The sequence below is a fragment of the Pongo pygmaeus genome, chromosome 2 (genome assembly GCF_028885625.2).
Source record: "Pongo pygmaeus isolate AG05252 chromosome 2, NHGRI_mPonPyg2-v2.0_pri, whole genome shotgun sequence".
Lineage (NCBI taxonomy): Eukaryota > Metazoa > Chordata > Mammalia > Primates > Hominidae > Pongo > Pongo pygmaeus.
The window spans coordinates 115378191-115436109 of NC_085930.1; the positions used below are offsets into that span (position 1 = coordinate 115378191).

General features: G+C 47.5%; 2 protein-coding genes, 1 non-coding gene and 1 pseudogene across 30 annotated transcripts; 2 read left to right on the plus strand and 2 right to left on the minus strand.

The window, feature by feature from the left end:
* Positions 1 to 770: 770 nt before the first annotated feature.
* On the minus strand, positions 771 to 38556 carry SLC22A14 (solute carrier family 22 member 14). 28 transcript variants are annotated; one of them, XM_063662023.1, is made up of 11 exons: positions 38480 to 38556; positions 13566 to 14081; positions 12752 to 12855; positions 12389 to 12543; positions 10958 to 11261; positions 6978 to 7098; positions 6612 to 6709; positions 6107 to 6321; positions 4333 to 4441; positions 3519 to 3719; positions 771 to 1856 (listed from the first exon to the last, which is right to left on the minus strand). In XM_063662023.1, exons 2-11 carry the CDS (start codon positions 14079 to 14081, stop codon positions 1685 to 1687), a joined length of 1995 nt encoding a protein of 664 aa, XP_063518093.1. In that variant the 5' UTR covers positions 38480 to 38556; the 3' UTR covers positions 771 to 1684. The 28 variants fall into 28 exon arrangements, with proteins under 28 accessions (XP_063518093.1, XP_054336367.1, XP_054336381.1 ...); XM_054480392.2 differs by lacking the exon at positions 38480 to 38556 and adding an exon at positions 37645 to 37714 and having other exon boundaries at positions 10958 to 11126; XM_054480406.2 differs by lacking the exon at positions 38480 to 38556 and adding an exon at positions 37645 to 37711 and having other exon boundaries at positions 3519 to 3606; positions 6107 to 6288; positions 10958 to 11126.
* On the plus strand, positions 16241 to 16345 carry LOC129034305 (U6 spliceosomal RNA). Its single transcript, XR_008501810.1, has one exon. It is a non-coding gene; the product is annotated as a U6 spliceosomal RNA (small nuclear RNA).
* An 892-nt stretch (positions 38557 to 39448) lies between the features above and the next one.
* On the minus strand, positions 39449 to 53537 carry SLC22A13 (solute carrier family 22 member 13). The gene is given in 11 exon segments (XM_054481587.2): positions 39449 to 42604; positions 42850 to 43065; positions 43582 to 43690; positions 43881 to 44095; positions 44305 to 44399; positions 44487 to 44607; positions 44820 to 44877; positions 44880 to 44987; positions 45218 to 45372; positions 45626 to 45729; positions 53157 to 53537. Coding segments are annotated over 11 exon segments (1653 nt in total). The 5' UTR covers positions 53535 to 53537; the 3' UTR covers positions 39449 to 42510.
* LOC134739214 (cell division control protein 42 homolog) lies at positions 49216 to 49819 on the plus strand (annotated as a pseudogene).
* Positions 53538 to 57919: the final 4382 nt, after the last annotated feature.

Here is a 57919-nt window from a genome sequence, read left to right on the forward strand (position 1 = left end):
CTCCCAGACTAGGCACATTTTAAGCCCTCGATACCCACATCTGGTTAGTGGCTGCTGTATGGGACAGCATGGGTCTAGTCTAGTAAAATACATAATGTCAAACTCTAAATATTATTAGCCATTGATTCAGTAAACAACTAGGTAGGTCCTATCTGGAACTGACTGACAAGCCTTGGCCACCTAAGAAAAATTGAAAGCGTGTAGGAGTGCAGTTGGTCTTGCTGACAGCCACAGCCTGTACAACCAGCTCCTTCACACCCACACGGCCCCGTCAGTTTTCTGTCCTGACCCCTCTCTTCCTCCTGTTCCCTATGGCACTAGGTGATTCCTGGCAAAGTAACTTGAGGAGAGGCATTTAAATAAGGCCAATATGTTGGCATCACAGCTCACATGGGCCTCTGCCAGAAAGAGCGACAGAGACTTTTCGAGCATCCTGTGGTCCTATGAACAGATACTTTGTGAGATCACTTTCTGGGACCTTCAAACCCCACTTTGGAGACCCTCCTAGGAAACTCAGTTAAGAACAGTAGGCACAGAAAATGACACTGAAAGGGAAAGGCATGGACACCAGCTTCTTGGTGTCCCAAAGCTTGGGAGCACATGTGCAAAGCAGTGTGCTGGGCCAGAGTGCTGGGAATGCTGGAGGCCACTCCCTGCTTCACTGGACTCCAACCTGCCTGGGAGATCCATGGCCTTGCTGCCCTGTCTCCATGAGAACTGACTTGCTTACCTGTCTTCCTCCCTCAGAGGCTATGAGGAGTCAAACCAGAGCTATTCTCGGCAAGCCCATGATCTTCCAATAAACTAGGCAAGCGTGGAGGAGGTAAGACAGAGAGAGAGGAGGTAGTGCTGAAGGCCTGACCCAAGGACTTCACAGTCTGGTTGAGGAGTCCTGGGCCCTGCCTGGCAGAACCCCCATGCCAGCTGAGAAGGGCAGAATTACCTGCAGGGCAGTTAGGGTGTGAGCTGGGGTATGGGGGCTTATCCTCAGAGTGGTGGAGGCCAGAGGTCAGCTAGGGTGGAGCCATCAGGAAAGCATCCCCAGGGATGTGGACCGATTTGGGTAATTCCCAAGGCCATGTTTATTTGCAGCATCAGCAGAAAGATGGTGAGAAAGCCCTATGCAATGGGACAAATGAGAGAAGTTCTCAATGTTCCTTTACATTCCATCCCTGCCCTGACTAGTGCATAAAATGGAGCTTTGAAATCTGTCCTCAGCCTGTGCTTCAGGTGGAAACTCGCCGTGCTAGTGGATGCGTGGGCTAGCGGGTATGGTTGGTGTGCAGGCACAGTCTCGCCCTCACTTCACTTCTGGCCCTCATAGACATTGTCCTGCCCACTCCCCTGCCCCCATCCAGAGAGCTCCTCACTGTCCCTGAACGATTAGACAAAGACACTAAGGAGTCTGTCTAACCCATCTTCCTCCAGGCCAGGGCCTCTGCATTCTCCACACATGGGCAACTTTGCCCAGCCATCTCAAGAGCAACATTGTACCTTGATTGGAATGAATCACAGCAGACCTCCTGCAGAAGGCGGGCCATTTTTTTTAATGTCAAGGGCTGGCCCAGGAGCAGGACTGACCCTGCCCCCCAGACTGAACTAGGCCTGGAATTTGTGGCCTGGAATCCATGACCCCACACTTGGCCACTCAATTCCAACCCAAGATGGTCTGGGGGTCTGGCCCTCAGGGAGCCTGGCTGTTTGCTTCCTCTTTATTGAATTGCTTCAAGGCAGGGTTGGAGACAGGGTATGGGTCCAATCTCAGGATCTGGGCATTGAGAATGACATTCTTGGCCGCTTCCTCGGACATATCATCAGATGATGTTTCCTCAGTCTTCATGTCCTTGACCTTATTCCTGAAAGAGCCATCAGAGGATAAGTCCAGGGCCACATCTTTCTGGAAGCTGAGAAAAGCAGCGGCTTGTGCCTTCAGCAGCGCCCAACCCCGCGTTCCCAAGAGGTGAGGCTTTTTCACTCCAGCAGGTCCCCAGCTGAGCTTTGCCAGGAGCCTCCAGAATCAGGCCTGCTCCATCTCCCAACCCTTGCGAGACCCTTCTCTTTTCTGTCTTTGAAGTTGGTCCACCATCTTCACTGCTAGCATTTACTGAGCACTTGCCACATGCCAGACCCTGTGCCAGCTGCTTTATGTAGGTTTAATCCTCTCAAAAAAACCCATGGGAGAGGATGGCTGGGCTACATGGCCTTACCTCTCTGTGCACCAATGTTCTCATCTGTAAAGTGGGGATAGTGACAGGATCTACATTGCATTTGATTGTTTTGAGGATAGAGCGAGATAAGGCATGTATAGAACAGGGTCTAACACATAACAAATGCTCAATTCATCTTAGCTATTGTTATTACTCTGTTCTCATTCCACTTTGCAAACGAAGAGACTGAGTCTCAGAGGTATGAGGTAACTTCTCCGTGCACACACTAGGAGGTTGCAGCACATGGGCCTGTGCCCATAACCATTATCCTCTCTCCCTGTGCAGCGCTGAACTTCCTCTCTCTACAGTGGGGCAAGTTTCTATCCATCCTTCAAAGCCCTACTCAGATGTCACTATGACATTTTCTCTGACTCCCCAGATTAACTTTCTTCCCTTGTTAGGTTCCTACAGATCCTGTATATCCCACTGTCAGAGTCCTCTAGCAGTAACTGTTTGCATTACCTGTCTCCCCAAAAGCTATGGTTTTCTCAAGGATGGGGAGTGCTGACCTCGGACCTTTGACAGTCAAGCCCTGGCACAGTGCCTAGCATGTGTGGTTCCAGTGACAGCAGGGAGGGAGGGCAGGAGGAAGATGCTAGGGAGGAGGGCAGAGAAAGGCCAGAGGCAGTGACTCCTGTGGCACAGAGCAGAGGACACTCTAGGGCCTTGGGCAACCTCTGCTCCTCACTGGTGCTTGGGTCCCCTCAGGTCCAGGGAGAGCATGTTCATTGGCCCAAATCCCATAAGTAATGGTTCTGCCAATCATGACAAGTCTTCTCCAGGGGACACTTGGGAGATCAGAGGCCAGAAGTGCTCACGGAGGTGTTGGGTGGAGCCCAGTTCCCAAATGGGGTCCTGGGCTGCTGGGGCCAAGAGGCCAGAGTCCTTCATCAAGACTGGGTTTTTTATGAGGAACTAAGAGTTCAGACAGGAAAAGAGATGTACTCAGAGTCGGTTTCAAGCCAGTCACCTGTCCCTGGGAGGAGAGGGAGCCTCTGGGAGGAGTGCCCCTGGAGGGTATGCCCAAAGGCAATGTGCCCATCCAGACAGGCAGGCAGGGGCAAGGAAAGGAGATGACATGGCCCAGGCAGGGTCAGGAGGGGCAGCAGGATGGGAACTGGCAGAGGCTGGGTGGGAGCAGGTAGACAGCAGCAGCCAGAGGAGCGGGGAGACTGCTGCGGACATGGCAGCCTTCGGGTCACAGGCTCTCCGGCAGAGGGGCGGGGATGGACAATGCCCCGCATGCTCTCTGTGCCAAGGCTTCAGAGCCAGGCCCCGTGCTGGCACAGCCCAGGAGGCTCCCACACCTACCTCATCTGTGAGGAGTGGCCCAGGCTCTCGGAGAGGGGCTGATCTCGCGTTTCCGGCAGCAGGAGGGAGAGGGAAAAGGCCACGATGGCTAAGACGCAGCAGAGAAAGATGGGCAGGAGGGAAGGGGTCTGGCTGATGATTGTCAGGGACAAGATGGCTCCAGCCGCCGAGGCCAGAGACACCAGCCCCACACCTGTCGCCCTGAAAGCGGAGGTGAGAGCTCCTCTGAGGGGTCTGCCAGGTTCAGAGGCTGGGCAGGGCCAGCAGCTACATGAAAACCCACACCCTCCAGTCTCCACCCTGTCCCGTCTTCATTGTGTGATTCCAAGTAGGCAATAATTTCTTCTGGGCCTCCTTCAAGGGGGATGAGGAGGGGGAGAGGCAGAAACCATGCAGCATTATGTGGATGTGCGGGCAGAGGACACAGGCAGTGATGCCAGCCAGGCAGGAAGATAGTGCTCCCATCGCCAACCTCAGGGAAGGATCTGAGCCTCCAAGTGGCCCAAACACTTTCCAGGCAGTGAGTGCAAGGCAGGGGCTGGAGTCAGGCTGCCTGGGGGCCAAATCCCAGTTCTGCTGCTTGCTCTGTCTGCCCTTAATCGAGTGCCTTTATCTGTCTGGTCTTGCATCTGAAATAGGGTTAGCGATGGAATTGGGGGGATTTTCTGGTGGTATTTAAACGAGATCACTTATGTAAACTGTTTAGCACAGTGCTTGTCACCAGGTGAATGCTTGTCTTACTTGCTGCATTAATCTTGTCATTGTCAGTCCCTGTGCATGTCCCCATGGCCCCCTTGCCCACCAGACCCCATACCTGAGCACGGTGGGGAGGAGCTCAGCGGTGTAGAGGAAGAACACAGTGACAGTGGCGGCCAGGCTGAACTTTCCGAGTGTGAGCACCAAGATCGTCATGGATTTCAGCTCTGTGGCCAGACAACGTGGCCACTTGAGTCTGAGGCCATCCTCCCCTCGGGCGGGTGAAGGAGGCCCGCCCATCAGCCCTCCCTTGACCCCTCCCAGAAGGCATCTGAACAGCCTTTGCCACCACCTGCCCAGCTGGCCAGCAGGCTCAGGCATTCCATCAGAGGAGGGGCAGGCTGTCAGAGGTCCAGCCAGGCTGGAAGGCATGACATTTGCAGTGCAGATTTGGTCAGCAGGGGTGGGGAGGTCCCCTGGGACCCCCATGGCCTCTCAGGCCACTGTCTCCCATGCTACGCCCAACACCCCCATCTCTGCCTCCAAGGCTGTGTCATCGTTCCACCTCCTCACCCAACTGCAGCTTCCTCACCCCACTGGGGATCCACTCAGGGCCAGGCCTGTGTCCTGTGGGTTGGGACCCCTGCTCAGGGCTGTACCACCGGGGCTCTGCAAGGTGGTCAGAGCAAGGGGCTGTTTGGTTCCTGGGGCCTTAATGGCTGGGATGGGTCCCAAACATTCCAGGATGTTCTCTGGCCAACTAGACAGGCACAATGAAGGGGAAACTGGGGAAAGCCCATTCCTCAGACCTGGTGAAGCTGGGGGCTTCAGCCCCTGCCTGCCTGCCTGCCTGTCAGCCTCTGCAGGACCCTGCCCCAGCCTTACTCCCATTCCAGTCCTGGCTTTTCTTGTCTCTGGGATGAAATCAGAGATCCAGTTTTATTTACTGGGGAGTCCATTCCTAGTTTCTCTCACACTTCGGAGTTTACATATTTCTGCTTGACTCAGTGTAGACCTGCTTTTTTAAAAACCACCAGGCAATTAACATTCAATAATGAATTTGTTTCCACATTTTGTGTTAGCCAATCTACACTGCCAGCATCTGGGAGTGGAAGGGTCCTAATCCAGACACGCACAATTCCAGCCCTGGAGAAAGGGAGGGAGCCCCTCCAGGCAGGCCCGGATCTAGCCTCCCCTGCCCTTGCTGCGACTGTGAAAGGGCTCTGCAGGCAGTCATTCTAAGTCCATGTGCTGCACAGATCGCTCCAGCTCTAGGACCTGTGGCATATCCATTGTTTAGGGCTCTTTGAGATTCTGAAGATAACACCAGCCCTTCCTGTTTCCTTTTCTAGTGCTAAGCCAGCAGGAATGGGGCACTGAGCCCCTCTGGAAGGGAGGGGCCTCCATACAAGAGCTGTTCCTGAGTGCTGAGCCCCACATTACACTCAATTTTTCAGTGGTCAGGTTATTCCTGGTGAAGCTACAGAGAACAACAGGCATTTCCAAGTCAAAGGGGCTACAGATGACAGGTGGGCCTGGGCAGCAGTTGAAGGAATATTTTTGCCATCATTTATTCACATGTAACCATTAGACCTACTTCTAAGGTGGATTGGAATCTGGTGGAAGAAGGCTGCCTGCTATCCTCTGGAAAGTACACCCTCCTTTTTCAGGCCTCTGAGAGAGTGTGGGTGCCCTGTCTGGGGGATCCCACCCAGGAAGGGCAGTGCTCCAGGGATTGGAGGTGCTGGGGCCTCTGTGGGGTGGGTGGGCTATAGGTGTAGGAGGTTGATTCCCAGGGTGTCTAGGTGGCCGGCCACGGCAGGCGGCACTGGGGAGAGGTTTTGGGAAGCAGGAAGGCTGTGGGCAGCCCACAGAGGAAGGATGAGCTGTACCTTCAGGGAGGAAAAGGAGAAGCAAGCACCAGATGATGGCTTGGAGGAGAGTCACAGCCAGGCTCCACTTCCTCCCAATCTGCTGGAGGAGAAAGATGCAGCACAGCCGGGCAGGCACCTCCATGATGCTGGGGACCACGTGTCTGAAGTGGACGCTCACGCCCAGCTCTCTCATTCTCAGGCTCAACGTAAAATAGGTGTAACTGACGGTAAACCTGGTTGAAGCCAGGAGGCAAGTGCGCGTGCGTGCGTGCATGCGCGCGCACACACACACACACACACACACACAGACACACACACACACACACACACACACACGGAGCCAGGAATAAAGACAGAGGCAGAGCATCAAGGGTCAGGGTAGGAGGAGAGAAATAAGCACAGAGACCTGTGATCTGTGTCCTTGGGCTGCGTCCCCTGCAGCCTGAACATTCCCATCCTCTCCCTAGAGTTTCCAGCCTGCGCACCTGTTCGCGGTCCCTGCCAGTGAGCCCTGGATACTCACCACACACAGCTCATCACCAAGGTCACCTTGCAGAGCTGCCTATTCTTACAGAAGTCCAGGACAGAGGCCCGAGTCACCTTCTTTCTGGGCAGCTGCAGCTACAGAACAAGCAGGACCAGTCAGAGGCAGGGCCAAGACCCCAGCTTGCTCCCCAGCCCCACGGCACCCACAAGGCCTGCCTGTCCCTGAAAGTGCCAGCTGGCTTCTGGCCTTCCCTGGCAGGGTTCAATTTTGCTGTCACCATTGTCCTTAAGCAGTGGACTGGGGGCACCCTCTGGACCAATGTCCCACCTGAAAGGATGAGGAGGGAAGAGACCCTTCCATAGCCCACTGCTCCGGCTCCACTCCTGGCCGGAAGCCCTTTACCTCGTCCAGCAGATTTGAAGGAATGGTCTTCTTGTTCACACTTGCGGCATAGCACAGCACCTGCTTGGCCTCCTTCACCTTCCCTTTCATCATCAGCCACCGCGGGGACTCCGGGAGAATCCTGCGTGGCCAGCCCCTCTCTTATCTCATTGTTCTATGATGCCCAGAGACCCCCTGCTGGCTCTCTTGTGGCCTCAGCTGCGGCCATCCTGTGCCAGCATGAGGTGATTCAGATGTCAGGGCCTTGAAGGCCACCACTGACCTCGAGCTGCCCTCTGCTCCTCCCTGGCGGTCAGCCTTTCCCCTGTCTAAGCCTCACATGGCCTCCGCTGCTGCTAGGTGACACCCTTACCACCGGCTGCCTCTCTCTCCAGCCTTCTTGATTTGCCCTCAGTAATCACTGAGAGCTCTCTCCTTTTCTACCTAGGGGGCCACCCCTATCTGCTCAGGCATGCTGAGGGCTCCAACCTCCATGCCCACAGCCTCCTGTAGAGCCCCCATGCCCTTAGTTGGGATTTCTCCTGTTCCCTGTCTGTCTCCCCAACAACCTGAGGAGTGTGAGGGGGCAGGACCCTGGGTCTGACCCCAGTGCCCAGCACTCTGCCTGGGTGAATGGAGGGGTGAGTAAAGGTCTCTACTCTGTCCTATCTCTCCCCCGCAACATCTCTATTGCCTTTGACTTCAGAATAACTCCTCTCTGTTTTTTCTCATCCTCTCAGGCTGTCAGAATCCACACAGATTGGCATAAAAAGCACTTATGTGTGAAAAATGATGCTGGGTGCCTTTGTGCATATAGTCTTGTTTAATCCTCACCCAAACCTGGACCTAATATGATTATCCCCATTTTACTCCCAGGCTCAAGGAATAAAGGCTTGCCCAAGGACACAGAGGCAGAGCTATGTACTTGGGGACTGGTACAGCCTCAGTCCCCTAAGGTGGTATAACTTTTTAATAAAACTATGCCTGCTGATTTCTTACACCACCACTCCCTCCCTGACCAGGACTCTGGCTGGTTGCCATAAACATACACTCAAGACACTAGAGACAACTTCATTCCTTATACTTGCCCTGCTCCTCCTCTCTCCCACCAGGGTTCAGCAATCAGTCATCATTTTCCACTCTAAGGCTGTGGAACTCTCCTAAAGAAAGCCATTAAACTGAGACTTCTTCAAAAAGATGGGGGATTGGCCTCATGTCCACTGAAAAAAACAGGAATAAAAAAGGATACCAACTCTCAAGGACAAAGAGAATGGGAGGGAGGACACAATGGGAGAAATGTAACAAATGCACTGAAGAGGTCATGAACAGAATGTTGATATAAATATGGACAATAAAGACATTCTGATGAGGTCTCAGATGCAAATGAGGAACTATTAAAAACTGGAGAAATGGCAATCCTTGCTACAAAATGGCAAAGAGCTTGGCTGAACTGTATTCATGCCCTAGTGTTTGTGAAAGAAGGAACTTGTAAGTGATGAAATAGGACATTTAGTGGAAGAAGTCCCTAAGCAAAGTGTTGAGGGTGTGGTATGGCTTCTCTTGACTACCTATAGTAAAATGTGAGAAGAGACAAACAAATTAGAATTTATAATTAAAAGGGAAGCAGAACTTAAAGATTTGTCAAATGCTCATGTTGGCCATGTTGTTTATTCATTTTCCATGAATAACACAGTGTTTGGGAGAGAACACCAAGGATGTGGCCAAGCTACTGTTTGATAAGGAGGCTAGTACAAATCAGCAGAAGCCAGGCACTATCCATGAAGACACTGAAAGAATAACCCCAAAGATACATTAGAGATCATTGGTACTGCCCCTCCCATCACAGGCCCAGAGTGCCAAAGCCTAGGGGACACAACTATGACAAAAGAGGGACCTTGAGCAACCATAGTACATTGGTGCTCACTGCTAACAGCCTACCAATAGAGGCTGGGAATCCAGTTCATGGAAGTGACAGGGTCTTGAATCTCTCCTCCTCACTCCCCATACAACTCTCATCTACTCGAGCTAGGCAAAGGGGAGTTCAAGAGAACTCCTTAGATAGACGAGGGGACTGCCTTTGAAAAAGGACATCTGCCATCCCACTCTGGCTGGAACTTGCTAATTCAGAAACATGGGGGCTTTTCCTGGTATTCTAGACAGTAAGAGAGGTTATAGGAGAGTTAATATGTGCCACCTGGAGTTTGAGGGCCTACATAAACCCAGAGAATGATGCCCATCTCTCATCTGGGTATAATGAAGGCAGGAGGTTGATTGGAGCAGCCCACCACAACAGGGTGGAGGCTGGGGAACAGTGGGGTTTTTTGGCCAAGTGGACCCTGCTGTCTTAAAGGCACCCCATCTGCTAGGATGAGGAGACCCCTACAGAAAGAGGCTATGGGGTGAACTGCCAGGGACAGAAGCTGAGGGAGGTCACAAACAGAGCACTGGGAGCATTAGGAAATTCCAATGCTCAGAAGACCCACGAATGGACCCGAGAGTGATGGCATTTGAATATCTACCCTACAGAGGACTCTGAGAGACTATAATAGCCCCTTCCATGTCAGTCTTTGGTCTATTTTATCTGATGTCCCTATTCCATGCCTAGAACCTGGAAAATCAGAACAAGGAGACAGGAGGAAGAACAATAGGTCAGAACAGACCTCATCCCCCTTGGCCACTATCCTGAGCAAGGGGCCAGGAAAAAGCTGTGGATCTGATGTAAGATTAAAATTTTTAATTGAACTGGACTGAATTTTTTTTTAAACAGGATCTCACTCTTTTGCCCAGGCTGGAGTGCAGTAATACAATCATAACTCACTGCAGCCATGATCTCCTGGGCTCAAGTGATCCTCCCACCTCAGCCTCCCAAGTAGCTGGGACTACAAGTGTGTGCCACCATGCCTGGCTAACTTTAAAATTTTGTGTAGAGGCAGGTTCTTGCTATGTTGCCCAGGCTGGTCCCAAACTCCTAGCCTTAAGCGCTCCTCCCACCTCAGCCTCCCAAAGTGTTGGGATTATAGGCATGAGCCACTGCGCCCAGCCCCCGTGCTGTTAACCCCATCTCTTATCATTCTTACTACATATGATACAGTTAAAATGCAGGGGCTTTGGAGACAGCCCCTGAGTTCAAATCCCAGGTGCCCCACTTTCTAGCTGTGTGATGTTGGACAAGTTATTTCCACCCTCTGAAGCCTCAGTTCTCCCTCCTCCCCACCTCCCATGACATGGGAGTAGCATACTTCTTCTAGAGGGGTCAAGAATAAATGTAATAATGTCAAGATTTAATATGATCATTGCTTCATGCAGAACTGCCTAACCCTTCACACGTGACTTCTTTCAGCTTCTTCTCACCTCCCTCTCTGCCTTCTCTTTTGTCCCTCTCTTTTCCCACCTGCCCAAGGTTAACCTTCTTTCTTTTGGCATCTCACTTTTGTTCTCAACCCTTATTCCTCCAAGTTTTGCCCCATCAGTTGTCCTCTCCCAGCTTTAATCTCTTAGGTTCCTGTCTGCGACTCCCCTACACTCAAAACATCTGATACTCTTCCCTGACTCTGTCTTAGTTGCCCATATAAATCATCCCTTTCTCCCTCTTTCTATGAAAGTCATCTCCTGGCTGAATTTCTTCTGCTCCTAGTCACTCCTCAACCCTCTGCCACTGCAGTGAAGCCACCTCAAGGTCACCAAGGCTGGCAGACCCTTTCCCAGCATCACCCCTTTTGCCTTCAACACTGACCCTTCCCTTGTCCTTAAACCCTTGGCCTTCAACACTCTTCCTCCTGGTTTTCTGACCACCTCTCTGACATCTCTTTGAGGGTCTTCTCTGGGTCGGGGAGGAGGTTAATGCTGAGGTTCAGAGGCTCTGCCCTTGGCACCTTCCTATCTCATCCCATCCACATGCACTTTCTCCCAGGGGAAATCCCACCCATTCCCAAAGCTCCATACTCGTCGACATCCAGCCCATCAGACCCAGCCCTGTACATGCCCTGTACTCGCTTGCTCACCAGATATAGGAGATGAGGGGGATCGCAAGTATCCCACCCACCAGAAACAGCAGCCGCCAGTGCGGAAGACTGTAGGCGATCCCCGTCAGCAACATGGCCCCAACAGCGAAAAAGCAGTGTTCCAGGATAATGGCGTGGGCCCGGTGCTCGCCCACTAACCACTCAGTGGCTGTGCAGAGGCCAAGAGGACAAACCATGGTCACATCAGGGTCCCCAGAGCTGCCGTTGCATCCAGCCTTGCTGGGTATCCCCACCTGCTCTGGACAGTTGAGATCAGGCCAAGCTTCTTCTGCTTGTCTCTGCACTGGGTCCAGAGACAACCCCTCAGAGCCCGGTAGAGTGCCTCTGTTCCCGCCAGGGCACACCCTTATCTTCTAATCATATACACAGCTTCCATCCTGCTCCACCTGGCTGCTCCCTCTGCACATCCCCTGTCTGATCATGTGCCTCTCATAGAAAAGACACAATACCAGATACGTGGCCTGACACATGGTCAGGCAAGGAATCATTGTCCTTGTCTTTGCTCTGAGTGTATTCATGCTTTGGCCACCTAGGCCTAAGGCTCCCAATGAGAAGAGGTTCTCCTGCCAGGAAACCCCGAGCAACTAGACAGCTGCAGATATAAGGCTGCACTGGGTGCTTCAGTGTCTCATAGGCCTGGGTTGAAGTCCCAGCTTCTTCACTTAGTTGCTGTGTGACCCTGTGCAAGTTGGTTAACTTCTCTAAGGCTAAAGAGTCCTCCTCAGCTGAAGGACTAATAGAATAGTGCCTGCTGAAGAGAGCCGAATCAGGAGGAAACAAGACAATGCATATAAAGGGCTTAGCAGCTGCCTGGCTTTTTCTTCTCCTTCTCCTTCTTCTCCTTCTCCTCCTCCTCCTCCTCCTCCTCCACCACCACCTCCTCCTCTTCCTCCTTCTTTCTTCTTCTTTCCTCCTCCTCCTCCTCCTCTACCATCTCCTCCTCCTCCTTCTTTCTTCTTCTTTCCTCCTCCTCCTCCTCCTTCTTCTTCTTCTTTTTTTTTTTTTTTTTTTTTTTGCCTGGCCTTTCTTAAGGGCTCAATCAATGTAACCCATGGGGCTTGGGGGTATGCAAAGAGTATGTGGTGGAAGGTGTGGGGTATGAGGGAGTTAGGAAGGAGGATGAAGGTGGAAGGGCAGTCAGGGCACTGATTCTCTGGCATCTCTAGGCAGCCAGGAACGGAGATCCCTTCCACTTCTGCCTGTCCAATTAGGCCCCTGACTCTGTGTCCTGTGGGCTCCCAGCAGGTGCCCACGACGCCACACCCCCGCCACGCCCTCTTGCAGCCACACCACGCCCCCTTGCCATCCGCCTATGCCACCACGCCCCCTGCCACTACGTCCCCTTGTCACCCGCCTATGCCGCCATGCCCCTGTGCCACCCTGCCCTGCCCCATTGAGGCCCAGTCTCACCCAAAGAAATGCTGCTGATGGCGTAGCCCACCACTGACTGCGAGATGCCAAAGCGAAAGAACAAATACAGGTGAAAGCTGTTCACGAAGGCTGTCCCAAAGCCGAAGATGATCAGCCCCAGCAGTGACAGCAGGATGGCAGGGTAGCGGCCCATCCTACATGTGTCAAAGGGAGGCTGCACCAAGCGCCGGGATCTCCCTGGCTGGCCCCAGCCAGATACACCTGGGCCAGGCCCTGAGCCCTCCATGGGTCCCTGGAGAACCCCTACCCTCACCTCCCTCAGCCCGACACACTCCAACCCTGAATGCCCATGAGGAGGAGTTGGGATGGCTTGGGGACCAGCAGAAACTCCTGGGGACTCACTTGTCAGTTATGAGCCCGAAGATGAGAGAGCCTATCAGGAGCCCTGCCATGAACATGATCTGTGCAGTGTCCTTCTTCGTCTCCATGCCACATACCAAGTCAAACTGTGGGTCAGACACAGAGATTGGCCACAGGTGCCCACCTTTGGGTCCAGAGACTGAGCCTCATCCCAGCGTGGGACCTATAGGCCAAGGGAACCTGGGGTAGGGGCAGGTAACAGTGTGCAGCGTGCCTCAGCTGTTGCCTCTGCTCTGTTACCTCTGCAACCCCTCTGGCACCTGCTCCACCCTGAGAGCTGGGCCTGGAGAGTGACCAGAGGCATAGGCCAAGATGTGTGTGTGGTGTAGGGGGTAACAGACCAAAGGCAGGAATCAGTGCAGACTCTTTCCCAAAGGCAGGTGCTAGGCCCAACCTGCAGATTCATGCTAGGGTGGTCTGTGTTGTAAAGGGCCTAGATTGCAGCTCGGGTTGGGAAGCCCTGTAAGAGATGCCTGATCAAAGCTGCTTCTTTCCCCGAGCCCTATTTCTTGTGAGTTCTGAGGTCAGAACCACAACTACAGGAGCGATTTCTTGGACAGATGGAAAACCCTGCCATGCAGCACCCATCTCTACCCCAAATGTACTCTATAGATAGGCAGGGCCAGGGCTGGGCAACAGGAATCCTAATTTCCTGCCCAGACCCTGCCTCTGCAGGTTGACCTCAGGCCAATGGCTTCCCATCTCTGAGCTTCGGTTTCCCCACCCGTTCAGTGAGGGTGGGAGGCACAACTCTGAGCCTGTAGGGTAGTTACAGACAACCCATGACAAGACATACCTCATTGGTCAGTGATCGCTTCTTAGCATCAGGATAGATCCACCCATCTTGGCATGTGTCTGTGTCATTGAGGCCAAACTGGATGATAGAATCCAGATTCCAAGGCACAGGAAGGTACATGAGGCATGTCAGGAAACTGCCATTGGGTGCTTGGGGTATGGTCAGATTCAGCTGCTCAGCTTCGGACAGGTGGGGGCCCACTGCCAGGATCCAGCTGGTATTGCAATAGGGCTTCTGGGCTGTGAACACGAAGTGGTCAGCAAACATGAAGAAGGCCGACATGATGCTGGGGATAAAGGTGAGGGCTACTAGCCTCTGCTGGAATGTGCCAAACTCCCCCACCGCATCCAGGAGGTTGGCAAACTTGTCATTCTGTTTGGTGTGGACAGCCCTCAATCTGCGTAACAGCATCTCCAGAGACCAGGAATGTGGATGTCCTGCTGCCTCATGCTGGTTCAAGTTCCTGGAAGCATCCTGGGATCTGAGCTCTTCCTTGAAGTTCTCCTCTCCTGCCATCTGTCCAAAGAAAGGGTGCAGCTCAGTCTCTGCTGACACCACTTCCTAAACATCAGAGACCACCATGGGAGCCACCGACCAGGAACTGGCCTCCGGCTTGAAGCAATATGGATTCCAACCTTGATGTTCTCAGTAGTTCCCTCCCTTGCTTTCTTAGTTAACATGATTTATTCCCCCCTGGCCCAACCATCCTGGAGTTTTAGTGTAATTAAGATTTTTAATGTTTAGAAAACGCTGTGCTTCTGTTGTCATGAAGGACTAAGTTCTGAGGAACTCTCCTACAACTTCCCCACAACTCAAACTTTTTGTTTACACACACACTGAGACACCAATGGTCTTGCAAAAGGTAGGAGAGGTCTCTAGGGACCTTTTCTTCAAAAACAAACAAAGATCTGCATCGGCAGTAGCCAGGAGGTGGGCCCAAGGTGGAAGGCTGGAAGCCTGGGCCACAGAGATGGGGCACCAAGGCTGGTGCAGTGGTGAGGCAGTGCAGCATGGAGCCAAACTGGAAAGGCAGGACAGGGGGAAGGAGGAAGGTGAGCAGTACTGACTGTCAGCATATTACCTTGCAACAGCAGCGAGGAGGGGAAACTAAGCTTAAAACTCTGTTTTGAACCAAAACTCTCAGAAGGGGTAACAGTTCCTGGTGCGGGGCACCCCTTGGCTCAGAGCAGAGGCAGAAGCGAGCCTTCTCTAAAAGAAAATTTCTTCAAGTTGATTCTGCAAGACTGTCACGGAGGTACATCAAGCAAAGAGATTATAGCTTGAGAAGGCAAGCCACTCTACAAGTCAACAGAACCCAGAAACCACAGACTTTCAGACTGCAGATGTTGAAACTGTCAGATACAAAATTTAGAACAGCTATTGTATGAATTTTTTAAGGATTTAAAGGTTGTAATTATGAAAATGAGCTTACAACAACAATCAGGAAAAAGCAGACACTTTTGGAAGGAAGATTAGGAACTTTTAAAAATGAAAGCTTGTTGAATGGCAAGTTGTTGTTGTTGAGATAAAAACACTAAGAGGAAAGTTAAACAAATTTGACACAAAGAATCAGTGAACTGGAATAAACTGCTGAAATGTGAGAGAGAGGTAAAGAGACTTGGTAGATAGAAGATTTAACATGTATCAAATTGGAAGCCCACAAGGAGAAATGGAGACGAAATAAAAACAATACGTTTTCTAAAACTTTTAAAACAAATTCTTAGATCCAGGAAATGTAACTTAGGCAGGATAAATAAAAAAGAAAACCACAGCTAGACACACTGCAATGAAGCTGCAGGACACCAATGACAAAGAAAAGATCTTGAAAATCAGCGGGAGAGAAGACAGGCCAGTGACTAATGAAGAGCCTCAGCAGTCTCCTGTTAGAAGCAGGCGCAGGCAGGTAGATCGCTTGAGCCCAGGGGTTCAAGACCAGCCTAGGCAACATAGTGAAACCCTGTATTTACATGAAAATTCAAAAAAATTTAGCCAGGCTTGGTGGCATGTGCCTGTAGTCTCAGCTACTCGGGAGGCTGAGGTGGGAGGATCACCTGAGCCCAGGGAGGTCGAGGCTGCAGTGAGCCATGATCACGCCACTGCACTCCAGCCTGGGTAACAGAGCGAGACACTGCCTCAAAAAAAGAAAAAAAGAAGATGAAAGTTAAGCAACAAGGAAACCAGGAGAGCAAAGAATGTTTTCAAAATGTGGATGGAAACTTATAGACCACATAGAATTGTATACCCAGCAAAATTGTCTGTCAAGAACTAGGGTAAAATAAAGGTAATTATAAAGATAACAAGAAATTGAGAGAACACACAGTAAGAGACCTGATTTGACTGAACTTTTTTTTTTTTTTTGAGACAGAGTCTCACTCTGTCATCCAGGCTGGAGTGCAGTAGTGTGATCTCGGCTCACTGCAAGCTCTGCCTCCCGGGTTCACGCCATTCTCCTGCCTCAGCCTCCCGAGTAGCTGGGACTACAGGCACCCGCCACCACACCCAGCTAATTTTTTTGTTTTTTTTTTTTTTTAGTAGAGATGGGGTTTCACCGTGTTGGCCAAGATGGTCTTGATTTCCTAACCTCGTGATCCGCCCGCCTCGGCCTCCCAAAGTGCTGGGATTACAGGCATGAGCCACCACGCCTGGCCTGATTGAACTTTTAAAAGATAAGAAGGGTGCTGGCTTCGGTAGCACATATACTAAAATTGGAACGATATAGAGAAGATTAGCATGACCTCTGCACAAGGATGACACACATTTGTAAAGTGTTCCATATTTAAATAAATAAATAAAAGATAAGAAGGAAAATGATCTTTGGAGGACAGCCGGAGATGCAATAATGAGTGGTAAAAATGGGAAAAATGTAAGCAAATTCAAATATTGATTGTATTAAATAAATACAATCATTGAGATTGTATTGAATCTATAGTGGAGAAGAATTTATATCTTAACAACAATATTGAGTCTTCTAACCCACGAGGATAGAATGAAGATAGAGATAGAGATGATAGAGACAGAGATAGTTCCATATGTTTTTAAGTTAAAAAAAAAAACTTGTGAATACATCACAAGTTAAAGAAGAAATCATGGTGGGCATTTAAAAATATTTATAAATGAGTGATGGTAGGAACCATAACATATCAAAACGTATGGGTGGTATAAAAAGTGGTACTTGTGGTAAGTTTATAGCTTTAAGTGCTTTATAACAGAAAATCAGAAAGACTGAAAATTAATCAACTAAACAACCATCATAAGAAGTGGGAAAAAACACAAAAGAATAAATCTAAAGAAAGTAAAGGAAGAAGGTAGTAAAGTTAAGACAAAAATAAAGGAACTAGAAACAAAAGTATAAGAAAGGGAATCAACAAAGTTCAAAATTAGTTCCTTGAATAGATTAATAAGATAGACAAAACTTTAGTGAAATTATGTAAAAAATAAAATAAAAAAGAAGATACAAAGAAGTCTTTTATATATGCAAAAAGGAATATACAGATATAGCAAGACTGAAAATATTAACTGGATACTAACATCAACTTTATGCCAATGAATTTAAAAACTTAGGTGAATTAAATTTCTAAAACAAAATTACTCAAAACAGATTTAAGAATAAATAGAAAGTCTTAAAAGTTCTATAATGACTGAATTAAAGTAGAAGTAAAAAAATCTTCCCACAAAGGAAGTCCAATTTATATAATTTTTTTTCAGGGAATAGACAACGATATATACTCCCAAAGAATTTTAACTTTGATAGCACAACTAGAAAATAACAGTACAAAAAGGAAATCACAGATACATTTCATTCATAAAAATGGATGCAAAAAACTCTAAATACAATATTAGTAAATCAAATTTAATAGTACATTAAGAGAAAAATATATCACAGTAAAGACAGTTTTATTTTATCTTTGAGACAGTGTCTCACTTGGTCACCTAGGCTAGGGTGCAGTGGCACAGTCTCGGCTCACAGCAGCCTTGACCTCCCAGGCTCAAGCAATCTTCCCACCTCAGCCTCCTTGAGTAGCTGAGACTACAGGTGCACCCACCACACCCGGCTAATTTTTATATTTTTTATAGAGATGAGGTCTTGTTATGTTGCCCAGGTTGGTCTGAAACTCCTGAACTCAAGCAATCTGCTTGCCTTGGCAATCTGCCACCATGCACGGCCAGTTAAAAACAGTTTTAACCAGAAATGCAAAGATGGTTTTACTATTAGAAAATATAAATATATATACATATATATACATATATATATGTATATATATATACACTTTTTTTTGTTTGAGACAGAGTCTCACTCTTGTCACCCAGGCTGGAGTGCAATGATGCCATCTCAGCTCACTGCAACCTCCACCTCCTGGGTTTAAGCAATTCTCCTGCCTCAGCCTCCTGAGTAGCTGGGATTACAGGCATGCATCACCACGCCTGGCTAATTTTTGTATTTTTTAGTAGAGATGGGGTTTCACCGTGTTGGCCAGGCTGGTCTTGAACTCCTGACCTTGGGTGATCTGCCCACCCTGGCCTCCCAAAGTGCTGGGATTACAGGCACCTGAGCCACTGTGCCTGGCCTAGATAATATATAAATACTTATATTTATATAAGTAATAGATCAATACTTAATAGATCAATGGAGAAAACCATATGATCATGTTTATAGATGCAGAAAACGCATTTGATAAAATTCAACAATTTGTGGTTTTTAAAGAAAAATCCTAAGAAAAATAAGAAATTTAATAACAAAAAAACTATCCCCTCCACACAAAAAAAAATCCTAAAAAGGAAACATTAAAAGCATCCCTTTTAAAATCAGAGAGAAGACAAAGATGCCCACAATTACTTATTTGACATTATACTGGTGGCCCTAGCCAGTGCAATGAGATAAGAAAGAGAAACTAAAGACGTAAAGATTGAAAAGAAAATAAAACCCCAAAGAATCTACAGAGAATTAGAAACAATAGGAGAGCTTAGCAAGGTAACTGCGTATAATGTGAATATATAAAAGTCAACTGCATTTCTGTAAACCCAAAACAATTAGAAAATATAATTTGTAAAAGTATGCCATTCAATGAAAAAAATCTTCAAACTCACTCAAAATTTGCTGAAATGCTAATTACAGCATTACTGTGACAACATTTCTCACCTATCACATTGGCACATTTTGTTGATGAGGCTGTGGGGAAACAAGCTCTTTCATACATTGCTGATGGGAATGCAAACTGGCACAACCTTTCTGAAGGACAATTTGGCAATACCTGATATGAAAGAACGAGTTAACCCAGACACCCTGATTTGTTTACGTCTTGCACATGTTCAGAAAGGACTGCTTGAGTGATTAGTCTTTGGCTGGCTTCTGGAATTGAACTTTTGGAGTGTTCCCTGTGCTACCATTAAGAGTGTTTGGGGCCAGGTGCAGTGGCTCATGCCTGTAATCCCAGCATTTGGGGAGGCTGAGGTGGGGGAAATGCCTGAGGCCAGGAGTTCAAGACCAGCCTAGGCAGTATAGCAAGACCCACTCCCCATCTCTAAAAAAACAAACAAAAAAATTAGCCAGGCATGGTGGAATATACTTGTAGTCCTAGCCCCCTGGGTGGTTGAGCCACTCCTGATAGCTTGAGCCCAGGAGTTTAAGGCTGCAGGGTGCAGACCTTATCTCTAAAAAAATGTTTAAAAAGAGTGTTTGGCATGCTTGGAACCTTGAACCACATTGTACCAGCTTGTCTAGATAGCTTATGCCTTATGCTGAACATCTTTCCTTCTTGGGGCTGACATTGGGCAATGCAGTTTCAGTAATTACAGTTAAATCATGAAGGCACTGTGTGGCTTCATGTTCAACCCCCAATAACAATGCTGGGCTCTTAGGCTCAGGGAGATTCCCTGGCAGAAAGACTTCACACATGTTGCTGCAGTTCATTGTTGGGGCAGTAAGGGCTTCCCATGTACTTTCATTGGGAGAAGATGGGAAGATAGTACCCAGTATCATCTAGACTCCACCCAATGTGCCTTTTCCCTTTATTGACCTTGCATTGTACCCTTTTGTTGCAATAAATTGTAGCAGTGTGTATAATAACATTTTTTTTTGAGATGAAGTCTTACTATGTCCCCCAGACTGGAGTGCAGTGGTGTGATCTTGGCTCACTTCAACTTCCGCCTCCCAGGTTCAAGTGATGCTCCTGCCTCAGGCTCCCGAGTAGCTGGGACAACAGGCACACACCACCACACCCAGCTAATTTTTGTATTTTTGGTAGATATAGAGTTTTATCATATTGGCCAGGGTGGTCTTGAACTCCTGATCTTAGGTGATCCGCCCACCTTGGCCTCCCTAAATGCTGTGATTACAGGCGTGAGCCACTGCACCCAGCCCTAGAATAACTTTTGAGGCCCATGAATGCTTCTGGTGAATTGCAGAGCCTGGGAGCAGTCTTACAGACCACTGATACACTTAAAAAACTATGTATACACTTATTTTTTGATTTAGCAATCCCACTTTGGGAATTTACACACTTCCAACAGTAAGAAAATACATGTGTACAAGGTTATTCACACTGCATCATTGATTGTATCACAAAATATTGGGAAAAAACCTAAATATCCATATACATAGGAGACTGGTTGAATAAACAGTGGTATAGCCACTCAGTGCAATACTAGAACTGGCGCAGTGCCTCACACCTGTAATCCCAGCACTTTGGGAGGCTGAGGCAGGAGGATTGCTTGAGCCCAGGAGTTCAACACCAGCCTAGCCAACAAAATAAGACCCATCTCTACAAAATATAAAATAATTAACCAGGTGTAGTGATGCATGCTGTTAGTTCCAGCTACTTGGGAGGCTAAAGCAGGAGGGTCACTTGAGCCCAGGAGATTGAAGCTGCCATGAGCTATGAATGCTCCACTGCCCTCCAGCCTGGGCGATAGGGTGAGACCATCTCAAAAATAAAAAAGTGACATTATGCAGCTGTAAAAAAGAATGAGGAAAATGTCTATTCATTGATATGGAATGATTTCCAGACCATATTGGTAAGTGAAGAAAGCAAAATGCTCGAGTATCTCTAGTAAGCTGCTCTTCATGTAATAAAAGGGGATATAAGAATATACATGTATCTGCTCATTTGTGAAAAAAATACAGGAGGATAAGTCACAAACTAATGAGACTAATTATCTCTGAGGGTGAGTGGGTGGGAATGGGTGAAAATAATGAGGGAATGGAATGGGGTAGACGGGATGGGAGGGGAGGGACTGTTCTCTGAGTATAGCTTTTTGTGTAATTCTGATTTTAGAATCTTAGTAAGGTTTCACATACACCCCATCCCCAAATAAGTAATTAACTAAAACCAACCAGTACAAAGAAGTAATCCAAACAGCAGCAAATAAACCTAATGTGATACAAATAAACATCATAACTGCATTGAAGAGGATGGGGAAGGAAAGGACTAATCTAAGTAACTGAAAAATAGCATATCGACTACATATTGTAAACCTAAAGATGAAAAGAACTGTACACAAGTATTGTTACCCTAGTTAGTGAATTTGTTTCTCACAGAGATGGATTTGCAGTTCTGAAACTATGTGTATACTATATTTAAGCAAATAAGTAACTATATTGTAGATAATAAGAGCTAGGTTTTTGTCAGAGAAAGGAGTTACAATAAAGGACAGGGGAAGCTGGGCACAGTGGCTCACACCTGTAATCCCAGCACTTTGGAGGCCAAGGCAGGTGGATCACCTGAGGTCAGGAGTTCAAGACCAGCCTGGCCAACATGTTGAAACCCTGTCTCTACTAAAAAATACAAAAACTAGCTGGATATGGCGGCACCTGCCGGTAATCCCAGCTACTCCAGAAGCTGAGGCAGAGAATTGCTTGAACCCAGGAGGCAGAGGTTGCAGTGAGCTGAGATGGCGCCACTGCCTGGGTGACAGAGCAAGACTCCATCTAAAACACACACACACACACACACACACACACACAAGACGGGGAAGACTAGAATGAAGACAGTGGTGTTGGATTGGAACCAAAGGTACCAGAATGAACTCATGATAGATAGATAGATAGATAGATGTGTGTGCAAGTCTATTTTCTAGCTCTGTCCACTAGATGGCCTAGAAAAAATAACAGCTTAGTAGCAATGAGCACACCTAGTACTCAGATCTTGGTTCCTAAATAAAAGAACCAGGGTTTGTTGGAGAAATGGTTGATTCCAGGGTTGGAGCAGGGACAGTACAAGATGATTATAAAATATCTTGTGGTGCCAGAAAGCAAGAAAGCACCCTAAAATGATGGGAGCACATCAAAAGAACACAGGAGCCAAACTGAAGTTGTCCCCAGTGGACAAATCTGGGACAATTTTAGCAACAAAATAAATAATGATAGTAATATGTTATAACCCATAGAATAAATATGAGTCCATAATGATATAAATAAATAACTGAATAAATAAGTAGTATCAAAGGGACAGCTCTTCTTTACTGTAGAATCCCACAGTAATAAGTGTAGAAAAAATGATGAAAATTCAAAAATCAACATTTGGCAAGCACCAGTTATAATTGTTACAGGCAAGAATCATTGATGAATATTAAAATTAGAGGATGAAAATATGAGAAACAGATAATTACATAATATCAGAGTGTGTCTCACTATAAGGTACTTATCATTTACAAAGGGGAAAATAATAACTTCATAGTGAAGAAATTTGGCAGATACCATTTTAACCAAGTAATCAAAATTAAAATCACCAGTAATGGGACATGATGACATCATACACCCCTGCATATGATGTACTAAGGGAACAACAGCACTTCTGAGGTATTCTTGCCAGAAATACATGCCTTAATATAATCATAAGAAAACACCAAACAAGGCTGGGTGGGGAAGGGAGAGCATCAGGAAGAATAGCTAATGGATGCTGGGCTTAATACTTAGGTGATGGGTTGATCCATGCAGCAAACCACCATGGGACACATTTACCTGTGTAACAAATCTGCACATCCTGCACGTGTACCCCTGAACTTAAAATAAAAGTGGAAGAAAATTTAAAAAAAAAAATCCCACCACCAAACAGATTTAGGGGCATTCTACAAAATAACTGCCTAGTACTTTTCAAGTATTAAAGCATGAAAAAGGCTGACGAACTTTCCCAGACTGTAGGAGACTAAGAAGACATTGAGAGACAGGACTAGCTGGATTTTCTAGGCTGACTGAGAATCCCTAAGCCTAGCTGGGAAGGTGACCACATCCACCTTTAAACACAGGGCTTGCAACTTAGCTCACACCCAACCAAACAGGTAGTAAAGAGAGCTCACTAAAATGCTAATTAGGCAAAACCAGGAGGTAAAGAAATAGCCAATCATCTATTTCCTGAGAGCACAGAGGGAGGGAAAATCATCAGGATATAAACCCAGGCATTCGAGCTGGCAATGGCTACCCACTTCGGGTCCCCTCCCATTTTATGGGAGCTCTGTTTTCACTCTATTAAATCTTGCAACTGCACACTCTTCTGGTCCGTGTTTGTTACAGCTCGAGCTGAGCTTTTGCTCGCTGTCCACCACTGCTGTTTGTCGCCATCACAGACCCACCACTGATTTCCACCCCTCCGGATCTGGCAGGGTGTCTGCTGTGCTCCTGATCCAGCAAGGTGCCCATTGCCATTCCGGATTAGGCTAAAGGCTTGCCATTGTTCCTGCACGGCTAAGTGCCCGGGTTCATCCTAATCAAGCTGAACACTAGTCGCTGAGTTCCACGGCTCTCTTCCATGACTCATAGCTTCTAATAGAGCTGTGACACTCACCGCATGGCCCAAGATTCCATTCCTTGGAATCTGTGAGGCCAAGAACCCCAAGTCAGAGAACAAGAGGCTTGCTACCATATTGGAAGCAGCCTGCCACCATCTTGGAAGTGGCCTGCAACCATCTTGGGAGCTCTGGAAGCAATGACCCCCTGGTAACATTTTGGCAACCACAAAGGGATCTCCAAAGCGGTGAGTAATATTGGACTACTTTTGCTTGCTATTCTGTCCTATCATTCCTTAGAATTGGAGGAAAATACCAGGCACCTGTCAGCCGGTTAAAAATGATTAGCATGCCCGCTGGACTTAAGACTCAGGTGTGAGACTGTCTGGGGAAGCGCTTTCTAACAACCCCCAATCCTTCTGGCTTGGGAACGTTGGTCTGCCTGGAACCAGCTTCCACTTTCAATTTTCCTGGGGAAGCCGAGGGCTGACTAGAGGCAGAAAGCTGTCATCCCAAACTCCAAGCGTTAGCCAGTTGATATCATGGTACAGCCAGAAGTTTCTATTCAACAGTTGCCCATGCGTGTGCCCCTACCTTTCCTTCTGACTCATACCTCCTGGGTCCCGACCACGACTTTCTTGAAAGTGTAGCCCCAAAATTCTCCTTACCTCTGAATTTACTTCCTCTGATCCCTGCCTCCTAGGTACTAATGGTTCAGACTTTCATTTCCTCTAGCAAGTTGTATCTTCAAAGGGATCTAAGGAAGCTCTAGGCTGCATCCTTAGGCATCTAGGCTATAAACTCAGGGAGTCTTGTCCCTGGTGTCCCTCCTGATTTAGGTATATAGCTCTCGACATGGGCAGTTATGTGAGACCCATTCCCCACCATCCTTGCCAGGGCCCCAAGTTTGTAAATGGCTAAGAGAAGAGAGAGAGGAGACAGAGAGAGAGACAGACAGAGACAGAGAGCAGAGAGACAGAGAGGAGAGAGAGAGACAGGAGAAAGAGGCAGAGAGACAAAGAGGGAGTCAAAGAGAGAAAGAAAGAGAAAGATAGAAATAGTAAAACAAACAAACAAAAAAACCCAGTGTGCCCTACACCTTTAAAAGACAGGGTAAATTTAAAACCTATAATTGATAATTGAAGGTCTTCTCCATGACCCTATAACACTCCAATACTACCTTGTTGTCAGTGTAAACAAGGACGTAGCCTGAAAACACTGAGACCACTGACAACCCATAGCCTTCCTATCAAAAATCCTTAATCCAGTAACCCACGGATGGCCCAAATGCATTCAATCTGTAGCAGTAACTGCTTTGCTAACAGAAGAAAGTAGAAAAGTAACTTTTAGAGGAAACCTCATTGTGAGCACACAATTATTCTAAGTCAAAAAAGCAAAAAGGTAGCTTACTAACTCAAAAATCTTAAAGTATGGGGCTATTCTGTTAGAAAAAGGTAATTTAACACCAACCACTGATAATTCCCTTAACCCAGCAGATTTCCTAACAGGGGATTTAAATCTTAATTACCGCACAAAGATCTGACCAGACCTAGGAGGAACTCCCTTCAGGACAGGACAATAGATGGTTTCTCCCAGGTGATTGAGAAAAAAACCACAATGGGTATTCAGTAATTGATAAGGAGACTCTTGTGGAAGCAGAGTCAGGAGAATTGCCTAATAATTGGTCTGCTCAAACGTTGGATCTGTTTGCACTCAGCCAAGCCTTGAAGTACTTACAGAATCAAAAAACTTTATCTCAATCCTGACTCAAAAGGTTACCTACACCCTCTCTGAAATGAATTTGCATAAGAACTGTTTATGAGAATGCATCTCGATGGGGCAAACTGGGTTGTTATGAAATACTCAGGAGCCCAGCCCAGCTCTAGGACTCACCCCTGAGCACAAAGGCAATGTTGGGCATGCTGGTAAAGTACCACTAGAATCCAGCAGCCTGGACCCCTTTCTTTGTGGTCAAGAAAGGCAGGAAAACAGGTGCAGGACTGCTACATTGGTGAGCATAACTAATCCGATAAGCAGAGGTCCATGGGTGGTTACGCACCCTGGAAAGGAATAAGCATTAGGACCATAGAGGATGCTCTAGGACTAATGCTCATCAGAAAATGACTAGGGGTGCTGGCATCCCTATGTTCTTTTTTCAGATGGGAAACATTCCCCCCAAGGCAAAAACACCCCTAAGATGTATTCTGGAGAATTGGGACCAATTTGACCCTCAGATGCTAAGAAAGAAACGACTTATTTTCTTCTGCAGTACCGCCTGGCCACGATATCCTCTTCAAGAGAAACCTGCCTTCCTGAGGGAAGTATAAATTATAACACCATCTTACAGCTAGACCCCTTTTGTAGAAAAGAAGGCAAATGGAGTGAAGTGCCATATGTACAAACTTTCTTTTCATTAACAGACAACTCACAATTATGTAAAAAGTGTGATTTATGCCCTACAGGAAGCCCTCGGAGTCTACTTCCCTACCCTGGCGTCCCCCTGACTCCTTCCCCAACTAATAAGAACCCCCCTTCAACCCAAATGGTCCAAAAGGAGATAAACAAAGGGGTAAACAATGAACCAAAGAGTGCCAATATTCCCCTATTATGCCCCCTCCAAGCAGTAGGAGGAGGAGAATTCAGCCCAGCCAGAGTGCCTGTACCTTTTTCTCTCTCATACTTATAGCAAATTAAAATAGACCTACGTAAATTCTCAGATAACCCTGATGGCTATATTGATGTTTTACAAGGGTCAGGACAATCCTTTGATCTGACATGGAGAGATATAATGTTACTGCTAAATCTGACATTAACCCCAAATGAGAGAAGTGCCGCCATAACTGCAGCCCGTGAGTTTGGCGATCTCTGGTATCTCAGTCAGGTCAATGATAGGATGACAACAGAGGAAAGAACAATTCCCCACAGACCAGCAGGCAGTTCCCAGTGTAGACCCTCACTGGGACACAGAATCAGAACATGGAAATTGGTGCCGCAGACATTTGCTAACTTGCGTGCTAGAAGGACTAAGGAAAACTAGGAAGGAGCCTATGAATTACTCAATGATGTCCACTATAACACAGGGAAAGGAAGAAAATCCTACTGCCTTTCTGGAGAGACTAAGGGAGGCATTGAGGAAGTATACCTCCCTGTCACCTGGCTCTATTGAAGGCCAACTAATCTTAAAGGATAAGTTTATCACTCAGTCAGCTGCAGACATTAGAAAAAAACTTCAAAAGCCTGCCTTAGGCCCGGAGCAAAACTTAAAAACCCTATTGAACTTGGCAACCTCAGTTTTTTATAATAGAGATCAGGAGGAGCAGGTGGAATGGGACAAATGGGATTTAAAAAAAGGCCGCCGCTTTAGTCACGGCCCTCAGGCAAGTGAACTTTGGAGGCTCTGGAAAAGGGAAAGCCTGGGCAAATCGAATGCCTAATAAGGCTTGCTTCCCATGTGGTTTACAAGGACACTTTAAGAAAGATTGTCCGAATAGAAATAAGCCGCCCCCTTGTCCATGCCCCTTATGTCAAGGGAATCACTGGAAGGCCCACTGCCCCAGGGGACAAAGGTCCTCTGAGTCAGAAGCCATTAACCAGATGATCCAGCAGCAGGACTGAGGGTTCCCGGGGCAAACGCCAGCCCATGCCATCACCCTCACAGAGCCCTGGATATGCTTGACCATTGAGGGCTAGGAGGTTAACTGTCTCCTGGACACTGGCACAGCCTTCTCAGTCTTACTCTCCTGTCCTGGACAACTGTCCTCTAGATCTGTCACTATCCGAGGGGTCCTAGGACAGCCAGTCACTAGATACTTCTCCCAGCCACTAAGTTGTGACTGGGGAACTTTACTCTTTTCACATGCTTGTCTAATTATGCCTGCAAGCCCCATTTCCTTGTTAGGGGGAGACATTCTAGCAAAAGCAGGAGCCATTATACACCTGAACATAGGAGAAGGAGCACTCATTTGTTGTCCCCTGCTTGAGGAAGGAATTAATCCTCAAGTCTGGGCAACAGAAGGACAATATGGACAAGCAAAGAATTCCTGTCCTGTTCAAATTAAAGAATTCTGCCTCCTTTCCCTACCAAAGGCAGTAACCCCTTAGACATGAGACCCAACAAGGACTCCAAAAAATTGTTAAGGACCTAAAAGCCCAAGGCCTAGTAAAACCATGCAATAGCCCCTGCAATACTCCAATTTTAGGAGTACAGAAACCCAACAGACAGTGGAGGTTAGTGCAGGATCTCAGGATTATCAATGAGGCTGTTGTCCCTCTATACCCAGCTATACCTAACCTTTATACTCTGCTTTCCCAAATACCAGAGGAAGCAGAATGGTTTACAGTCCTGGACCTTAAGGATGCCTTTTTCTGCATCCCTGTACATCCTGAATCTCAATTCTTGTTTGCCTTTGAAGATCCTTCAAACCCAACATCTCAACTCACCTGGACTGTTTTACCCCAAGAGTTCAGGGATAGCCCCCATCTATTTGGCCAGGCATTAGCCCAAGACTTGAGCCAGTTCTCATACCTGGACACTCTTGTCCTTTGGTACGTGGATGATTTACTTTTAGCCACCCGTTCAGAAACCTTGTGCCATCAAGCCACCCAAGTGCTCTTCAATTTCCTTGCCACCTGTGGCTACAAGTTTTCCAAACCAAAGGCTAGCTCTGCTCACAGCAGGTTAAATACTTAAGGCTAAAATTATCCAAAGGCACCAGGACCCTCAGTGAAAAATGTATCCAGCCTATACTGGCTTTTCCTCATCCCAAAACCCTAAAGCAACTAAGAGAGTTCCTTGGCATAACAGGCTTCTGCCGAATATGGATTCCCAGGTACGGCAAAATAGCCAAGCCATTATATACACTAATTAAGGAAACTCAAAAAGCCAATACCCATTTAGTAAGATGGACACCTGAAGCAGAAGCATCTTTCCAAGCCCTAAAGAAGGCCCTAACCCAAGCCCCAGTGTTAAGCTTGCCAACGGGGCAAGACTTTTCTTTATATGTCACAGAAAAAAAACAGGAATAGCTCTAGGAGTCCTTACACAGGTCCAAGGGATCAGCTTGCATCCCGTGGCACACCTCAGTAAGGAAATTGATGTAGTGGCAAAAGGTTGGCCTCATTGTTTATGGGTAGTGGCAGCAGTAGCAGTCCTAGTATCTGAAGCAGTTAAAATAATACAGGGAAGAGATATTACTGTGTGGACATCTCATGATATAAATGGCATACTCACTGCTAAAGGAGACTTGTGGCTGTCAGACAACCTTTTGCTTAAATATCAGGCTCTATTACTTGAAGGGCCAGTGCTGCGACTGCGCACTTGTGGAACTCTTAACCCAGCCACAGTTCTTCCAGACAATGAAGATAGAACATAACTGCCAACAGGTGATTGCTCAAACCTACGCTGCTCAAGGGGACCTTCTAGAGGTTCCCTTGGCTGATCCTGACCTCAATTTGTATACTGATGGAAGTTCCTTTGTAGAAAAAGGACTTCGAAAAGTGGGGTATGCAGTGATCAGTAATAATGAAATACTTGAAAGTAATCCCCTCACTCCAGGAACTAGCGCTCAGCTGGCAAAACTAATAGCCCTCACTTTGGCACTAAAATGAGGAGAAGGAAAAAGGGTAAATATATATACACACTCTAAGTATGCTTGCCTAGTCCTCTATGCCCATGCAGCAATATGGAGAGAGAGGAAATTCCGAACTTCTGAGGGAACACCTATCAAACATCAGGAAGCCACTAGGGGATTATTATTGGCTGTACAGAAACCTAAAGAGGTGGCAGTCTTACACTGCCAGGTTCATCAGAAAGGAAAGGAAAAGGAAATAGAAGGGAACCGCCAAGCAGATATTGAAGCCAAAAGAGCCACAAAGCAGGACCCTTCATTAAAAATGCTTATAGAAGGACCCCTAGTATGGGGTAATCCCCTCTGGGAAACCAAGCCCCAGTACTCAACAGGAGAAATAGAATAGGGAACCTCATGAGGACGTAGTTTCCTCCCCTCAGGATGGCTAGCCAACGAAGAAGGAAAAATACTTTTGCCTGCAGCTAACCAAAGAAAATTACTTAAAATCCTTCACCAAACCTTTCACTTAGGCATTGATAGCACCCATCAGATGGCCAAATTATTGTTTACTGGACCAGGCCTTTTTAAAACTGTCAAGCAGATAGTCAGGGCCTGTAAAGTGTGCCAAAGAAATAATCCCCTACACTGCAGGCCATACATTTCAATCCCTGTCTTTTTAACCTCCTTGTTAAGTTTGTCTCTTCCAGAATCAAAGCTGTAAAACTATAAATCGATCTTCAAATGGAGCTCCAGATGCAGTCCATGACTAAGATCTACCATGGACCCCTGGACTGGCCTGCTAGCCCACGCTCCAATGTTGATGACATTGAAGGCACCCCTCCCAAGGAAATCTCAACTGCATGACCCCTACTACGCCCCAATTCAGCAGCAAGCAGTTAGAGCGGTCATCGGCCAACCTCCCCAACAGCACTTGAGTTTTCCTGTTGAGAGGGGGAACTGAGAGACAGGACTAGCTGGATTTCCCAGGCCAACTAAGAATCCCTAAGCCTATCTGGGAAGGTGACCACATTCACCTTTAAACATGGGGCTTGCAACTTAGCTCACACCCAACTAATCAGGTAGTAAGGAGAGTTCACTAAAATGCTAATTAGGCAAAAACAGGAGGTAAAGAAATAGCCAATCATCTATTGCCTGAGAGCACAGCAGGAGGGACAATGATCAGGATATAAACTCAGGCATTCAAGCCAGCAACAGCTACCCCCTTCGGGTCCCCTCCCTTTGTATGGGAGCTCTGTTTTCACTGTATAAAATCTTGCAATTGCACACTCTTCTGGTCCGTGTTTGTTACAGCTCAAGCTAAGCTTTCGCTCGCCATCCACCACTGCTGTTTGTCGCTGTTGCAGACCCACCGCTGACTTCCACCCCTCCGGATCTGGCAGGGTGTCTGCTGTGCTCCTGATCCAGCGAGGCACCCATTGCCGCTCCGGATCAGGCTAAAGGCTTGCCATTGTTCCTGCATGGCTAAGTGCCTGGGTTCATTCTGATTGAGCTGAACACTAGTAGCTGGGTTTCATGGTTCTCTTCTGTGACCCACGGCTTCTAATAGAGCTATAACACTCACCGCATGGCCCAAGATTCCATTCCTTAGAATCCTTGAGGCCAAGAGCCCCAGGTCAGAGAACAAGAGGCTTGCTGCCATCTTGGAAGCGGCCCGCCACCATCTTGGGAGCTCTGGAAGCAAGGACCCCATGGGTAACAACATGACAACGAATCACAGTGTGGGATCCTGGATTGGATCTCAGACTGGGAAAAGAACGTTAGTGGGAGAACTGGCCAAGTTCAAGGTTCAAGTTAGGTCTATAGATTAGTTAATAGTATCGTGTCAGTGTTAATTTTCTGGGTTAGATAAGTAAGATGCCAACATTAGGGGAATCTGGGTGTAGAAGGAATGGGAAGTCTGTGTTCATTTTTTTGCAATTTTTTTTTTTTTTTTTGTAGAGATAGAGTCACACTCTGTCACCCAGGTTGGATTGCAGTGACACAATCATAGCTCACTGCAGCTGAACTCCTGGGCTTAGGTGCCTTTCTGTCTCAGCCTTCAGAGAAGCTATGTCTATAGGTGTGTGCCACCATGCAGGGCTAATTTTTTTATTTTTTGTAGAGATCAGGTCTCACTTTGTTGCCCAGGATGGTCTTGAACTTCTGGCCTCAAGTGATCCTCCCATCTTGGTCTCCCAAAGTTCTGGGATTACTGGCATGAGCCACTGTGCCCAGCCTTACAACTTTTGTTAAAACCCTAAAATCATTTCAAACTAAGATGATTTTTAAAAACGGGAAACTTTAAAAGATACCATTTATAATATTGAAATATAGATTAGGAATAATCTAACAAACTACATACAAGACACCCACTAGGATGACTATTATTAATTTTTTTAATCATTTCAAACTAACATGATTTTTAAAAATGGGAAACTTTAAAAGATGCCATTTATAATATTGAAATATAGATTAGAAACAATCTAACAAAATATGTACAAGACACCCATTACGATGACTGTTATTAATTTTTTAAAAGAAAAGGAAACAAATGGTGAAGATGTGGAGAAATTCGAACCCTTTTGTATTGGAATGTAAAATGGTGTAGCCACTATGGAAAACAGTATGATGGTCCCAAAAAAATTAAAAATAGGAGTACCATTTGATCCAACAATCTAATTCTGGGTACATACACAAAAGAATTGAAAGCAGGAGCTCGAACAGATTTGTACACCCATGTTCACAGCAGCATTGTTCACAATAGACAAAAGGTGGGAACAACACAAATGTCCATGGATGGATGAATGGATAAAGAAAGTGTGGTATATACATACAATGGAATATGGATCAGCCTTAAAAATGAATAAAATTATAATACATGTTACAGTATGAACGAACCTTGAAAACATTCTGCTAAGTGAAATACCAAATCACAAAAGGACATATATGATTACACTTATATGAGGTACCTAGTCAAATTCATAGACACAGAAAATAGAATGGTGGTTACCAGGGACTGAAGGAGGAGGAAAAGGGGAGTTATTATGTAGTAGGTACAGAATTTCAGTTTGGGAAAATGAAATAGTTCCGGAGATGAATGGTAGTGAAGGTTGCACAATGATGTGAATTACTTAATGCCACTGAACTGTACACTTAACAATGGTTAAGATGTTAAATTTTGTGTTGTGTATATATTACCACATTTTAAAAAATCGTTTAAAAATATGTGCAAGACCTATGTGTAAAATAATGATAAAACGTACAGAAATATATGAAGAAAGAAAAGTAAATGTAGAGCTATCTCATGGTCATGAATAAAAGTTGTCAATTCTCCATATTGATCTGTAGATTCAATACAACTCTAGTCAAAATCCAAAAGGTATTTTTTATAAAATTATTTTTGGCAAGAAGATTCTAAAATGTATATTGAAGGACAAAGTGTATAAATACCTAAGAAAATTCTGAAGAATAATAAGAATGATGTGCCCTGCAAATTATCAAAATTTATTATAAAGTTATATGAATTAATGAGAATATGCCAACATAGAAATAGCTAATAGAAAGCCCAGAAATATATCCATGCAAACATAAAGTTTTGATATCTGAGAGGGGAGTGGCATGATAGGTCAGTAAATAGAAAAATAAATTAAAATTAGATTCTTCACATCATAAACAAAAATTCCAGCCCTATTAAGGCCTTAAATTTCAAGAACAACACTTTTAATAGAAAATATAAGGGAATCTACTTCTGACTTTCAGGTGAGGAAGGATTTCCTAATCAAGACACAAAAACTATGCTGTTTTGTGCTAACCATAAAATTTTAAATTTATAAATTTGACTACAGGTATATAAGAATGTATAAAATGTAGTATATTTATACAGTGAAATACAATATAGCAATATTAAACTTGCCAAATTAAGCAATATAGCAGTTTTAAGCAGACAAAACTTAAAAATGAAAATCTTAAAGTGGAAAAAAACTGGACACAGCTGGAAGGAGATATTTGCGCACACACATACACACACGCACACACACACACCTATATCTGAAAAAGGACTAGGATCAAGACTATGTAAAGAGTATGTACAGAACCACAAATCAGGCCAAGCACGGTGGGTCACACCTGTAATCCCAGCACTTTGGGAGGCCGAGGTGGGTGGATCATCTGAGGTCAGGAGTTCGAGACCAGCCTGGCCAATGTGGTGAAACCCTGCCTCCAGTAAAAAAAAAATACAAAAATTAGCCAGGCATGATGGTGCACACTTGTAATCCCAGCTACTCGGGAGGCTGTGGCAGGAGAATCACCTGAACCCAGGAGGCAGAGGCTGCAGTGAGCTGAGATCTGGCTACTGCACTCTCACCTGGGCAACAGAGCAAGACTCCATCTCAAAAAAAAAACAAAAACAAAACAAAAAAAAACACAAATCAGGGCCAGGCACGGTGGCTCACGCCTGTAATCCCAGCGCTTTGGGAGGTCGAGGTGGGTGGAATCACCTGAGGTCAGGAGTTCAACACCAGACTGGCCAACATGGTGAAACCCAGTCTCTACTAAAAATACAAAAATTAGCCAGGCATGGTGGCACATGTCTGTAATCCCAGTTACTTGGGAGGCCGAGGCAGGAGAATTGCTCGAAGGAGGCAGAGGTTGCAGTGAGCCGAGGTGGTGCCATTGCACTCCAGCCTGGGCGACAGAACGACTCTGTCTAAAAAAAAAAAAAAGAAAAGAAAAATGGGCCAAAGACCTGAACAGGCATTTTACGAAGAGGAAACTCATGTGGCCTACAAACATGTGAAGTTGCTCAGCCTCTTTAATAATGAGGGAAATGCAAATCAAGACCATGGTAGGATATTTATACTCATTTGATTGACAAAACTTCAGAAGTTTTTTGTTTTTTGAGACAGTTTCGCTCTTGTTGCCTGGGCTGGAGTGCAATGGCTCAATCTTGGCTCACTGCAACCTCCACCTCCCAGGTTCAAGCAATTCTCCTGCCTCAGCCTCCCAAGTAGCTGGGATTACAGGCACGCGCTACCACGCCCCGCTAATTTTGTATTTTTAGTAGGACGGGTTTTCTCCATGTTGGTCAGGCTGGTCTTAAACTCCCAGCCTCAGGTGATCTGCCCACCTTGGCCCCCCAAAATGCTGGGATTACAGGCGTGAGCCATCATGTCTGGCCAACTTGAGAAGTTTGATAACACCAAGTGGTGGAGAAAACTACCTTGCATACATTCCTGGCAGAATTATTCATAGACCCACTTTGGAAAACAATTTGGCATTGTCTTATAAAGTTGAATATCTGTATACCTTATGATCCAGCAATGCTACTCCCAGGTATATACTCTAGGGAGCCATTTGTACATATGATCCAGGAGTTAAGCACCAAAATGTTCATGACACTTTTCAGCTGTGAAAAAAGAGCCCAAATGCACATCAATGAAAGAATGCCTAAATTGTAGTAGATTTATATAGTGGAATACAATATAGCAGTGAAAATGAAGAAGCTTCAGCTCCATCCATCAACCTATATGAGTCTCAAAAACAGGATGTTTAGTGAAAAAAGTAAGCCTCAGAAAACTGATGCTGTTTTTATAAAGTTTGGAAACAAGCACGACTAAAGAAATAATTTCAGTATGTCACGCAATAAAACCATAGATTTTTTTTAACAGCAAGGATGAAATTCAGGAAACCATGTCTGAGGGGAGACAGAGGGATGATGTCAAGGAAGAGGTGGACTGAAATAATTAGAAATGTTCTGGCGCTTTGGGTGGGTGATGGATTCACACGTGTCTGTTTTTATTTTGAAAAAATATTGTGCCCAAGGACCCTCTCCTGAAACATCCACTCCTGCTCTTCCTGCAGGGCCCCCTCCCCTCTGCTGGAGACTGATAAAGGCAGCAGTCCCCCACTGTGATGGGAGGTATCCCCTGTTTAGTGAACTTCTGCCTGCTACTACTTGCTCTTAGTATTTTCCACAGCCAAAACTCATCTTCACATTGATCATGTTAATGGCTACGGAATCTTTGTTAAGGTGCTGTTTGCTTTCATGATAGCTACTAGGCACCAGGGCTGTTTCTCACTGCTTCCTCACTATCCCAGACAACTTTTCTGTACACATTAATGTGCAGAAGGCTCTCTTTCTTCCCTGGGCTAAGGTCCAAGAAGTAGGATTGTTTATATGGCTCTTATAACATAGGCTCATAATGTCCTCCAGAAAGAGCAACCCATTTCAGAGTCCACAACAGTTCACGAGGTGTCCATTTCCTTACAGTCCCACCAGCAGCATTGGGTCTTATAATTTGTATTACTTTTCGGTCATTTTGTAGTATGATGAGACCCCTTGTCTCTGTTCTTGTGATTTTTTTTTTTTTTAATTTTGTGGGAGGCTGATCACCCACACTGTCAGGCCAGGTGTCCTTGAAGGGGACATTCTTCCATGTATTCTCACATTTCCTACACTCTGGTCCTTTGTCTCACAGGAACTTGCTCCCTAAGCACTGCAGAAGACACTGAAGCATATTGTAATGATTAGCAGAGGCATCCTTTCTAAGTTCTTCCTCTCATTTCTGCCAAGATCCCTGCAGATTCCCAGCATTCTGGGAAAGTTTCTTCAGAGAATTCTTTAGAGGACGGGCCTTGTCTGGGACACCAGGGGCCCTTTGCCTGGCTGGGGATAGCACTGTGGTGGGCCTAGAGGGCAGGGATCTGTGGGGAGGCCGAGCTGCATTCGCCAAATCTATCCCTCTTAGGCCGGCCCTGGAGGAGTGACCAACCTGGCCATCAGCTCCCATGGGGTCCTCACCTGGGCATGTTACCAAGCTGCCCTGCTAGCTCTAGCCAAGGCTAGGGCCACTTTCAGAAGCCACCACGAGCCCCTCACTCTACTATTGGACAGGGTGGACAGGGATGGAGAAGAGCTCACTGTCTGCTTGAGGAGAAGTTCCCTTTCCCTCTTGGGCCCCTAGTTTTCTACCAGTCACACTAGGGGGCTGCCTCCTTCTCAGACTGCGACTGCTGTTCCATAATCCAGGGAAGAGGTCTCCAGCTCATCGTCCACGGGACAAATCCAGCCTGCAGACACATTTCCCTTGGCTAGCCCATTTGATGCTCACTGTATCTTGGAATGTGATTTAACTGCCTAAAGTTGATTTCACATAAATGCATCATTTTCTTTTTGAAGTTTGGCCAATGGGACAGCATTCCCATCTGGCAACAATTAGCAAACCTGAGCAGGGGCCCCTCCTTTAGACTGAGAGTCTGCTCTGTTTTTTGTTATTATTGTTGTTGCTGTTATTTGTTCGTTTGTTTTTGAGACAGAATCTTGGTCTGTCACCCAGGCTGGAATGTGGTGGTGTGATCTCGGCTTACTGCACCCTCTGCTTCCTGGGTTCAAGTGATTCTCCTGGCTCAGCCTCCCAAGTAGCTGGTACTACAGGTGCAAGCCACCACCCTGGCTAATTTTTGTATTTTTAGTAGAGATGGGGTTTCACCATGTTGGCCAGGCTGGTCTCGAACTCCTGACCTCAAGTGATCTTCCCGCCTCGGCCTCCCAAAGTGCTGGGATTACAGGCGTGAGCCACTGCACCCAGCTCCTGCTACTTCTGATGGGTGCATGCAGGAGGCCCAGCAGGGCCCGGCACCATTTCCCCTTTTCACTTGTCTTTGTCTCCTGCCTGGCCCCAAGTTCGGAATCCCTTATCTCAGCAGGATTTGGAGGTTCATAAGAGGCAGGGAACACAGAGGGAGAGCATGCTTAGATGTGTGTGTGCTGGGAGGTGGGGGAAGCTGCATAAGCGCCCCCCGGAGAGATCTATGCCTAATCCTCAGAACTCGTAAATATGTTTCCTTACATGGCAAGGGGGGCTAAAGTAGCAGATGAAGTTAAGGTTACTACTTAGCTGACTTTAAAATAGATTATCCTGGATTGTCCGGGTAGGTCCCATTAATCCCAGGATCCTTAAATGCATAAGACCCAAAGAAATGCGGCGTGAGAAAGATTTGGGCAGCCATTGGCAGCTTTGAAGACGCAAGGGGTCCCAGAGCCAAGGAATGCAGAGGCTCTAGAAGCTGGAAAAGGCAAGGAAGCAAATGAGCTCTGCCCTAGAGCCTCCAGAAAGGAAGGCAATCCTTCTGAGACCTTGATCTTAGCCTGCTGAGGCCCATTTGTTCTTCTGACCTCCAAACCATAAGGTAATAAGTCTCTGCTGTTTCAAGCCACTAAGTGTGGGCATTTGTTATAGCAGCGATAGGAAACCAATACAGGATGTATGTGTGTAAGGCTGGAGAGGATGGAGGTGGATAAAGGAGATTTTGCAGGGAGGGAGAGCCTCCGCTCTCCTCTCAGAGATGTGGCTTCTGGACCAGAGCCATCTGTACCAGCCTCCCTCTGCAGGGACCACTTCAGCATCCCCCAGCACCATCTGATACCCCAATACCCTGGAGCACTCACTCCCTCTACCCATCCCAAAGGTCTTCTGCCAGGTGGACAGGCCCCAGGCAATTGGCTCTCAATGTGCCAAAGAGGTAACTGAGGCCTGGGAGAAGCATAGCCAGGAGCAGCACTCCACCTACCGCAGGAGATGGCCAGACGCCACACCTGAGAACTCACGCTTTCTGGGAGGGCAGCCCACTCCTTCCACAGATTCCCCACAGCCAAACAGGCCCAGGCAGGCTCCTGTCCACACCTGTGCTGAGAACGCGGCTGCACAATTGCCAGGGGTCATCGTAATTTCCACCCTCCACACCCTCCCGGCCCTGCCTCCCTGGAGGCAGGACCACAAGCCAAAGCCAGGGCCCACCTGACCACAATCCAGGCCCAACCAGACCCTTGGAAGCAGAACCTTTGAGTTCCACTGGTGTCCAGGAAGTAGTGTCACAATGGGGTGGGGAGGTCCTTGGGGTGGGCTGGGAATGGTGAGGGTCAGCATTCTACTCCAGGGACACAACTGGCCGCAGCCTCCAGGGGCAAGGCAGGTCAGGAAAACTGCCACACAAACCCCCCTGCCCGTGTCTTTGTGCAGGCTGTTTCCTCCACACCAGGGCTCCACCTCCACTCTCGGAAATTCTCCTGTCCTTCCAGACATCACTCATTTATCAACTATCCTTCAAGCCTTCCTGAGCCCACAGCTGGAAATGGCTTGGCCCTACCCCACTCACCTCTGCTCTGTTTCTCCGTGACACTCCCCTGCCAACCAGCCTTGGTCAGAGCTGCCGGTGTCTGACCCATCTCCCCCATAAGCTAGAAGCCTCCTCTGCCAGATTGCAGTAACAGGGCTTCAAGCTTCATGGTTGGGGGAAGGGAGGCCAAAGTGGCAGGACAGGAAAACTAGCACAGGGCCTGGTACAAGGCAGACCATCCTTGTACCAGTACAGCATGTACTCAGGACCTCAGCAAAATTAGTACATTGCTATGGTCTAATATTTGTCCTCTCCAAAACTCATGTTGAAACTTCATCTCCAGTGTGGTAGTGTGATGGGGCCTTTAAGATGTAATTGGGTCATGAGCGTAATCTGTTAATCCATGAATCACCATTCATGGATTAGTAGATTAATGGGTTAATGAGTTATGAGAATGGGACTGGTGACTTTATAACAAGGGGAAGAAAGACAAGCTAGCTTGCTCGGTTCCCTCACCTGTGCCCCCTTGGGACGCTGCAGAGTTCCCAACAGCAAGAAGGCCCTTAACCAGATGTATCCCCTAAACCTTGGACTTCCCAGCCTCCAGAACTGTAAGAAATAAATTTCTTTTCTTTATAAATAACTCAGTTTCAAGCAGTCTGTTATAAGCCACAGAAAATGGACTAACACAGACACTTAAGACACACAAAAAAAAAATTAAAAGAATTTCATATATTTGAAAAAAAAATGAAGTATTGATCACAGGGAAACCTACTCACAGCTCTTTTGCAGTTTCCTATGGCTCAATCTTCACTTGTTTGGGGGCAGGGCACTGCAATCTTATTGGTATCTGGGGCATCAGATCCTTCCTCTTTCACCAGACCTCCCTAAGGGTGTCTGCAGGTCACCTCGGTGGTTGGTCCTAGGCCCCTCATCCCCCCTAGACTTCCCCACTCTTGAGCAGCAGCACTCTGGGGGCCAAAGGGACCAAGCAGACAGCACAGTGAGCACCCAGCAGCCATCAGTGAGACGGAAGAGCAGGGTGGGAGCACCCCTTTGTTTTGGTATGTTTTGGTTACATAAGATCCCAGAACTCAGCTGGGCATGGTGGCTCACGCCTGTAATCCCAGCACTTTGGGAGGCTGAGGCAGACGGATCACCTGAGGTCAGGAGTTCAAGACCAGCCTGGCCAACATGGCAAAACCCTGTCTCTACTAAAAATACAAAAATTAGCCCGGCACAGTGGCGCACACCTGTAATCCCAGTTACTCGGGAAGCTGAGGCAGGAGAATCGCTTGAACCCGGGAGGCAGAAGTTGCGGTGAGCAGAGAATTGCACCACTGCACTCCAGCCTGGGTGACAGACTGAGACTCATTTTCAAAAAAAAAAAAGATCCCAGAACTCTCTGGGTAGAGAAGCGCCCCCAATAACAGCTGAGATGAATTTCCAATCAGCTCAGCAAGATGGAGGTTCATATGCTAAAGAAACATTGTGTTGCCTGCAGATATGAGTTTACAGAACAAATATTCATACCAGCTACAAATGTTGATTGCCTTTGTTAAAAATTTAGGAAGTCATTTTTGTTTCCCTTGGTTACAGGTTGAGAAAACTAGTAAATATGAGGGTCAAATTGTTACTAGGCAAAAAGGGGCTTGCTGTTCAATGTGCTAGAAGCCAATATTATGACACCAGGTTTTTGAGAAAAGAAAAGCTTTTAATCATAGGCCGGCCGACACGGAGACAAGAGTCCAGCTTGAATCTGTCTCCCTGGGCTGGTGCTAAGGCAGTGTTTTTATTAGAAAAGGTGTCAGGATTCTGAGATTAGCAGGTGATTAGTGGAAGGAAAGAGGAGGTCTGGAAAGTCCTCCAGCATGTGCGGTTCTCTTCATGACACCTCATAGATCACATGGGCAGGTACGGGGGCAGTGAGTATGAAACACACAGTGGAAATTCAGGCTGTGATGTCAGCAAGCAGGTTCTGCACAGACTCTAGTTGGCCACATTGGTTCCAACCTATTTTAGCCAGTTTTGTTGTCTTACAAGTGGAGGGACTTTCAGCATCTCAGCAAGTTGTTTCTTTTCTTACCTGCCATCCTGCAAACTCAAGAATTTCTGTTAGTCATTGGTGTCTTTAACTGTTTGGGGCACAGTTTCACTTTCACACACCTGGACTAAATGTTTAGGACTGATAGTCACCATTGCCGTAACCTTTGAGGAGCAAAATCAAGGAGGTACACAACCAGGGTCCAGTGAAGCTGCATATCTTCTCCTTCAGTGTCCCAGAGGCCTCAGCAGCCAACCTCCCATCAGTGACTGCTAAAGGACACTTACCCATTCATCAGAGCAAACCACAGGACACTTTTAAATACACACAGAAAAAAAAAATCTTTCTCCCCAACCAACCATAATCCCCCCAAAAAGGAAAGAAAAAGTCTCCAGGGGCCAGGCACAGTGGCTCATGCCTGTAATCCCAATACTTTGGGAGGCCGAAGTGGGCGGATCACGAGTTCAGGAGTTCGAGACCAGCCTGGCCAACCTGGCAAAACCCCATCTCTACCAAAAATACAAAAATTAGCCAGGCTTGGCCGTTCAGGTCTCTTCCTGGGAATGACAATCATTCTGTCTTAAAGGGAGCAAGTGTCCATATCGTAGAGGAGGAAACTGCCTTTAGCTGGGAAATGGCCCTTTCCCCACTTCTATCTGGTTTTCCCCACCCCTTGGCAGTTTCAGCCTGGGAGACACATTGTGTCCAGAAAGACTTGCTAGTATTCCCCAAGAGGACGCCATGAATGGGCACACAGTAGGAAGCTAAATAGAGCTTTTGTCCAGCACTTCAAAGCTGAGAATCATGAGTGAGGAATATCCATGTGTTTGGAAGACAGGTGCTGGACACTTCCATGCTGGGTTTACAGGAAACTGGTCCAGCATCTACGCCCAACTGCGAACCAGCCATGCAGGAGAAGGTGAGCAAGCTGGGGTGCCTGTGAGAAGAGAGACTGGAACCTTCTCCCTAGTGGGATGTTAGCTGGGGCAAGGCGGGGGCAGTGGCCAGGCAAGCTCTTTTTCTACCATTTGGTGACACATGATATATGGTGTTCTTGCAGGCTAAGGAGGTGCTGAGGAAGGCAGTCTGGCTTGAGGTCTCTTTATGGGCGCCCATCTAAGAAGGCCATCTATTTTTTTTTTTTTTTTTTGAGACGGAGTCTCTTTCTGTTGCCCAGGTTGGAGTGCAGTGGTGCGATCTTGGCTCACTGCAAACTCCGCCTCCCAGGTTCAAGTGATTCTCCTGCCTCAGCCTCCCAAGCAGCTGGGATTACAGGCATGCACCACCATATAGGGCTAATTTTTGTATTTTCAGTAGAGACAGGGTTTTGCCATGCCAGCCAGGCTGGTCTCAAATTCCTGACCTCAGGTAATCTGCCTGCCTCAGCCTCCCAAAGTGCTGGGATTACAGGCATGAACCACCATGCCCAGCCAAGAAGGCCATCTTGGCTGGGTCAGGGGCTGCCAGCTGTAGGAGAGGTTGTGGGAGCAATGCTGGGCGGGGCTGGAGAAGGGTCCCAAGAGGAGCTGGGAGTGCATTGGGAGCATATTGCTCATTCTAAGGAACAATACCAAGGCCTGAGAGGATCTCTGAGAAGCCCGAGAAGATGGCCTGTGGAAAAGGCAGGTTTCAGGAGCCTGACAAAACACACCAACTGGCATTAGCCAATGTGCACTGGAAAGAACTGCAACCAGCAGCAGCTCGGTGAAAAGACCTCTACCCTTTCCCTCACCCTGCATGGGCCCTGGAAGGTCCAGAAGCAGCTGAGCATGAGCAGGAGGAGGCGGGGTGAGGCAGGGAGCAGAGCAAACCTCCTCTCCATCCCCAAGCTGGTCCCTGAGCCACACATAGGTTAGGCATGAGCTGAGTGTAGGGCAGGGGTTGGGTGATCTTTGAAGTGAATGCAAGGTGGAAGTTTTGATTTAGGCTGAACTGAATCTTCTCTCTGTATGACCCAAGACCTATGGGGCCATACCTTAGCCAGAGGAATCTGGTCCATCCGCTAGAAGGAATCATAACCTTCCCTTTATCCACAGGATTTTCATCCACCTGCCTGGGTAGAGTCCACAACTTCACATTTGTTTCCTCTCCCCTCCTGTTCCCACAAATTGGAAAGGGCTTACCTTGTATTCTGTTCTGAACATCACTGTGTTTTGAGGGCAGGGGACTCCAGATTGAGGAGATTAAGAGAGCCATACCCCATGAAGATTGTTAGAGGACAAGTTAATCCCAAGACATACCCAAGATCCTAACCCAGACAGAGTATTGGGGCCGGGGCTCTGGAGATGAGAAAGGTGAAGGAGGCCAGGAGGTCCTGTCCCAGATGATGGTTCCCAGTCTGGGATTGGACTCGGCAGGAGGTGACAGCCGTGGCCCAGGTTGTGGTGTCCTGCCTCCATAAGCAAGGCTGGTCTTGCCCTGTGTCCCTGTGGGTCCTGGCCATATCCAAGGAGGTGTTTAGGCAGCTCCCTGCTACCGATGGTCCAGCTCTTAGAGACCTCAATCAGAAGTATGTGCTGCTCACAAAGGCCACTCCCGGGCTGGAAGTTCTTCCCTTGGCCTCTGTTTCCTTCTCTGAGGGCACTGATTTGGGGGACCTAGAGGGAGCAGAAGGCTGTCATTGGCTGCCCAGGAATTGGTCCCATGACAGTGTCCCTCACCACCTCCCTCCTCAAAGTAAGGGGAATCTGAACTAAAGCCAGCCAGATGTCTGTGGTTCTGGAGGACGCCATATTAGCCTCTAGGCAACAGTGGACGAGTGATGAGGTGGAGGCCTGGGCATATAGAGTGCATGGCCAATGTGAGACCCAAGTCGTGGTTTCAGTGCAAGCAAGCAGCTCACCGCGGGTGAGGCCCCAGATCCAGGTCCTGGAGGGTGTCTTTCAGGCCCTGGCCACGCGTCTCTGGCAGCAGGGTGCAGAGCAGGCCGGCCACGATGGGGAGGCTGCCGTAGATGAGCATGGGGAGGGCAGCGTGGTACTCTCCCAGCAGGATCACAAGTGGTGTGAGGATGCCCCCAATCCGTGAGAAGATGCCCACCAGCCCCATGCCTGTCTGCCTGGGGGAAGACCAGGGCAAACTAAGTAGACCTGGGCCCAACTCTCGGCCTCAGCTTCACCCTAGTATATTTCCTCAGGAGAGCCCAGACCTCAAAGGTCTGCAGGGTCTCCAACCCTACCCAGTCCATCCAGCATTCCTGCTCTCTGCTCTTGCCTCCAACCCTGCTCCCTGCCTGCTACACCCCTGCTCGCCTGTCAAGTCTCAGGTCGGAGGCTGCACATCCTCACCACCCTCCCACCCCAAGTGCTCCTTTTCTGCGGCCATTCATTCTTAGATGTGTCCCATGCTCCTGTCCTGACCGCCAGGGCATGGCCTACTTGCCTGTCTGTCCTCCACTGTTCTGGGGACAACTTGAAGGCTTGGGCTAGATTTCTAGTTGTCCTGGACCCCGCCCAGCACTGCTGCCCCAGAGCCAGCCCTGTCAGCTATTTGTGGAATGGGGTGAGGGCCGAGGAGGGACAGCCAAATCAGCGTCTCAGTAGCAGAGGAGCAGGAGTCATACTGCAGCTCTTACCGCAGGATGGTGGGGAAAAGCTCGGCAGAGTACACATAGGAGATGGTAAAGGCGGCAGCTGTGGCCATCTTCCCCACCACAGCCAGCATGGTGACCACCACAGGCAGATCTGGCAGAGGGTAGACAGCCCCATCACCTGGGCCCTGACGCTGGCCCCATCTACTGAAACTCCCCACCCCTTCTGTACCCAAACCCCAGGGAAGCCTTTACTCCTGGAAACAGAACAATGGCCACTGGTCTAGCCCCTGGCAGCCAGTGGGTGAGGGGGCATGGGGGTGAGGGATAGCCAGCCCTGGTACGTGCTGGGATGAAGATGATGATGATACACATAAGGCCACCCAAGACCAAGGTCCCCAACTGGCTCCACTTGCGGCCAAACCTCTGCATCATGAAGATGCTGGAACAGCGGGCAGGCACCTCGACGGCTCCAAAGATGAGCTGCGTCAGATAGACGTCCAGGCCGAAGTCCCCCACTTGGAGGCTCAGGCCGTAGTACCCCAGACTGTCCACAAACCTACAAGGTAATGAAGGGTTCCTGTCACTGGTGGGTGGCAAGACACCACCCAGAGGGAGAGCCTGCCTTGGTCAGCAGTCACAGCAGGGGACACTGGCACAGCCAGGGAGAGACCATCCCAGCCAAACAGCCACCAGCCCACCCCTCTGCCAACACACACCAGGGAGGCTGCAGCCCTGTGGTTCTGTCCTCGGGCTCTGGGAACTCACCAGACACAGAAGATAATCAGGGTCACCTTCCGGAGCTGGGGGTGTCTGAACAGATCCAGGGCATTCCCTGAGGGGCTTGTCTTCTCTGGGACCAGCTGGGAGGAAGAAGCAGAGTGAGAAGCCAGGCAGGAAGATCCGTGTGGGTCTGATTCTGGGCCTGGGCCTGGGCCTACTGGAAGTACCTGGTTCATGAGCTCCGGGGAGAGTTTCCGCCTATTGACCGAGGCCGCCTTCTGGATCAGTTGTATCGCCTCGTCCATCCTCCCATGGGTCAGGAGCCAACGTGCAGATTCTGGCAGAGCCCTGTGGGTCAGCAACGGCTATGACCTTGGGGCCTGGAGTCCTAGGGAGCTTTCCGGCTTGTTCCAGTGCAAACTGAACCCCACACCCAGCTGTGACAGGCTCCCTCTCCCAGACTCGCCTCTGACTGTCCTATGAACATGGGCGCTGCACTCCAACCCCACCACAACACAACTAACCTGTGGGGGCTTGCTCCTGGCATGTATTTTCCTCACCAGAAGTAGAAGAAGAGCAGTAAGCCAGGCGCAGTGCCGGTGATCTGAAGGAGCCTCAGTTGCGGAAACCGTAGGCGAGTCCCGCAAGCACCATCTGCCCGAGGGAGAAGTTGCACTGGGCCAGGACCACAGCCTGTGTCCTCCATGAGGGCCCCACCCATTCTGTCACTGTGGCAATGGAGAGGTTGAGACAGGGCTAATCCCTGCCATTCACTCCCCATTACTCCTAGATGCCACCCTGTGGGGGTTGGGCCTCAGTGCCAAAACAGGAAGCACCAGTGCGACCACTTCAGATGTGGGGTACCTGAAAAGACCTCCACAGGCCGTTTGGGGCTGTGGCCCTCCCAGGCCCCTGGGCCTCACCCTATGGCTGAAGGCTCCAGGGCCCAGACACTCACATAGGGTGACATTGCTGAAGCTAAGTCCAGCGACGGCAGTAGCCACAGCAAAGCGCAGGACCATGTAGAGCTCAAAGCTGGGCACAAAGGCTGTGGCCAGGCCGATGAGGGTGAAGAGAAGCAGCTGCACCAGGATTGTGGCCTTGCGCCCAATCCTGAGGAAACAGGGCAGGTCTGTGGGGAGGGTCCCTCCCGGAAGGCATCTGAGGAGAAGGCTGCAAGGGGGCCCAGCCCTGTCCTGGGGTCTCTGTCTGAGGGAGGAGACGCGGCCCTTCCCTGAGCCCCATTTGAGGGTAGGGGGAAGAGGGCCTCGCCTAAAGACCAGTGTGAGGGGCATAAGGGGGACTTGGGCCTGTGCCAGAGCTGACGAGCTTGCTAGGCAGGGAGTGGGCAGGGCAAGGTTCTTACCGGTCGCAGAGGGGCCCAAACATGAGGGTGCCAACAAGGAGCCCAGCCATGAACACTGACTGTGTGGTGTCCTTCAGGTGCTTCCGATCACAAACCAGGTTGAACTGAGGGAGACACAGGCAGATGTGAGTCCAGTGGCCGCATGGAGGGCAAGCCCTACACCACCTGGCCCACTACAAACCATTCAGGGCATGAGCTCATGGTTCCCAAACTGTGTACTGAGGCACTCCAGGGCACCATGGTGAACTCACTGAGCATGGCAAGGCATTTCAGGTTTTAAAGGGAAATACAAGTTGATATCTCTCTGGTATCACACAAATTACTAGCTCAGGATAGTTCACACTTTCAACGTGAGACCACACTACTTTCCTTCCAATGACATCATATCTATGTGAAATCTGACATCATATCTATAGGAAAGTGCTTTTGGCAGTTGCTGTGAAAGCAAATGCCACATGAAAATCAATGTGGAAGAGAAAGTGAGTGCGGCAGTGTTTAAGAACTGAGAAGTTGTACAATGCCCAGTAAGTGCATACATCCTATCAGTAAGTTATTGTATTTAAGAATAACATTAAAATATTTTTTCTGTCAACTTATGCATTTATTCCAAAAAATAACTACTAAGTTGTTAGGACATAAACACTTGTTTGAACTTAATGACTTAATACATAGAGCTGTTAGGCATTTCTTTTGGCTTGGAGACGCCATGTAAAATTATTGACACACTAAGGATGCAAATTTTGGGACCCTGTGACAGACCATTAATTGCTGCTTCTTAACAAATGGGGCTGCTTCTCCATAGCCAGGGCACCCCTGGGACACACTTGGGTCTCTCCATGTTTTTCTACCTGGCTGCAAAATCCCCCTGAAGTACCCACCATTCACAGGCAATCAGAATCCTAAGGAGCCCTCACACATGCCTTCAGGAAGGCGATTAGGACAGAGGAACACACACACACACAGGGAGGGAGGGAGAGAATGAGAGAATGTGCAGGTGTGAGACAGAGAAAGAGAGAGACACAGAGAATGCTAATCCACCCAAGACCTATAGAGAGAATCCCACAGCCTGAGAAACCAAGAGGAGAAGATATTTGGGTCCATACCACTCTGTACACACATCTGCTGTATGTGCACTTGACTCACTTGACTGACCCCTACCCCATGGAGTTTGTGGGCCCCTCAGGGAGTCCCGCCATGCCTCTTGAACACAGCCCAGTTCCACACACAAATGTTTGTTGGAGAACTGTCATGTGAGCTCTCCTCCAGCTTCCCAGCAGCAACCACTGAGCGCTCACCCTGTGCTGGATGCTTGCTAAACACTTTACATGCATGATCTCACAGAATTCTAATAATAATCCTTCACTTATCATCAACTTCCCAAGAAAGGAAAAGTTAAGCAGCTAACCCTTGGTCCTACAGCTGGATGGCAGCTGGTAGAGTTGAGACATCTCTCTTGCCCTAGACAGGGAATGAATCTGAGTGAAGGCTAAGAGGATGTCTGCTGAATGAATGAATAAATGAAGACATAAACTAATGCCTACAGCTAGCTAATTAACCAATCACCATCAGTTAAATAACTTTTAGCAAGAAATTAACCAGTCCAGGAGTTACCATTGTGCTCATACTTCTGCTCTCAAGGACAACTGTTAATTTTCAAGAACTTTCAACATGTATCAAGTGATGAACTGATTGCCCCTGGGAATGAAGTAGGGAAGGACAGGGGACTTGAAATTGTTGCTCCAGCCAGTTCTATCCTGTTTGGTTTTTGTTTAGCAGCCACAGATTGCTTTTGTAGTAAGATGGCATTTAAAATAACTACTAATAAATGCCTACTGTTGCCAGGCTCAGGAGTCAGAATTGAGTGGCTTTGTGTGACCTTGAGCCTGTTAGCCCATCTGTCTGTGTCTTGGTTTCCCACTACAAAATGTGAATAAAATATGCTATATAGTATCACCTGATATAATGAAAGGAACTAACACTTGTAACATGGTTAGCTCAGTGGTTATGTCACAGGAAGCTCTCAGCACCTGTTACCTAGGGTGAGGCTGTGCTGGCCTCTACGCTCACAAAGCTCTCAGCTGGTGGCAGACAGCTCAGACACAAGGGGGTGAAGTGCTCTGTGGGCATGAGCACCAAGCCTTGGAGTCTTCTAAGGCTGGCACCCCTGGTCAACAGCCACCATTCACTACCTCTCTTCAGTTTATATACTTGCTATGACATTAAATCATCGTTCTAACCCCATAATGGCTTATCATTCCCTTTGTGCAGCAGCAGAGACTGAGGCTTGGAGAGGCACCGAGATATGCCCGAGCTCTCATGGTGTTGTCATGTTGCAGGTGGTGGAGATGACGAGGGCTCCAACTTGGGATTCCAGTCATCCTCCCCAGCCCTAACACCCACAGTGGATGGTTCTGTCTGAAGCCTGCCATGGTGGTCTGCAGAATCCCACCCTCATTTCTTGGTGCATACCCCATCCTGGATCCCTCCCCTATTCCAAAACCTTCAACAGCTCCCTTTGGTCTCTAGGAGAAAGCCCAAATTCCTTAGCACTATATCTAAGGCCCTTGAAGAGCTAGCTGTTGCCTATTTCCCAGTCTCTTTTGCCATGTCAGCATTCCTAAATATGCCAGGAATTTTCATGCCTCCAGACCCCAGAAATGGTTGTTCTTTCCGCTTCCCCTTCCCTCCTATTCCTACTTGTTTGGTCCCTGGACAGATCACATGATTGTTGCTATTCATTGATGGTCTTCCCACCTTCCCATTCCAAGGTCCACGTAGACAGGAGAGTCATTTTTTCTTTTTTTTTTTTTTTTTGAGAAAGCGTCTCCCCAGGCTGGAGTGCAGTGGCATGAATACGGCTTACTACTAGCTCAAACCATCGTCCCATTTCAGCTTCTGGAGTAGCTGAGACTATAGGCATGTGACACCATGTCTGGCTGATTATTTTATATTTTGTAGAGATGAGGTCTCACTATATTGCCCAGGCTGGTCTTGAACTCTTGGGTTCAAGTGATCCTCCTGCCTCAGCCTCCCAAAGTGTTGGGATTACAGGCACAAGCCACTGCACCCAGCCCATTTTTTTTCTTTTACCAAGGATGGACACCCAGGAAACGTAGGTTGAAAAGGAGAAACATATTCTGACCTTCAAGAGCACACAGCCTATATGGAAATATAGTTTTTTCTTTTCAAATTAGTATTGTTTGCATTTAAGTTTAAATATGAAGTCACCATTTATAATAAAGAAGCTTAGGTGTCAGCTCAGAGAGGGGCCTCTGGGTCAATGGGTAGAACCCTTCCCCATAGATAAAAACCGGAGATAGAAGATCTCACACCAAGCTGACTGCACTCTGGAACCGAGCTTGGGATTATCATGTGGTGCAGGGCACAAAGAGTTCATTTCCTTGGGAGTCACAGTCTTTGGAAGAGTGGGGGTGAGAAGAGCATGTTAGGGTAGAGTGAGAGGCCCAAGGTCCAACCGCAATGCCAGCACTGTCTAGGAGAGAGGTCCTGAGTGCTGCCATGTCCCAGGGAGAAGCTGAGGTCAACATCGAGTTTGAAATATTTAAAGTAAATACAAAGCTATTTCAGTAATGCAGACCATTAAGTGTGCTGTTGTGAGCAATGATGCCATTGGTAAAACATACTGATATCCTACACAACAAACAAATTTACATTTGAAAATGTACCAACTATTTCTAACAACTTTGTGGTCACGGTTATGGTTGGTGGAGAGCCACATGCTCTTGGACTTTTTGACACTTCTGGGCAAGAGGGTTATAAAAGATTACAATTGCTAAGTATCCACAAACAGATGTATTTCTAGTCAGTTTTTCAGTGGTATCTCTGTCCTCATTCAAAAATGTGAAAGAAAAGTAGGTGCTTGTGATAACTCACCACTGTCCAAAGATTCCTTTCTTGCTTGTCGAGACCCAAATTCATCTCAGAGAATGATCCCTCTACTCTTGTAAAAGTTGCCAAGAACAAAAAACAGAAGCCTGTCACTCCAGACTGGCCTCGGACTGGAAGGCTGTTGAGTATGCAGAGCATTCTGCACTCACAGAGAAGGGCCTAAAGAATGCAGTTAACCAAGCTTCCAGAGCCAAAGAAGAGCCTCAGGCGTGTGCTGCTGTGAACATCTCTCCAGAGCCCTTTCAGCTCAGCTTGTGTCGCCATCACACTAAAAGCAAGGTTTAAGTCAAACTAAGAATTAAAAATTCAGCCAGGTGTGGTGGCTCACACCTGTAATCCCAGCACTTTGGGAGGCTGAGGCGGGTGAATCACCTGAGGTCAGGAATTCGAGACCACTCTGGCCAACATGGTGAAACCCCATCTCTACTAAAAATACAAAAATTAGCCGGGCGTGGTGGTGCATGCCTGTAGTACCAGCTACTTGATAGGCCGAGGTCAGAGAATCACTTGAACCCAGGAGGCGGAGGTTGCAGTGAGCCCAGATCTCGCCACTGCACTCCAGCCTGGGTGACAGAGCAAGACCCTGTCTCAAAAAAAAAAAAAAAAAAATTGAAGTTCATTCTCTGCAATAATGACAAATGCCTAACCCTACCAACATATACTCTTGCAAGACAAGGCTCATAGGTATGGTTCCCCTTCCCCATCCCAATACTAGTTACTTTTGAGTCATTGTTTATTGTCAGAAAAGTGATCAGTACTCGTTTGTTTTGTTGCTTCAAAAAATTTTTTTGTTTGCTTAAAAGCAAGGCATGCTTGTGATGACTCTCTAGCCACTAATGCTAATTGTTAAGCTGCTCCTTGGTTCCCCTCGAGAGTAACATGGGACTTCTTAGTGCTGCCTTTTTTTTTTTTTTTTTTTTTTTGTGGGTGTTTGTGTGTGAGTTTATTTTTTACTCTTTTAAAAAATTTATTAACCAGTGGACAGTCCTTAAAGGGAGGAGGACAGATTGATTCCACATTCCACTTCCTAGATCTAGTTTAGAAAACACATTCCCCACCTGCCTCATTTCATAACACAGTCCTTTCTGAAAGCTGCCTTTTCTCTCCACCCTTGGGTGTTTGATGAAACTCACTAATGTGGGTGGAGTCTGTCTTGCCTTTCCTCATTTCTTGCACTATATACGTGACTGTAACTTTTGAGAAGATTTGCTATCTGCTGATTTATTTTTCGAAGTTAATTTCCAACTTATTTCACTGATAAATGAAGTATTGCACCTTCTGAAATACACTAAATGGAGTGAGTTCATAATCTGAAAAAAAGTCTTTCCTGTCATTCTCTCATATGCTTAGCATAAATGTGCAGCTTAAGAGTGTGTGACATGGTGTTCCTAGAATGCAGCTGAAGACCCAGCATGTAGAAGAAATGTGAGGGTGATGTTATGTATAAGACAGATGTCTATGGAATGATAACACCCTCTTTCAAGTTATGGAGGTCTGCTTCATCAAGGAGCTGAGGTTGGAGAAGGGGTGGGGAGAACACTTAATAACATGGGAACCAGTCAACGGACTCCCCCTGTTTCTGTTTTGTGTTTGAGGAACCTTCCAACAGCCAATGGAGGCTCTCTAGTTTAACAGATGTCATGAATGAAGACTCTTCCTAAGTGTTAACAGGGATGTTATCGGCTTATTTTGCAGTTCCCAATTGCTAAAAATGTTTAGGTAATTTTTTTCCACCTTCCGCAAATGCTAATTATTACCTTAGCGTTAACCAATGCTTTCTCACATGATAATTCTTTGTGTATGCATTCTTTTCAGATGTGTCAAACAAAAACCAAAGAACAGAGGTCCCAAATCCTTGAAAACATCCATCTAATTTCTATACCCCTGCCCCTCCACCCTGACCCCATTGCAGGCACACCCACTGCTCCCCAGACATCCTGCCTGCTTCCTGCTGCCAGGCCTTTCCTGTGCTATTCTTATTCTCTGCCTGCAAAGGCCTTACCCTCTTCTCTAGCAACATTTTTCTAGTATCTTGGTGCCAAGTTCACACATACCACCTCCTTCAGAAAGTTGCCTGCCCATTACCCCCCACCAGGAGGAAGCAAATTCTGGGCCTTAGAACCTGCCCAGCCCTTTATTCCTCTGCAAGGGGCCCAGACCTTTCCTGACCAGTAGAGGAACAAAGTACCTTTCCCCTCTGACTTTCCCGCACAGTTAATCCTCAGGGACCTTTGGCTGAATACGGTTGCATGAACAGTCCAGCACGGCGTGTGAAGAAGGCCTAGAGTAGTCTGTGAGCAATCTGGAAGGTTTCCTGGGCTTTGAGAATGATGATATTTAGCCAGGTGGGCAGAGAGTTTAACACATATAGGCATATCACAACACGTTAGGGCTGGTGAAGGCTGGGACCGGCCATGGATGTGATGCTGGGGAGATGATGGAGAGGACAGTAAGGGTCAGAAGGGGCTAGGCTGGCCAGCCCCAGAGCCTGGGAGCATGCATAGGCTCCTTAGAGCTCCCTGTGGCGTGGGGTTGGGTGGGGTGGGGTGGGGGAGAGTTGGGAGAAGGACAGGCAGGACATATCCTCAGGCTGCCAGGCTTCTGGGAGCAGTTTTATGGTCACATATTAAAAAGTGAAAGTTAAGCTTTGGTTAACACATTGGTCTCTGACAACCTCTAAAAATAAATACTTTTTCAGCCATGGGGTGGGGGAGAAGTGAATGTTTAATCCCAGATTTTCCACCATAAAGAAGATGAGAATTATATAGATCACCTCAAGCACCCATGCCCCTCAGGTTTCTGGACTATCTGTGCTGCCTCCCACTCCTGTGGGAATCTAGATGGCAGTTATCTGGCATGAGAGCCCCAGCTCCATGATCAACTCACTGCATTGCCCTGGCTAAGCCATCTCCTCATTCTGTGCCTCAACCCCAACATCTGGGAAGCAACAGAGTGGGACTGGATGCTTTCAGAGGTCCCCTCTTGCTCGAAAGTGACTAGGATGGGAACTTTTCTGCCTGCGTCTCTCCTAAAAGAATGAAGTTAGCAAGAATGAACACTTAGTTATCCACAGGACAAGTCCTAGAGTCCTGGATGTTCTCCAGCGTCCCAAGGGCAGGCTGGCAGAGACCTAGAGAGAAAAGCTGAAAGCTTTGAAGCCCAGCAAGCAGGAAGGCAGTGAAATGGACAGGGAAAGGGATGGCATTAGAGGGTTAGGAAAATAGGAACATAGGCAGACATGCAGGGGCAGACTGAAAGACAAAGAGAACTGGACAGACAGATGAGCACACTGGGTAGAGAGAAAGGCACAAAGATGGGAAAAGAGGAGAGGACACCAACTGGGTAGATAGCCAGAGAGACAAGGAAAGAGAGGGATGACAAAAGGATGGGCAAAAAATGGACAGATGGGCAGACAGATTGGACAGAGAAGATAACAGACAGATGAGTCAATAGGCAGAAGACAAAGAGGAAAATGAGACTGACAAAATAAAAAACATATGTGCCCATGGTTGACCATATGGGCATGGGGCAGATACAGAGCCAGTGACTGAGGGTGAAGAGTCAGGCACAAGACCTGACAGACCCACAACTGGTGGAGAGACCAGCAAAAGGACAAGCCTACCTCATTCTTTAGGGATGGGAGCCTGTTCTCAGGATATTCCCAGCCCATATCACAAGGCTGTGTCTCATTGAAGCGGTGGCTGAGGATGTCCTGCAGGCTGGCATTGGCGGGGGGAGGCCGGAACATGAGGCAGGGCTCTGGGTGGCCTGCAGTGTCCAGGGGCACGCTCAGTGCCAGCTGTTCAGCAGCACTCAGGTTGAAAGTGTGGTTCTTCACCCAGGCCACTGCACAGTGGTGGGGCTCATCTAGGACCATGAAGACATGGGCAAAAAAGTAGAAGGGAGACAGGAAGTTGAGAACACACAGCAGGATCAATAGCTGTATCTGGAAGCGACCAAAGTCACCTATTTCAGCCAGGACCTGGACAAATTGAGCCATGTATGCCAGTCACCACCTCCTCAGCCTGGGGACACTAGGGTAGCTCTGTAGCTTGGCTCTGGGAACTTGCTCGTCTGGGCAGTGGTGATAGCTGCATTAATGTTTAATCCAGCCTTGCCCTGCTCCCCCTGTCACTCCTCAGCCCCCTAGGTGTGACTTGGGAAGGGTAGAATATGATGAAAAAATAGTCCACATGGATGAAGTTGGAAACAATCATCCTCAGCAAATTAACACAGGAATAGAAAACCAAACACCGCATGTTCTCACTCATAAGTGGGAGTTGAACAATGAGAACACATGGACACAGGGAGGGGAACATCACATACCAGGGCCTGTCAGGGGGTGGGGGACAAGGGGAGGGAGAGCATTAGGACAAATATCTAATGCATGTGGGGCTTAAAACCTAGATGATAGGTTGATAGGTGCAGCAAACCACCATGGCACATGTATACCTATGTAACAAATCTGCACATTCAGCACATGTATCCCAGAACTTAAACTAAAATAAAAAAATAGAAAAATAAATAGTTCACTCCAGCTTATATCATCTGAGGATGTTTTACTGACTGTGTAAAAGATACAGGCATCACAAGAGGAACCAAGAGGACCTTGTCAGGCCCAGCACACAGGAGTGAGCTTAGCCAAATGTTAAGATGGCTTACAGCAGCCAGCCAGCCCGCACCACCTCTAATTGCAATATCCTAAACAATTCACACTCAACTCAAATGAGACAGGTAGATGGGTCAACCAATAGGCAGAGGTAAAACCGCTACAGTAAAACCCTGAGAGTAGTTGCAGCATTCAGAGGGACACAGAATTCCCTTCTAGGGACAGCCCACACTAGGCAGCACGGATAAGCAGGAGAGCAGCAAGCACCTAGCCTGCGGATAAACTTTGCCAGCAGCCCAATCTGGCCTCTTGATCCTGATGATTTTTCTCTCCTGTGGGTGTCTGGTATGTGGTGATATGCAATACCTGCCAGTCCTAGGAAGCAGCATGCAGGCCAGGAGCTCCACCAAAAGCACAAGTGCACTGTCTTTTCAACATCAAAGACAAACCAAGAATACAGAGCAATGACAGAGCTACATTTTGAGCTCTACTTTAATCAAGAAGGAAACCATTAACACACTCTAAAGATGAAAACAAATGCAAGTACCCCAGCCTCCCTGAGCAATGTCAGTGACAATGAACACAAGACAAAGTATGCCTCCATCACAGCCCACACACACACCAGGTGCATACACATATACGTGTCTGCTTGTGCATGCATAAGAAAGCATTTTCATGTTCTTAATTTTGAACTATTTTAAGGGATGAGCAGGGGAACATCGCTGAAGGGAATGCAAGGAAGCAAGGTTGTGCAGGGCAGCCCTGGCCACCTGACTGGCACAGCTGCTGGTAACCTGTTAATCAGTCAGCCTGCAGTACAGGTCAAGGCAGGGCAGACAGTGGAGGGCAGAAGCAAGGCCTGACATGCTGCTTAGGGAGCATGCTTCGCTCTTTGCCCCACCCCAAGCTCTCCCACCAGGATCACCACTGTCCCCAGCTCTTTTTTCCTTCACTTAGCTTCCTTGAGTGTTCTTATTCTCAGCATTGCCTCTACTGAATTGCCAAGAAAACAGTTGCCACCAGTCACCACTGCCTAGTCTGGTATTCCCCTTATGGGGAAGAACTGAGGTGGAGACATAAAGCCTTGTCCTCTGGCCTCATCATCTCCTCACTCCAGTCAGGAAAGGAACTTTTTCTTTGTTTGGCTCCAAGAAACCAAGAGAGCTAGAGCTGGGAGGTAGGAAACTTGAGCTCTGCCACTGATTCACCCTGAGAATCTGTCCCCGGCTCTGGCCCTCAATTACCCCGTCTGGGTAAACGATGGTCTCTAAAGATTCTTCCACTTCTTGGTGTACAATTCTAAAATAGAAAAAGACAGAATGATTAGCAGACTCCTGACAAGAGTGAGGGCTGATCAAAGACCTCCCTAGAGTCAGTCTCCAGCTGAACTATGATCCCCAAACCTTGGAACTGAGGCACCAAATGTCACTGGTCTCACATTATCTCTACATTCCCCAAATCCTGATGTTTTGGTTTACTTTTCTCCCCTTAACTTTGTCCTCCCTTCCTCCCCACCACATCCTGTAAAGACTGCCAAAGGCTCTCTGCAATGCTTCAAGGCCCATGACCAGGTATCCTCTTTGAAGGTGTCTTCCTCATCTTCCTCTTTGTACCTGCCTTCATTCAAGGCCACAACTAAGACCAAAGAGGGGTGTAACAAGAGTTTTCTAACCAGCTGAGCAGTTTTAAGTGGAATGAATACACTCTCCATATGGGAAGTATCAGGAAGATCACCGGCAACCATGCCCACGGAGCGTAGGGAGGTGTCCATGTGTAGGGTGGAGGGAGAGGGAAGTATTCCTCAAAGATCCCCTGCAGGGATGCACTAGATGGCATCTCAAATCTCTTTCAATTTTGCAATTTAATGATTCTATTAAATAAAAACTTGTAGTAAGACTTGTGTTTCTGGTCTGGCACATAAGGAGCTTGGAAGTTGCTACTCCTTTTTAACAAGTAAAATTGTTGAACAGACTGAAAAATGAGTAACTTCTTAGATCTGTCAGAGAAGTGAAGTCACAGGGTAAAAGACTGCCCCAAAAGTTAGAGACACACAGGTGAATACAGAGAATTACAATTTAGGCTAGGCGCAGTGGCTCACACCTGTAATCCCAGGACTTTGTGAGGCCGAGCGGGTAAGATCACTTGAGGTCAGGAGCTTGAGACCAGGCTGGCCAACATGGTGAAACCCTGTCTCTACTAAAAATACAAAAATTAGTTGGGCGTGGTGACACATACCTGTAATCCCAGCTACTCAGGAGGCTGAGGTTCAAGAATTGCTTGAATCTGGGAGGCAGAGGTTGCTGTGAGCCAAGATCACACCACTGCACTCCAGCCTGGGCAACAGACCGAGACTTTGTCTCAGAAAAAAAAAAAAGAGAGAGAATTACAATTTACTGGATCAGAAATCCACAAGAAACCTCTGCAGGAACCAGTACCAGGATAAGAAAACCTGAACTTTAACTGACAAATTGCTGGAGACTCAATGTAGATTACTCTGAGAGTTAAGAACTCCAGAGAAAGGCCTCCATATTTCTGTGGCTTTTACTTCCAAGAGCTCTACTGGGTTCACACAGTGAATATCAAAGAAAAATTCTCCCATGCTTCCAGCAGGGAGAGGCAAGTAACCATTTGAAATAAGCCAGAGTGTTCTGTTTTTTTTTTTTTTTTTTGAGATGGAGTCTCGCACCGTCTCCTGGACTGGAGTGCAATGGCACAATCTCGGCTCACTGCAACCTCCGCCCCCACTGGGTTCAAGCAATTTTCCTGCCTCAGCCTCCCGAGTAGCTGGGATTACAGGTGCCCGCCACCGTGCCAAGCTAATTTTTTGTATTTTTAGTAGAGACAGGGTTTCACTATGTTGGCCAGGCTGGTCTTGAACTCCTGACATTGTGATCCACCCACCCCAGCTTCCCAAAGTGCTAGGATTACAGGCATGAGCCACTGTACCCAGCCCAGAGTATTCTGTTCTTAACAAGGCTTGCCCTATATCAGACCCTATCCTACCTGGGGGAAGAGAAAGATCCAACTCAACCCTGCTCTAGCCATCCTGTCCCACTTAAGAGAGGGTGGGAGACTGAGAAGCACTTGTAACGTTCACAGTGCAGAGACGCAGGCTCACTAAAAGACCGAGACCTAATCACAGGACCATAGACTGCTTTCCCTCTCCCCACACTTTACCATATCATTAAAGACCTATTTACTGGAATTCCCTTTACCCAGTACACATCATGTCTAGTTTTTAACAAAAGATTACAAGGCATACAAAAAGGCAAAAACACAGTTTGAAGAGACAGAGCAGAGATCAGAACCAGACTTAAATCTAGCAGTGTTTTTGGAGCAGTGTTTTGCCCTGTGACTTCACGTCTTTGACAGATCTAAGAAGAGTTATTCATGTTGGAATTACCAGACTGGGAATTTAAAGCAACTATGATTAAAATGCTCTTAGGAAAAACTCAATTTTTCCTCTGCTCTCACACCAACACAATAATTAAAAACAAAGACTTCTGTGACCCCCAAATATGTGGGAATTTCTCCTCACCAGCTGGCAACCAATCAATTCTGTAGCCAACACCAGCTGGGTTTCTTCCAATTCAATTCCAACACTACGTACTTGGAGACAGCATCAGACCCCATAAGTTGAAGGCTAGGTCTCCAAGACTGGCGTTCCCACTTTCAGACACCAGTTGCAAGTCTGGGCCTCTGGAACTTCTGACAGACCCGCCTTAAGTTGGGGTTCCCCTGACACCTCTTTGGGTTAATTTGCTAGAGCAGCTCAC

Excerpts from the sequence above, each read along its gene's own strand:
- SLC22A14 (XM_063662023.1), bottom strand. The coding sequence starts at position 14,081 with ATGGCAGGAGAGGAGAACTTCAAGGAAGAGCTCAGATCCCAGGATGCT. Across the intron at positions 6,710-6,977 it reads CTTCAAATCTGCTGGACGAG|CTGCAGCTGCCCAGAAAGAA; the intron begins GTAAAGGGCTTC and ends CTTGTTCTGTAG. Across the intron at positions 6,322-6,611 it reads TTGGTGATGAGCTGTGTGTG|GTTTACCGTCAGTTACACCT; the intron begins GTGAGTATCCAG and ends GGCTTCAACCAG.